Consider the following 71,684-nt stretch of genomic DNA (forward strand, 5'->3'; position numbering starts at 1 on the left):
CAATGAGAGGAAATTATTTTCTCTCAAGAAATAAATAGAAACTCTAATTAATATTTATAATGAGAGGAAATTATTTTTCTTAAGAATAGAATTAAATCAACTCACCTAATAAGCATGTTGAGTGATAGCTTAGTAGGAGTAATTTATGTGTGTGCTTAGTCTAATACTTAGGCTTGTGTGGTAATTATGTGTATTGTACTCGTATTTAGACGCTAGTACCGAGGAGTACACCGAGGAGGAGGAGGACTACTTTGAAGAAGAAGAGAACTTTGATCACTACTCCCACCAAGGCAAGCTATTATCAATGCAAGCTAACTCCAATGCAAGCTATACTCTTGCAAGCTAATATTCTTGCAAAGTGCAAAGCTCTACTAGAGCAAGGCACACTCACCAATTTACTTTATGCTTCATGATCCCATCCCAAGTTTTATTCTTACAAGCTTTTACTTTGATTTTTATAACTTGCTTTTATAGTTAACTTTGGTCTAGAGATAGAATACTACAAGAGTATCAAAGTTAGCCTAGAACAATCAAAGCTAGTTAGCACCCCTCATGATTAGTTGCTAGTGCTAACAAATAAAATTGACTACTCTAGATGGGAACTTGTGAAATGAAATGACTTTGAAAACCTTGGAATGATGAGTCATTCTATTGAAAGATTTTGAAGGTGAATGTGACTTGTGAATGACATGGTGAATTTTACAAAAACTGATGGTTGGGTTCGGATGCGATACCATTCCAATTTTACAAGTACCCCCACAATACCTGATATGGGTAGGGCTTAACTAGAAGTTTATGTATCTTAGTATGGGTTCCCTCTAAACAAGCGTCATCGGGGTTATGCCAAGGGCTGCCTCCACAAAAAAAATATGAGATGATGTGAAATGACGTGAAAGGAGGTGAATGTCCGGCCCAAGCCCTGTGCAGTTCCCAGGCTGACTGTCTGTCTTCACTGGGAGGCCAAGCTCATGGGGAGAGGTGCCTATACTAGGATATGTAAGTGAAAGGTTATGGTTGGTAGTCCGCACACGGAGTGTGATAAATCAGGGCCGATTAACCACGACGGATTATTGCAAATGTTGTGGCACAAGTGTACGACCTCTGCAGAGTGTAGAACTATTCGAATAGCCGTGTCCACGGTTACGGACGATTGGAAAGGCCATAATGTTCCGTCATCAGACCATTTTCAAAAATGTGACATGTGAAGGTTGACTTGCGATTTGAACTTGAAATGGTGACTTTGACTTGAATCACAACAGAGTTGTGGGAATGACACTAATGTTCCCTCCGGAGTTAGTCTAGCGACTCAAGCATCTTTACTAAATGTTTATGAAATAAACTTGGCTTTATGCAAATAAACCTAGAGCTTAGCATCCCCCTTACTATAGTTGATAGTGCTTACATCAGTATTAGTTTGCGAGTACTTTAAAGTACTCATGGCTTTGTCCCTGGCTATTCAAATGGCCAGACTATGAAGGAGAACAGCAGTACGAGGAAGATGGACAGCGGGACGTCTACGACAACTAGGATCACTCCTGACGTTAACAGTTGCCTATGGAATAGATGGACCGCAACCGTTACTTCGCTTCCGCTATGTGTTTTGTAATAGGATCTCTAGATCCACTATGATGTATTAAGACTGGATCATGTGATCCCTCTATGTAAGACAATTATATGATGTAATGAATGATGTGTTGTGATATCAATCTATTATGTCTCGCAGAACAATATTCCTGGGATTGCGATGAATGGCATAATAGGCATCTGGACTTAAAAATCCGGGTGTTGACAGACCAAGAACAACATTAGTAAATGGTTTTTTTTTTAGATAGAAGGCACTAATAAGTGCCCGACTTTAAATTAATAAAGCCCTCAGGTTCGGTAGCAACAGGGTATTACATGCTGCGGCATACAGCTTCACCAAGGAAAACAGGCTGCGGCATACAGCTTAGCCAACATGGAAATAAAACAACCTAACGCGGCGACCTTCCCCCTGGAGGTGATGCTGATGATGCCGCGTCAGTCCTTCTTGACGGCACACTTGGTGCGTGGGCGGCGTGTAGGAGCCTGAGCTTGGTGGCCACCGTCCTGAGCCCCGGTCTGTCCAGAGGTTTTGCGAGCGGCGTCCAGAGCTGCAAGAATATCAAAGATTTGAAAATAATGTTAGCTGGATGTTTCATCAGCTTGGATTCAATGGTTAGCTTATTTCTGAAGTGCCATAAGGCCCAAGATTGGGCCAAAAACAACAGCCAGACCATGCGTCTAAAGCTACCCGATAGACTAGACACAATGGCATAGAGCTGTTGAAAGTTTGCCGGACACCAACTACACCCGAGTAGTTGGCGAAAGGCACTCCAGGCAAACTTGGCAGGAGAGCAGGCAAAGAAGATGTGATTGGCATCCTCCTCCACGCCGCACAGAGAGCACCGGCCATTCCCTAGCCCATGCCTCGCCGCTATATTTAGGCTAGAGGGTAGTCTGTCCAGGATAAGCTGCCAGGAGAAGATCCTAACTTTGAGGGGGATTTTGGCCGCCCAAACATCCTTGAAGTGAGCAATGGAGGCCCCGTCCGAGAGCTTCCTGTACATCGAGTTAACCGAAAACTTTCCAGATTGTTCCAGCTTCCAACTGATCCTATCCTGCCCCTCGGATAGAACATCATTCTCAATAATCTCACGGAGACTGTGCCATTCCTGCAGGGCTTCCACATCCAAGGCCCTGCGGAACCCCATTTGGGTAGAACCACCGCAAACCTGAAACATCGAGCAGCCTGATTCAAAGCGATGCTGAACAGCCTAGGGAAACGGTCTTTGAGGGCTCTGTCGCTGTGCCACACATCCAGCCAGAAAAGTGTTCTCTGACCATCGTTGACGTGGTAGGTCGCTCCCAGCTTAAAGAAGTGTTTGATCTTATGAAGGTTACGCCAGAACTGCGAGCCACCCTGGCCCGAGCCCGCAAAAATGTTATCAGCAGAGTTATATTTTGCTCGCAAAATCTGGGCCCGGATGGGATTGTCCTCTTGAAACAGCTTCCACACCCACTTGAGCAAAAGGGCGATGTTCATCTTCTTGGAGTTAATAAACCCTAGGCCTCCGCAGGCTTTTGGACGACACAGAGCCGGCCAGTTGACCAGGTGATATTTTCTTTTAGGCCCCGCGCCCTCCCAGTAGAATTTGGCTCTGTGGGTATCAAATTTGGCGTGTACCCCATCCTGTAGCAGGAACATGCCCATAGCATACAAGGGAAGGCTACCCAGGCAGGAGTTAGAGAGGATAAGTCGTCCCCCTGACGACATGAACTTTCCCCACCAAGGTTCCACCCTACGAGCGAGCTTTTGCACCAAAAACATCCATTGCTCACTGGTGAGTTTACGATCAGAAATAGGGAGCCCAAGGTATGTGAAAGGAAACGCGCCTAGCTTGCAATTCAAAGCATCGGCCACCCTCTGCTTTCTCTCGTTGCTTGCCCCCAGCATAATAACTTCCGACTTGTGGTAATTGATTTTCAGCCCAGACATGTCTTCGAAGCACATGAGGAGGAACTTGAGATTTGCGATATGCTCATCATTGTCTTGGATCATAATCAAAGTGTCATCGGCGTACTGGAGGTGGGAAATCCCCCCCGGGATAAGATGCGGGATGACTCCAGACAGGTGACCCGCTGCACAAGCTCTGGTGAGGATTAAAGAAAGAGCTTCAGCCATGAATTTGAACAGCAGCGGCGAGAGAGGGTCCCCTTGATGCACTCCCCGCTTGTTTCTGAAGAAGGGACCGATCTCCCCATTGATTGATATCGCTGTTTGGCCACCAGTGACCAGTTGACTAAGGCGGTGGACCACCCCTGAGTCGAAACCTTTACCCCTGAGGACCTCAAAGAGGAAATCCCAGTTGACCCTGTCATAGGCTTTCTCGAAGTCGAGTTTGAGCAGGATGCCACCAAGCTTCTTGGATTTTAACTCATGGACAATCTCGTGGAGGGCCAGAATGCCATCAAGAATGAATCTGCCCTTGATGAACGTGGTCTGGTTTGGACTGATGATCCTATTGGCGATGGGGTCTAGCTTGGAGGCAAAGGCTTTGGAAATGATCTTAAAGATCACATTGATAAGCGCAATGGGCCTGAACTGGGAGATCATGTCCGCACCAGGGATTTTTGGGATGAGCGAGAGAACCCCAAAGTTGAGTCTCGCAACATCAATCCTCCCAAGGATGAAGTCGTTTAGAATGTGGAGCACCCCGTGCTTTACCAAGTGCCAAAATTTCTTGAAGAAATGAACCGGGAACCCATCTGGCCCCGGGGCTGTATCCGATTTCATTTCCATCACAATCTCCTCCAACTCTTTCTCAGAGAAGGTGCGCATCAGCAAGCTGTTTTCTTCAGCGGAGACCCTCTGCTGGTCGCTCCAAGAGTTGGGGTGCAGCCCACACACCCTCTGTGCTTCCGAGCCGAGGAGTTCTCGGTAGAAGTCGTAAATGTGCTCTTGGATGAGGTGCTTGTCTGAGATTTGCCCTTGAGGCGTGATCAGGGAATGGATGTAGCATTTCCGACGGTGCACATTCGCCACTGCGTGAAAGTAAGCCGTATTGGCATCCCCTTGAAGGGACCATCTGACCCTGCCTCTTTTCCGCCAATATTCTTCCTCCGAACGAAAAACGGCTAACAACTGCTCTTCCAAGTGGTAGCGGAAGGCCCATTCCTCTTCCGAGATGCCCACCGCATCTGCTTTTTGATCCAGGGTCTTGATCCTATCGACAAGCCGCTGTTTGTGTTCTCTGTTCTCCCTCCCTTTGTTGGCGTTCCACCCCTTGAGTTTTTGTCTGAGCCCCGTGCTCATAAATTTCCACCAATCGACAATGTCTCTCCCTTGCACCCTAGACAAGAGGTGATCCCAGCGATTTTGTAGCAGCTCTTGGAAGCCCTCAACTTCCAGCCAGCCAGATTCGAAGAAAAATCTGTTGCTCTTTGGCGGCACCCCGTCGCCTGAGTCAAAGATGAGAGGAGTATGATCAGAACCCAGACTCGTTTCTGCACTCAGCGTGCAGAGGGGAAAAAAGGTTCCAGCATCGGCGAGAGGAACACCCTGTCCAAGACACATCTAACCGGATTCAGTTGCTTATTCGTCCAGGTATACCGCGCCCCTGTGCGGGGAATCTCTCGCAGACCCCAGTCCGCGATATGATTGTTGAAAAGTTCAAGTCTTGGCCAGTTGATCCTGTCATTGTTCTTGTCCTGCTCCGTTCTGAGGAGATTGAAGTCCCCGCCCATGATAATGGGAAAAGGGGTGTTCAGCACTTTGATCGAAAGCTCCTGGAGGAAAGTAGCCGAAAGCGCATGGTCAGCCGGGCCATAAACTCCAAAAACCCTAAGCGAGAGCCTAGCAGGTCTGAGGATGACGTCGACTGAAACGAAGTGACGACCAGTGTCAATCGCTCCGATCTCAAACAGGCTTTCCCTAAAGCCCATAAGCATACCGCGTGAGCGCCCAGAGGCAGGCAACCAGCACCATACAAAAGTCTCCCCCACTTCGAGGCTTCTGAGTTCCTGATCCGTAAAGTCCTGTTTAATAGTTTCTTGAAGACAAACGATGTCGATCCTGTGTTTGCGGAGGTAGTCTTTGAGCATGGTCCGGCGCCCCCTAACGCCGAAGCCACGGATGTTCCAGAACATGGCTCTCATTGTATAACCACCTTGCGACCCCGTGCTTGGCGGGTTAGGACACGCTTCCCCAATGAAGGTTGCTTCTTCTGGATCTTCCTTAACTTGACTTGTCGCATCGACTTCACTGGTGAGCTTTCTCCAACAGGCCCCCCTGTTGGAGAGGAAGATGATGGTTGACTCTCCTTCCGTTCTTGGGACAGCTTGAGCGCTTTTGCTACGCGCTGCTCTTCTTCAATTCTATCTCTAGCCAAAGCCAAGTCTGCCTGGACGAGTTCCTTCGCACGGATCACAGAGAGAAGGGGTGCGGGATTGCCAGCCGCAGAAGGAAACAACACACAACTATCTCGCGCCACCGCCAGCAGCTTATCATCGGGAACTGATTGTAAAATGGCAAAGTCAGAGATAGACTTGGAGGACATACCTGGCACTTTGTCTTTCGCTCGCTGCATGGCCTTCTCCAGGATCGGGATGGACGAGGACCCTGCGCCCCTCGCGCTGGTTCTGGCCGACACCGGTGGGTTGGATTTGCTTCGGGGTGCTCTAGTGACTGAGGCCGCCAGCTCCGCGATCACCGCGCCTTCACGAAGAGGCTCCTCCTCCGCCCTCTCCTTGTCTTCTGGCCGCTCCTCCGAGAAATGAAGATGGACTGCGATTTCTTTGCGCGCCGGGCTCAGCCTGAGAGAGGGACGATCGGCGTTGGACTTGCTGCGGCGTTCCCTAGCACGCATCGCCTCCGGGTCCGTCTCCCAGGAAACAGGACTCTCCAAACCGGCTTCTATGCGATCCTCAGCAGACAGGGTTTGAGCTTTCCAGAGGGACGGACGGCTGCGGATAGGTGAAGCCTCCTCATTCTGGAGAGAGGGAGAGTCCATCAGGATCGACGGGGAGGGCGGGCTCTGTGTACCCCCAGAACCGGCCGATTCCACAGCTAGTTTATCCGAAGACTGCACGATCTTAGCCAAAGACGGGAAGATGTCTCCTTTGCCTGCCAAGTTGGAGCCGTACTGACTGAACGCTAAGGCAGGAAGCAAGGGAAGGGAGCTCCCGTCAGCCGCCTTGCGGGTGGGAGGGGCAGACGCGCTGGCGCCACACACTCCCGCCTCCTTATTCTTTTGGATGTGCTTCCCTCTGCGCCCATCCCAACCATCTCCCTCAGATTCCTCTGGTTCGTCCTCCTTGTCGTCCGCGCGATGCGGCGGTGGTGGAGGTAGGCCGGCTCCCCCCGAACTGGTAGGCGCCTCCTCGGGCACCACGCGGACCTTGAAACCTTGCGAGTTGACAAACAGAGTGATGGAAGGAGGGATCCTCGCAGACAGTTTGAAGCCTAGCAGCAGGCGAAATGGCTCCGAAGGAGCGCTCAGCGAGCTCTCGTCCACCGCGATAGGTCTGCCTAGCTCACGGGTGGCAAGGAGGATGCGGACAGCCTGACGGTAAGAGGGCGGGACGTCGAAGAGCTTGACCCAGACCTCGCGAAGCTGCTCCGCCGCCGCAGGATCCCCGGTGTTGTTAGTCACGATGATATGCAGCTTGCTGGAGGGGAGGGTGAGCCCGCCACCCCTGATGGCCATGCGCAGACTATCCTTGGAGGGGAAAAACATCGCAAAGTCAGTATCGTTGATCTTCTGGACATGCCACTCCCATTCATCATCGACCAAGTCTTTGAGCTCTGCCTCCATCTGCTCCGCCGAAAGAGATCCCTTCTCCAGTATCACGAGGGCAGCGTTGGGAGGTGGCGGAAGCAGCTCCTCTTCAGGCACATCACAGCAGGTGAAGCCCACCCCATTACAGTCGTAGCCCGCCCAGAACGGCTCAGAAGCCTTCGCGAGCGAGGCACACATGGCCGACATGGCCCACCGTCTTGCACTTGATGCAGAAGGGCTCGTCCTTGCAGTCCACTTGGAAGTGCCCTGGTTGGCCGCAGTTGAAGCAAATGATGGCCGCGTTGGTTCCTCCCTCAGAGGAAGACCGTGCCTGGGAGGACCGCTCCCCTTGAGCGGAGCTCTGACCCCTGGATGCGCCCCGACCCGAATCGCGCCCCCGCAGATTCTGAGGTGGGGGAGGAGGCCGCCGCTGCTCCTGGGTCCTGCGGTCCCGCGGCCGAGCGTCAACCTCGCGATGGCGATGCAGCTCCGCGTCCCTCGCGCGCTGCTGACGCCTCTGTTCCTCTTGCTCCCTGTCTAGCCGCTGTCGCAGCTCCTGCTAACGCCGCCAGCCAGCGTCGCCGCCCATCTCTTCAAAGGAGCGCTTTCCCCGTCGGTCACGATCCATGGCCACCAGCTGGAGGGAGGGGGGCCGTTGGGGTTGGTGGAGAGGACGAGAGATCTGGCTCTGGCACGGTGACGGCGGATGTCTCGAGGGGCTGCTGGAAACCCTAGTTCCCGATCTAGGGTTCCAAGCGGTAGCCAGAGCCACTTAAGTAGTGGGGCGCCCGAAGAGGAGTGGGGGCTCGGGTCGATCTGAGGCGTTGTTTAATGAAATGTTTCCACGTGGCCAGCATACGACGGTTCCACCGCTTGCCCTCCCAGGCCGCCAGAGACGCCCACCTGGGCCGGCCCACCAAGACCGGCCCACTCCAGCGAAAACGAACAGGCCGGCCCGGCCCCAGACTCCGGGCCCGACGTGCCCACATGCGCAAACCCTAGCAGCTCTCCCTGGTGGGCAGCCTCCTGCGCCGCCGGCGACGAACCACCCAGCGGCACCGCCACCTTGCCCACTAGGATGGAGGCGGCCGACATCCACGACGGCAGCCCCGCCGGCGGCCGAGAACCCTAGACAGCGCGCTCCCCGTGGGTCGAGGGGAGAAAGGGGAACTCCACCCTGGATCCCAGATCCGGCAACGCCGGAGAGGAGGAAGGCGCGGGCCTCGCCGCGCCACGGAGTCACTCCGTCGTCAGTGAAGGATCCCCGTCCCCGGCGGAGGGAAGTGCCGTGAGCGGCCCCCGCCGGAATCCGATGTTCGCCTGGAGGAGCGACCCAGGCTCCCCCATCTGCGGCAGCTCTGCCCCCATGGCAGACTCCGATTCCGACTCCGACCATCCCAAGGCCGCGAAACTGTTGGCTACCACCAGCTCCGTCGCCGAGCGAGCGGCAGGTTGCGCCCCTTGGCGCCGGCGAGCACGGCGGCAACAGGGAGAGGGAACCCTATCCCTGCCCCGGCTCCGGTCGCCTTCCGCGTCGCCCAGCCTGACCCTCACGCGCGGCGTGAGACACATCTCCTTCACATTAGTAAATGGTACATTTCAATAAAAATAAATGTATGTCCCTTCAACAAAAATGAACAACTGTCCCTTCGATCACAGATTAGTAAGATTTTTTAAATATTATTTGTGTTACTAATGTCTCATGAAACATTTTTGAATAACCACGAAACATATCTTTCCTAAACCAAGGAATCCAAAAACACACATATGCCAGAGAATTGTGCCACATAACTATAACTGTAACATACATAACTGTAACACATAACTATAACATATATACTTATATACATGTTCAATATCATTTGAATTGTGCCACACCCATGCGGTGAAGCTGTGCCACACTATGCTCCCGAGCGTTAGTCTCTCCCGAATTGTCCAGAAATAGAAGCAAACATTTCCACCCCATTCAATGCAAACACAAGCATCCGATGTTAGTTCCAGTACATGCAACTCCAAGTGAGGACAAGGACAAAACAAAGCGGAACATACAAGCCTATTTTAGGGCCTAAACTCCAAGCTAGTCATGTGGTGACATTCGATCGGTTTCAGTGTTAAAGTCGATCAGTGCGCCATCATTGGTTAACGAAAGTAACATTACCAAAATAGCAGCCAAAACATATATTGCCTAGACTCTAGTGCCAGTGAACCTAATATCAGATCGTGCAAGTGTAACTTTTTTTTTTTTTGAGATAACAACTGATGGAATTCAATCAATGGCGAAACCGATTACAAACGACTCCACAAAAAAGGAAAATACAATATGGACCCAGAAGACCACACACCGTACTCCCAAATCGAAATCAAGCCCATCGTCCTCATCGTCACCACCCAAGTACAGAGACCGAATCCGGAAGCCGCCCGTCTTCAAACACCGTCGAGTCACCGCCGCCACCTTCGCCACATTGGGCTTTGAACACCGCAGGAGTGCCCACCCCGAGGGGTGAGACTAACTGACCATGATGCGTGCGAGAAAACAGGGTCACGCCAGATAATTCGTTCGCTACGATACAACAAGACATGATTACACACGAGTACGTTCGCTACGATATCTCCCGCAAACTGACTGTAGGGCTCCTGCATCCTGCAAGCTTTATGTCACTTATGGATCTCTACCTATAATTACGTTTTATCTCTAGAGAGCCTAACTATATGTATGGCGAATCGGTGTATTCGGACCGCAGCGTACGTACTAACGTACAATGCCTAAATCTCGATCTGAAATAGACGAGACAGAGTAGCAGAAACCAATCCAGGAAACCAATGGCTCAAGAAGGAAGCGTCCCTAGCTAGCTGCGCTCGTCTCTGAGCATTTCCTCCGTCTCTCTGTTCGATGCGTCCTTCTCCGGCGGCAGGAAGGAGATACGCGCACGCCGGAGCAGCGTGAGGGGACACTCGGATTTGCGTGATGGGAACCTGAGACCGGTTCATCTGAAAACAATGGCTCACTTGCAGAGACGGCGACGCTGGCTGGCTAAGATAGTGTGGTAGGCTGGAATCGTCCGCCGGCGAAAGGCGCTTTATCAGACAGGGACTAGATCAGTGAAATGTAGGGCAGGCACTGAAAGATCGAGCTATGATGAAATGTAGGGCAGGCATTGAAAGATCGATCTATAATTAAGTACATGTACTAGCAAAGATCGGCGCGGCGGCACGCCACGCTAGTAAAGTCGTTGACAGATGCAAATTTTGGTAGAAAACATGGATACGTTACATAAACTATAATACATGTTTAGACTAATCTTAAACTAAAAATGGGATAATTTTTTGTTGTTTTTACCTTAGTGTTTTGAACTGGCAATAGAGAAAAACAGTCGATCATGAAAGCTGAACAGATAATATAGGGAGCTGAAAACATAAACAATGTGCATAGGTAGAGGCATTACCTTCTTTACTTTCAAAAGATTGCGAGCACAAAAATAATAATATGTGATATCAATGAAAAGATTGTAAAGTAAAACAGGGGAATCACCTGAAAAAATCGTATTTAGAAATCATTGAACTTTGATTTGTATGTCAGTTTCTGAACCTGATACATGTGACGTTGTAACCATCTAAATCTAAAAGCAAAAAAAAATCGCTAACTTAGATATACACACAATTTAGCTTTTTTTTCTTTTCGAAATGACAATCTTAGATAGACATACGGAGGACCATAATATGCTTGAATCCAAAATGCATGTACATCATTGGAACACACAATGTATTATGAAGTACTCCTTTCTTAGAGATCGCACCTTTTGAGTAGCTTGTGCTTATATCCCGTAATTGTGCTACCACGTCGGCTACAGATCATTGCACAGAGAGAAGTGCATGGGAGCAACGGCTTCCAGTGAGCGAAAACCATTGTAGCCGACACGGTCATGGGAAAAGTCACTGGGTGAATTTTGAGTTGAAGCATCTTCTCTGAAGCTGTCAACACACTATAAATTTGGTGAAACAATAACCACTAATTTCAGAGGACAAATGATGGTAGAAAGAGGGATGGATAGTAGCTTAAATAGGGTCGCTAGACTCTCAAAAAAAAAGGTTTGTCTCGGTTCCTGAGGTCAAATTCATCTTTTTCTGTTTTTTTTTATATTTTTTCCCACTTTCATAGTACTCTTTACCGGTCTCGTTTACTCTCGAAAATGTCCACGGCATGAGGGGCCGACGGGGAGAACACGGTGGAGGCGCGAATCAGCCATTGGGTAGCGGTAGAAGAGATAATGAGAATGGATAGCGCGAGTGTTAAAAGGAAACCGAGGGGATTGCAAGCCAGTAGAAAGGCACTAAAGCAAAGCAGCAGCAAGACAATTCCGGACTTCCGGAGTAGCCGATGCTGATCTAGGCAACCACAATCGTGAATGGAAGGGTGCCCTGTAGGTGGTCAACTGGTGCTTCTTCGCCAATAATTTCCATCGTTATGTATAGAAGGTAAACTTACCTTGCAATGACAGGTAGTACACACCATAACATTTATGCACACAAAATACAAAGTTACACATATCTGCAATACAGACTACCAATTACACATATTTTTTTCCGATAAAGGGACGTTTCATATTTAACTACCAAGATGAATCATAGGTCGGCTAGCACCATAGTCTTGGTATCACAAGATAAAACTTCAGTATGACATACCGGTGGAGACCGTGTAAGGATGAGTTGGGCCCATATGATCCTGACTGGATAAGATCCCTGAAAATGGAAGAAGGGCAAACATCACTTAACAACTGGGTGCGCAGTTTACACATAGTGAAAATCCAGAGGATATGAATAATCACAGTACATAGAATCGTAGGTTGCAGCCATCATAATTTTTAAGCAGTGAATGACCAAACACGACTGATTACACAGCACATCATTTATACAGACAAAATGTATACATTTCAGAGCTAGCTATCAAGATGAAGGACTGATCATCCTAGAAAAAACTTCAGAGACGCTGGTACTTGGGAAACTATGTTGCGTTACATACTCTCGAAACATACTAAATGGAAACTATGTTGCATGTACTAACTTATTTTGTGCATCAAACTGAAACTACAATACATAATTTATACATCACCAGCGTCTATTACTGAGAAATCTTCTTTGATTTTACTCTTTTCGTGCCTTTTGGCTGAACAACAGTGTCAATAATGTTGCTTAATGCAAAAGGTAGTATTTCAGCACTGATTGTCGGTCCTATGTAGGCAGCATATTGCTTGTAATATACAAAGTAGTATGCTTCTGCTCTCAGTATGTCTCTGGAGACAAAGAATTATGTTCATGTACATCCTCTTGGATCATCAGTTGAACCCCAAAATATCCGCCTAAGACCTTGATATGTGAAATGATGAAAATCAGTCAAGAAGGTAAATCTACTATATTCTGACAAAACGTAGGCACTCTAATAATCTAGAAACAATGTGAAACCCCTTTCATGGTATACCTTCTCATGCCTGCATCAACTGAAGAGACAACAACCTCTTGACAAAACTCAATTCATGCCCGTAAAAGCGGAAGTTAATCACGATACCAATAAAAAGGAAACCTCACATTCTTAATAAATTATATTTTGCCCCAATCCCCTCTGATCAGCAACTATCTCTTCAGAACTAAAAGGGATGATTGAATCAGCATAAGCTTGATTAGCCCTAAACCACCACTATTAATTGTTTTCAAATGCTAGGTATTAACCTTGAGATAGAAAGTTTACACATAATATCGCTTATTTCTTGCGAGCAAGAAAACTGAATTATAATATGTAGACCTGAACAGAAATCTGAAGCATGAAGTTGCTTGCAACATTTAAACAATCTCTAAATAACAGTAAGAGCTTGTAAATTCATCCAGGTCCAGGTATAATACCGAAACTTTCCCCTTTCATCTGTAACTTCAATAATACATCTGATTTCCTCAGGAGTAACACTGGTAATCCTCTTGGTACCCCTAGAATGGAGTACGTATGGAAATGTTCAGAATCAATAAAACCCGTTTCACCTATAACTTCAATAATGCCTCTCATTTCCTCAGGAGTAACATTGGTAATCCCGTTCGTACCCTTATAATGGAGTACATATGCAAATTTTCAGAATCAATAAAACAGAGCCTGGAGTTAACCAACTATCTTACAAATAAAAGACTTCATATATTTTGCAAGTCTAAGATATGTTGCAACTCTATTTCATTGGAAATTTTAAGTTAAAGTGTTCATAAGAGTATGCAAGGGTCGCATGAAATTATTTCCATATTACAGCATAGCCAGAATGTTAAAGGCCAAATATAAAAGAGTAAAAGTACAAATCTCTGGATAACCATAGACAACTGGATAGAGCAAAGGAAAAGAAAATAGTGGAGTCCACATATAAAGATTGTGTGCATCGCTCCCCTCTTCGGAAAAAAAAAACAACAACCGATGAAAAATCATGTGGAACACACAAGCCAGTTGTATTGTACTAAGACTTAAATTTTCATTGGGGAGCGCATGTGCTAGTATGGAAACTTCAAGCAGTGGGTATCCTTCACCAAAGTAACATGACTCGATTTATATTGAATCACTGGCACTGAATTTAGATTGCACATACTATGCTTTTCCAATTTGCTTGCAGCTATAACTAACTAACCAAGTACCAATGAAGACAAAGAACAATCAGTCATCAGGCAGATGCAAGCATGAAAGATCAGTGAAATCAATTAAAAGAAGGAGCACACATCAATTAATTACTTTTCGATACTACAAATATGTAGATATGTTGGTTATAACTCAAAAGCATGAATTGGTAGGACTTCCAAAATTACAAACTGAATCCGACATCAAGCGGAATATTGAGTAGCAGATTCTAGTTTCTTCCCTACTTGATTACATCGTGCTTCTCTCATGTTGTTAATATTTAGTTTAAAAGGGGTGTGGTATTTAATTAATGCACCAGTAGCTAGGAAAACAGAAGTTATAAAATATTTACACCTCTCCTCGGCTTTTTAACGACCGAATTGCATCCTAGATACATATCATTTAGTCATAAGACATGCAGTGTTACTTTTATGCCCCATGTATGAATCAAAAAATAACCAGTAGAAACTTCCTAAACCCTTACCAAAGCACCATACTCTAGATGGACATGATAATACAATTTCTCTATGAACATGAATGTACAGAATGTAGGGACAACTCAAAACTTAACTGAAGCTACAAAATAGTTCAGTTGAGGAAAAATAACACCTAGGCATTCCTTGAAAACGAATGTCATGCATAAAAACAATACTCCACCCACAGGAAAGAGAACCAATGTAGTCCTCAATTCACATATTTTTACTGAATGAAATAAGTTCAGTAAAGGTCGAATGTTTTCATTATCCAAGCTCATCGAACCATGCAGGAGGGCCCCTGTTCTTATTTACTTCGGCAGTGCTAGTGCCACCCTGCAATAGAGTGAAACGATCAGTTAGCCATAAAAAGAGGGTTGCTTCTTTATTTGTTATTAAATGAACTATGCATTTGTACTGACCTTGTTGCATCCTAAACTTTACATTGCATCAGCTTCATGTCATCTCAATTGGCACTGCTAATCTGATTTGAAAACCGGCTAACCGTCAGGCCAACAAACTGGAAGCTGCCTACAGTAACGATGGCCGTTTCTGAAATGTTGTTTTAAGCACAATACCTCAGCAGTTGACTATGAACAAATTTAATTCATACCAGATAAGGCGACGTAGAAGGCAGCTGGACTCGCCGCTGGCCGGAAACACCACCTGCACTTACTAAGACCTGCACAAAACACATTGCACACAACTGTAAAAATGAAGAGAATAACAGAATCAAAAGTTCAAGATGAATTCAGATTGGCCATGGACCTATAAAATTTTCCAAACATGTCTTTTTATGCAACTCATATCAGGATCAAAAGTTATATATTATGTTTTTGGATCTGTTCTCGTAATTATCGTTGGATCTGGAAGCAAATCACCATACAAATTTAACGTGCGGTGAACAAATTAGGAAAAAGCAAGAATGAAATGGAGAACGCAGTGAAAAACTGAACCACACAAATTCACCAGGAAAGCTTCGTCGTCAGAGAGATATAAAGTTCAAGCTTCAGATTAGTCATGCAACGCCTGAGAGCAAGAAGCTATTTTATTTTTCTTTTGTGCTTCAATGAGATGGTGAAAAGGCAAAGGCACAAGGCACAAGGAAAGAGTCGTCCGTGGATTTCAGTTAGGCTGGACAATGTACGAAAGAGAGTATTGCTAATGCTTTGACCATTCACGTCTAATCTACTAATTCTTAGCATTACTACTCCATGTATGCTGCTTAAGAAAATCGTTCGGTTCAGAATCTGTACACGCTATTGCCTGTATGACTGAACTGAAAAGATCAAATAAAAGACAGAAGATATGAGCAGATCAAGGGAGGGAAGGAAGGAAGGCGGGGAAAGGATGGTTCACCTGCACGCCGGAGTTCCCGCGCCTGTAGTCGCCAGAATAATCGTTGCGCTCGCGCACACCGTGCTCGTCGTCATGGAGTCACCAGGAAGATCTTGTGCCTGGCGTCGACCGTGTTAGAGCACAACAACTTGGCTCCTCCAGGTGCGACTTTGTGACGCATCGACAGTACACCCGACCCAGGCGACGATGATTGCGGTTCACGGAGGAGCAACCGCGGTGCTGCTACATGCGGCACACCCACCGGAGGACGGCCGGCGTGGCTCCTCACGCCCCATGGCTACCAGCTCCGCGTCGCGCCCGCCCCTCCTCCATGGCGGCGGCCGCGTCTTCCAGCGACCACGACCCTACCGAGGCGTCGCGCCTGAGGTCGGCCCGGCCCCTCCTCCACGGCGGCGGCACCGTCTTCCAGCAGCCACGACCCCAGCGCGGCGTGGCGTTCGTGGACGACGGGAAATCTTTTCGCCCTGGACTGGAGGTCGCCCAAGGCACAGAGGCGAGGCGACGTCCGGCGACGCGCGCTTGAGGTTTCCCCGCGGACGCTGCTCCACCCCGCCGGCGGGCGGAGACCAGCGTGTCCAAGGAGAGCCGGAGCGCGAGCGCAGGCGGTGCGGGCGGCGCAGTGGCCGGTAAGGAGTCCTCTGACGCTGGGAAGCTCCGCTTGGCAATATCAGCGATGTGCCACCGTCGAGGCCCACCTGCCGGCGGCGGCACTGCTGGTTTCGGCAGCGCGGAGGGACGGAGGAACCCTGCCGTCGCGGCGGAGATGTAGGAGGAGGAGCGGACCCGGGCCGCGACCGCCGGCTCCTCGGACAGTCAGCCGCCGCTGAGTGAGAGGCGGCCACATCGGAGCTTGACGGGGGAGATCAGGGCCGTGAATAGGCCAAGGCAGGGGGCTAGAGCAGGGAGAGCGGTGGAGGTGGAGATCGGCCAGGGTTAAAGGTAAGGAAGAAAGTTCCATGGAGGGCTGAGAAAGGCCCTCGCGGCGTGGCACACAAACGCCGGCACTGGACTCAGGCTGGTGCCAAGGCGGGCGTTAGGCCGGACGATACCGCCCGCGACGGGGCGAGAGGGAGGCGACAGGCGAGCGAGACGACAGCGCGGGGCGGTGGATCTACCGCCTGCCGCCCGCGCTGGGGGGAGAGGGGGGCGAGAGGGGGGCGAGAGGCGGGCGAGAGGGGGGGCGGCAGCGTTGGCAGGATGGGGCGAGAGTGCGGGCGAGAGCGAGCGTCGGGGCGAGAGGGATGCGAGAGGCGGGCGAGAGCGCGTTGGCAGGATGGGGTGAGAGCGCGGGCGAGAGAGAGAGAAGTGAGAGCTGACACTATAGCCCGTGCACTGGCACCGTGGGGTGAGAGTGGGGTGAGAGTGAAGGAAAAAAGCTGACGTGGCGGGTGAGAGTGGGGTGGTGCATTGGCACCAGCCTCAGCGGCATCCGCAAATGTTGAATGAGGACGGCCCATGTCGTCCCAGGCGGGGCCCACCGGAGTCAGCAGCACAGTAACGGAGAAACACTACACCCACACGAGAACACACACGGAAGGAAGAACTGAGAGGACAGAAAATATTGACAAATAGTAACGTGTCCCCCAAAATACACACGGAGGCTGAATATAGCAGTGAATAACACGTGGCAGCACGCGAAATAGGGTTAAAAATTCCCAAAAACTGTGAAAAAACATTAATGTTCAGTTTTAATATAGTACTTATTATTATTTGGAAAAAGAGAATGCTAAAACGATGTCCCATGACCCACATTTTTATTTGGTGCCGGTTGCAATCTTCGATCACCAAAAATTTGCCTTTTGTCAATGCCCAGAAAAGTTTGCTCAATACGGAGTATATATGTGTGTTATTTCGAAATGTAGAAAATTCACAAATATGTTTTTCATTAGATTTAGAACTAATAAGTGGATGTTTTTACAGATTTTAAGTCCAGGCATCCCTGGAACTATATTATGATTTTTCACCTTTTTTTGAGCAAATGATTTTTCACCTTTCCAAGCATGTTTATCCCTGATTAAAATAGAGTACAAGTCATCATTGCTTAGCATGTCTTGGAGATTATATCGGAGGAGCAGTCTGCTTTTGTGCCTGGTAGATTGATCACTGATAATATTATCACTGCCTATGAATGTCTCCTTTTATGAAGCGCTCGAGAGCAAAGAAGCATCATTTCTGTGCGCTGAAACTGGATATGAGGAAGGCATATGACAGGGTGGAGTGGCCGTATTTGGAGGCGATTATGCTCCGGCTGGGCTTCAGCTCGACATGGGTCTCTGTTATTATGCGGCTCGTGACGACGGTATCGTTCTCGGTTCTCTTTAACGGGGTACCGCATGAGGAGTTCAGACCTTCTAGGGGGATCCGGCAGGGAGACCCCATTTCCCCTTATGTTGGCAGCAAAGAGCCTTTCGTGCCTCTTAAAATCACAAGATCAATCATCAGCACTCAATGGTATTCACGTGGCCACAACAACCCCGATTGTAAACCACCTCTTTTTTGCAGATGATAGCCTATTGTTCTTCAGGGCATGTCATCAAGGAGCTGTGGAAGTGAAAGAGGTTCTGACAAAGTACTGCGATGCATCAGGTTAGCGAATTAATATGGATAAATCTTCTATTTTCTTTAGCAAGAGATGTCCAACAGCTATCAAAGAGAGTGTCAAGAATGAGCTCGATATTCATAGGGAAACTCTGAGCGAGAAATATCTTGGTATGCCATCAGGAGTGGGCAGATCCAAGAATGGGGCTTTCAAATATCTGAAAGATAAGGTGTGAAAGAAGGTTTTGGGATGATTGGAGCAACTATTGTCTGTGGGCGGGAAGGAGATCCTTATTAAGTCTATCGCGCAGGCAGTGCCAACCTTTTCAATGTCATGTTTCAAACTACCTCACGGACTGTGTGATCATATCAACGCCATGCTGCGTAAATTTTGGTGGGGCAGCAAAGAGGGAAAACGGAGAACGAGTTGGGTGTCATGGGAGAAGATGACCCAACCGAAGCATATGGGAGGGATGGAGTTCCGCGACATCGAACTCTCCAACCTCTCACTTCTTGCACGCCAGGCTTGGCGTCTTCTTCAGGAACCATCCTCGCTGAGCGCAAGAGTGCTAAAGGCAGTGTATTTCCCTGGTACGGATCTCCTGTCAGCTTTGTTGGGGTCACATCCGTCCCAGATATGGAGGGCGATCCTTGAAGGGCGTGATACTCTGAAGCTGGGGTTGATTCGCAGGATTGGTGACGGTTCCACCACTGATGCCTGGCGTGACAACTGGTTGCCGAGGGATGTGCGTCTCACTCCGGTTGCACCAATCAAGGCAGATGCTCTAGGTCGAGTAAGCGACTACATAGACCGCAATACTGCTGCGTGGAACGTGGAGAAGCTACATGAATTCTTTCTCCCTATGGACGTGGAAGTGATCAGAGGAATTCCGTTATGTATGCGTGTGCAGGAGGACTTTTGGGCCTGGCACTTAGAAAAGTCCGGGGTGTTCTCAGTAAGATCAGCATACAGAGCCTTGGTTTCAGTTAAAAAGGCGCGGGAGGATTATGTTGAGCGGCGACCGACGGCGTCGTCGGCCCGGACGGAGGGAAAGGAGTGGACTGATCTTTGGAAGTGCAAAGTGCCATCTAAGGTGCGCATATTCTTGTGGAGGCTGGCTCATTGCTCCGTACCCACCGGTGATGTTCATCACAGAAGGAATATGGCTCCATCTCCATGCTACCCGATCTGTGGGCTGGAGGACTCATGGCGCCATTCACTCATTGAGTGTAATATGTCGCGCTGTGTTTGGGCCTTGACAGAGTTATGCATTGTGGAGCATATCGGTCTCATGGCTGAACCCTCCGCTAGACAGTGGCTGTTTGTGATGATGAAGACTCTCGGCCAGGCAGAGTTTGTGTGTCTGGCGATCACTCTTTGGGCGCTATCGCATGCGCAGCGGATGGGGATCCATGAGGAGATATACCAGAGTCCTCTTTCGGCACATTCTTTCATCGAGTCGTTTATAAAGGATCTGGGAGAGTGCGAGAATAAGAAGGAGAAGGTCTCGGATGGAGCACAGGTGGTGGTGCCGCGTTGGCTGCCTCCTCCGCTGGGAGAGTGCAAGATCAATACTGACGGAGTTGTCGCCAAGACGAGGTGCAGGGGCTCGGTCTAAGCTGTTTGTTGGTCGCTAGAGGGTGTCTTCCCAGGGGCATCAGCCGTGATGTACGATGGTGTCACGGACCCAGGATGTTTGGAGGCGATGGCCTGCCAGGAGTGCCTGGCGCTAGCGGCGGACGTGAGCATTGACAACGTGATGGTTGCTTCAGACTGCATGGAGGGGGTGCAGGGACTAACAGGCTCTTCACTTGGGCGGTTCAGTCACATTATCAAGGAGTTCAGAAGATGGCGAGGCAGAGAGGGGGTGTCTCTTTCCGCCATGAAGGCCGGAGATCAAATAACGACGCACACAACCTTGCTCGAATGGCGACGACGCTCATTGCTGGACGCCATGTGTGGTTGGGGTTACCCCTGTGGGTTTTACTTTTCATGTAATGAGAGAGGTCCATGCATCTTAGTGGACTGTAGTTTTCCTATAAAAAAACTTAACTTCCGTAATTCGTGTTTGGGTAGATCTTGGTACACTACGAATGCGTAATGGGCTGCCAAAAGGTTACCTTTGGGATGATTTTATTGTCGATAGAGTTATAACAGTTGGACAAGCCAGTGGCAGCCTATTGGGCTGTAGCCACGCAAAAATAAACAGTTCAAGCAGGACACGGCCTTATCTTTTTTTTTCTAGATAATAACGACGTTTCCATCATTTGGCAGAGTGCATATCTAGAATATAGGTACTCGTAAGGGAAAAAATTAGAATATTGGACGAGATTCTCAAACAAATTTTGAATTTGAAACTTCAAAATGTCTAAACATTTTAAAAATAATGTCTGGAGAAAGACAAAGCTAAAGTTTTGGCCAAACAAGCCTCAGGCAGGTCTTTGTTCCCAATCTTTCTGTCCGAGCTTTTTTCACTCGCAAATATTCTAGACAGTAAACATTCTCTTTATCTAAAAAGGTAAATAGTTAAGCAAAGATACTATGAACCAAGCAACAAAGTGACTAACATGCAGGCATGCCACAAGTATCACATATATGAACTAGAATTGGACGATGAAGATTTCGGCACCGAAGAGGCGAATGCGACGGATCACTGGTGGCTTGAGATGATCATTCATGTAGTGTCTGCAAAGCATGTTCCTGCTCTCGTACATGTTGTTGCACATCTCACACATGTGCCACCTTAAGTGTTCGGTTTCTGCCATAGCGATGCAGCCATCCACTGCCAGTGTTCGCTCCTCGTTGTCCCTGTTCTGGTGGAAGCTCATTTGAACCCCGCCATCAGCTCCATCCTCATGGTCATAAGCAGCAGCTGGTGCCAAGTTCGCCCAAAAGGCCATAGCCCCTACCCCAGTCGTCGGGACAAAGGGGGGTGATGTATCTTGAACAATCGACACAGCTCCAGGAGTATGAGGATCTGACATGGCGATGTGGCCAGCCTCATCCTCCTTCTCCTCATCATCATTTATGACAATCGCTGTGGGGACTACTGGAGTGATGGATGAATTGGGTACAAGATTCGAATGCACGAACCTCGGCACGCGCGCACTCCGTGGCTTCGTCCCGGCCCAGTGGGTCTCGATGGCCACCCTTGGTCTTTTCTCCCCCTCCTGCTGCTGCAAAACTAGTTCTTGTGGGTTGGTGGAGGTGGCACGAGAACGTGGGTTGCATCTCCTCTTGTGCCCGATTAGCGTCTGGGCCTGATCAAAACTCTTGAAGCACACACGGCACACATGCCGTGCCGCCGGTAGAGCCAAGACGATGTCACCTTGGCCGCCGCGCTCACCATTCGTACCCGGTGAAACGACACATCCCCTAGCACCCTGACCATCGCAAGGATGCGGGGAAGAGCAGCGGCGCCCCATGGGAGGAGCAAAAGCTTCCATACAGGGCTTCTCCTCGATCGGTATGATTGTGCGGCGCCGATGGGGGTCCTTGGCTAAAGGCGGCGCGAGAGCGGATTGGGTGGGGGAACTTTCTGGTGGACACGAACGCTATATATATATAGGGTTTTGCAGTGGTAGAGGTCTGAAATTGGAAAGAAAGATATGGCATGAGCTGTACCAATAACATCATTAATTACCAAAATATTTGTGTGGTGGCATTACTTGCAATGGAAATCGTATATTATTTCCTACGGCTGATATTGGCTGGCATTAAATTGCGACAGGCAGGCATTAAAACATATCTAGTCATCCATATATCTAGGGGTGGGCATAAAAAACCGAAACCGAACACCGAAACCAAATTAACCGGAACCGAAACCGAATGAACCGAGATTAATTTCGGTGCATAAATGTGATAAACCGAATTTATCAGTTAAAATTCGGTTTTGACACCTAATTGACCGAATTAACCGAAAAACCGAGATACCAGCGACACAGATAAAACGAGAGGTCCAGCAGCAAGTCAGATCATGCAGCAATGTATTGCTATCAGATCTCTTTATCTCTCTCAAGACTCTAGCAGCCCCATGCACGTTGCGATGGGTACACACCGCTTTGCATTCCGTTTCTTTGATATACATGCATTCATCTTGATTTTTGCTTAGCGGCTATGTAATTTTTTTTTACTAAGGGCTATGTATTTGACTATGGTTACTTCTACAAGCAGTGGCCTGTGCGTGCTCTGCACTACTGGCCACAACAACACGCACGAGTGGCTAGCTGCATGCATTGTAGGTGCCCGCATTTTATTTTCTGTCAGACTATGTCATATCGGTTAAAAACCGAGCACCGAACCGAATTATTGGTTAACCGAAATGCCAGTCAACAAGAAAACCGATATAATTTCGGTTATCATTTCTTGTTACCCGAATTTTACAAAAAAAGAAAAACCGAACCAAAATTTCGGTTAAAACCGAATGCCCAGGCCTACATATATCCAAACCGGGTTTCGTATGGCTTAATAATTTGTTATTCACCACCATGCCCTTAGTTTTGAAGGGGTACAGAGCGATCTCGTATTTTAGTTTGTGGGAGGGGACACTCAAGTAGAAGTGTTTCTGCCAAAAAGCCTACATGTCCCACTAATGACAGGTGGGTACTTACGAATTTCGTACAAATAATACGGATGTGTATATATTCAAATAGGGTTTCAATATGGCTTTATGATTTTTTATTGATCATCATGCCCATAGTTATGGATGGGTACGGAGCGATCTCAACCATTATTTGTATTTGAGTTTTGAGGGGAGGGGGTGCACTGAACGAGAAGTGTTTTTCTCCAAATTATGTAGTTTCTAAGAGCATGTCTAACAGACTCCTTAAAAGGGGCAAACCCGTATAATAACCGCCGTTATACGGGTTTCGGCTCTACCCGGCCGTCTAGCACACCCCGTAAAACCGGTCCCCGCATCGTTTTTTGTTGTTTTCGATTACGGGGCGGGCTTCCGCCCCCTACTTGTGCGGGGTGGGAGCGGGGATAGAGGGCGAAACCAGTATCCCTCCTCCCACTGCGCGCGAACGGTTTCAGCGAAACCCAACCGCCGCCGCTCGATCTCGTCCGCCCCGCCCTTCCCGGCCACGTCGCGGCCGGATCCCGCTCCCATGGATCCTCCGCAAGGTCCGCCATCCGCCGGCAGTCCATCTCCGACGGCCGCGGTGGTTGATGTCCCCGTCGTGGGCCCGCCCAACGCCGGCGATGTGTCGGCCATGATCTCCGCCACCATCCCGTCGAAGAGGAAGAGGTTTTCGAAGCAATTCTTCGAAGGCCCCGCAGCTCCGCCGGCCGCGGATGCGCCGGCCGCTGCTCCCTCGGCCGTAGCCCAGCCGGCGGCCAAGAAAGTGAGGATGAAGACGAAGGCGGCCGGGCCGAGGGCTGCTCTGCAGCCCAAGTTGAAGACCAAGCAGGTCAGCCGCATCGGCCTCGCGCCTCCACCGTCGTCCAAGGCCACGGCCCCTCCTCCGTCCGATGCGATGCCCGCGCCGCCGCCACCCGCCATGGACGTAGACAAGGTGTTCGACGTTGAGTCCACAACATCGTACATGGACATGCTCAACAACTCGGCGGTGGATTTGGACGCCGGCATCGATGGGTTCGATGGAGAGTGCAACGTCGAAGATATTGATGACGGGGAAGAGGATGAGGGTGACGAGGAGGAGGTGGTTGAGGTTGATCCGGCTACCGCCGGTTCATCATCGACGCCAAAGCCACGCACCGCCAACTACACTGAGATCGAAGACGCTACTTTGGTCCGTGCTTGGAGCAAGGTGGGGATGGATGCGTGCACCGGAGTGGACCAAGGCGGCAAGCGCTATTGGCAGCGCATTGAGGATCTCTACCACCAGCTCAAGCCTCGCACCAAGAGCATGGCCAACAGATCCTACTGCTCCCTTGAAGGCCGATGGAACATCATCAAGCCAGCTTTTTCTCGTTGGAGTGCTGCCATGGATCAAGTGTCCGACAACCCCCCTAGTGGAATCGTGCCGGAGGACTATGTAAGTTTTCCTTGTTTGTGGCTATCCATATGTGTTGATCATGTGCAAACATCACATAATATTGTTGTGCAGCCCAAGTATGCTCAAGCCCGGTACAAGGACATGGCCGGCTCCAAGAACAAGGAGTTTCAATTTCATCATTGCTTTTCCATCCTTCAACATCTTGCTAAGTGGAAGTTGAGGGACAACGAACCAAAGTGCAAGAAGGAGGCACTGCTCACCATGGATGATGAAGCGGAGGACATGAGTGCGAGAAACGCCGGCAAGCCCGAGGGCAACAAGAAAGCCAAGGAGAGGGTGAAGGTGGAAGCCGAAGCAGCTTAGCTTCCGGGAGAAGTTGGATCAACTCATGAAGTCCAAGGAGACATTGACGATGAAGACATTGGAGACCAAGCTCCTCATCACCGAGAAGAAGAAGGAGGTGAAGCTTGCCAAGGTGGAAGCAAGGAGGGAAGATGCCAAGCGGAAGGCCGAGCTCGACTTGAGGATGCTCGACCTCAAACAAGCCAAGGCCATGAAGGAGCTCTTGGCCGAGGAGAGGGATATCATGATGATGCGCACCGACGGCATGGACGAGGATCAGCTGGCTTGGTGGAAGGAGACCAAGGCGGACATCATGGCGAGGAAGAATGCTGCGCATGAAGCTCGTGATGCAAGTGCTCAAGGTGAGTCTCCGGCGAGTGGTGGCGCCGGTGTCGATGGTTGATCATATTTGGGAACTTCCGTGGCTTGAACATTGCCTATGATCGCGTTGTGATATTAAAAACTATGAATTATGCATCACATATTTTGAATGTGCTATGTTTGATCTAAATTTGTTGTGCAAATTATTGTCTAAAACCCTGTTTTGAGGGGTTGAAAACTCGGGCGAGCTAGCAGAACCCGTATCCCCACCCCCTAAAACAGAATATTCTGTTTTACGGGGTGGGGATACGGGTTCTGCTAGCTCGCCCGAGTTTTCGGCTGGCGAAAAGTGGATACAGGGCGCTCTAGTCGCGTTTTAAGGGGCGAAAAAATACGGGGCCTGTTACACATGCTCTAATACGATCTGTGTTTTATATACAACCAAATAGATGTGCTCTTAAGACGTAGGCTGAAGTAGGACCCTTGCCCCTCTGATTTGGAAATCAAAACAGTTGGATCAACAAGGTTGGGCCTATACACTGGGAAAACCTATACACCGACCAGGTCGGTGGCTACGGGCCACCGCACATCCCCTGGTCGGGTTTGGGCCAGGCCCAGTTCGCTGTCTTTTCCGGTTTTCTGTTTCTTTTTTCGTTTTTTATTTTTTTCCTTTTTCTTTTCTGTTTTCTTTCTTATTTTGTTTTTCTTTCTTGTTTTTGTTCAAATCTGAAAAAATTCAAATTCGAAAATTGTTCAGTTTTGAAATTTGTTCAAATTCGAAAATCGTTCAGTTTCGAAATTTGTTCAAATTCGAAAATCGTTCAGTTTCGAAATTTGTTCAAATTCAAAAATCGTTCAGTTTCGAAATTTGTGCAAATTCGAAAATCGTTCACTTTCGAAATTTGTTCAAATTCGAAAATCGTTCAATTCGAAATTTGTTCAAATTTGAAACTGTTCAGATTTAAAACAGAGAAAAAATGAGAAAGGAAAAAAGAAAAACAAACTTGTGCCGGCCCAACATACCTGGGGGTGGGGGGTGGTCGGTGGCTGTTACACACCGACCAGGTCGGTGTAAAGCAGCTCCCCGCCGCGTCGCCGCGTTATCTTTTGGAAATATTTCTAGGGAAGGACGTTTCCATCATTTGACAGCAGCTGTGGCCTCCTTCGATCTTGGTAGTTGGTAGAATCAGAGTGAGACACGAAGGCATGCAGAAACATCATTGGGAGTTCCGAGTTCCAACTCACCTCGACTCCACTCCACTCCTTTGCACCGACCACCACTAGCCCACTGCTCTTGTTCCCAATCTTGCTCTCTCAGCTTTTTTCACTCGCAAATTGTCAGGCAGGCAGAACACCATGCATGCTTCATCGACTCCCTGTTCTTAAGTCAAAAGGGAGGCTCACAAAAGAAGCATACACTCGAATGAAGCAGCCATGGATGTTCTCGATATCGATCTCCCTCTTCTTTTACTCGCTAAAAGAAGTTTTCTGTTACACCTGCTGTCTGGCCTGCCGTCTCTCATGTGAGTAGATCAACTCATCATGCCCGAGTGGAACCCATCGATACTTAATCAACACTAACCACATGCTTTGCGTTCGTTTAATCTACACTGTATTAGATTGCAGGAGTAGTGCGATGCCAAAGTTTGGTAACCTCCGTCTTGTTGAACACAGGAGAGACGCCAGTTCGAATGTGACAGGAAACAAACAAACAAACAAACTGGCGTACGTCCCGTGTTCCAGCACAGTGTTTCTTCCAAGGCATCTCACCTTAGTTTGAGGCAGCAATAGGACCTCTGATCCAGAAATCAGATCGGTTACGCCCATCCAAATCTCCCGTCGCTTCGTCTCGACACCTTCCGCTGGCGTTTCCCTTGTCTGTTGTTCCGTTCGGTAGGGTGCAAGTAGCGCGGAACGCGAGCACGCCATTGCTGGCTTTGCAGTTTTCTCGCCCGTAGCTTACGTCCGCTTTGGGGTTTCGCTTGCGTCGACCGGGCAAACATACGGCACCTCGTGAGTCGTGACGATGGACATCGCTGCAAGAAAACGCAAGTGCAGAACTCGCCGAAAATTAGCAGGGTTGTTGATCCCATCCGGAACGCGGAACAGATAGGTAATGCATGTCCTCTCAGCAACCGGTCACACTGTCCTGATTGAAACACTAATTTTTGTCGTCTCGGTTTGTGCTACAAAGGTGATCTCGGTTAGTGATAATTAATCGATTTACTGACACTGACCACCTAACAGACGATGGCGTGATACTAACTTTTGGTCCATCGAATCCAGTTACTTGGATTTATGTGTGTGTCTCTCTCTGAACAGCCCACTGAACCGAAAGAAGTAACACTACTGCTGCTCTATACTGCCGCTCAGTTTCACTTGGCTTAATTAGAACAAGATACATGTTTAACTGCATACTCCTCGTGGGGATGGACGTCACTGCAAGGAAACGCAAGTGCAGTACTCGGCAGAAATTCAGCAGGTCGATCCCATCCGGAACTGATACGGCAATTCCCGTCAGTTCACAAACCCTGCCGCCAGCACTCGGCTCAAGGGCGGGCCCACATTAATTCAAAGGTGTTCAGTTGAATACATAATATCCATGTTTGTTTCTTGGGAGATTTAGAAGGAACGAAACGCGCGAGTGTTTTGCTTTCCTCCATACCGATCATTGTTGTAACTAATATTAAGGGAGAGTCAAGTCTCTGAAGCGCGGCAGGTGCCAAGCACTTGGGTTCTATCATGCCCTGAGAGTGATCGTTTTGTCAATTTGTCTGTCCGAGTTTGGCTCGGGTTTGTAATCAACTTTAAACTTCTTGTTAATGAATAAATGGGGCAAAGCTTTTACTCTCTCAAAAAAAAACTTAAAAAAATACTACTGTGTTAATGTTCTGTGAGATGTATAGTAAAACATACTAGCATATTATGACCGAAATATAAAGTAGCTCACCACGTAGTAGTTTGTAAGACATGGTCTTATCAGTTGGTTGAGTGTTCAAACCCTCAAATTGTTGCTTTTCGTTACTTTTTCTAACATAATCTTTTGCACGCTTTTTTCTTTATAGATAGCTCATATAGTGTTTCTTCTATTCTTATGTTTGCCCGCTGACTCTATTAGTTAGAATAGTTAGAAATTTGTACAAAGTTACATATTTAATACTTGTATTTTAGTAAATTCATATGTTTCACGTAAGTATGTTTTCACTGTGAGGGTTTCTCAAGCACAGATGAGGTGATCATTAGTTCACACTCTACTTCTTTATTAACTTTAGTCCATACAATAAATATTATCACTATTTTTATATCCGTACACAAAATTCTGAGGCCGCCCCTGACTCGGCTGATGCACGGTTTCATCCATTCCACTTCGTTCATTATTATTGCTACTCCTGGTGGCAATCGATTTACCACACGACTGACATAGACCACCTACCAGTCACTGGCCTGATACCACTAATTTCTGTTCCATCAAATCTAGTTGCTTGGAATTATGCTACGTGTGAGAGACTTGAGTGTGAGTGTGTCGGTCTGCAGTTCTGCACACGCCACTAAACTGGGCGCAAAAGAAGAAACACTAGTGCTGCCGCTAACCTGCAGTTTCACCCGGCTCTTCTTAAGCCCTGGCTCTAGTTTGTCCCTCCAAGTTAGCTATAGCTAGCCAGACACACACATTGTGCGCTGAACCCAAGTATGAAAGCGACGACACGTCGAGGCGCCGGCGCGGCGGTGGGTCTACCACTACCGGCCGTGAAGACGAAGAAGAAGAGGAAGGACGGTGGTGGGTTCATGTGGGGCTGCGGCGACTCCAAGTCGCTGTGCGTCGCCGCCGGCAATCTCTCCTCGGCTGCCATGAAGCCGCTGACGAAGTCGTCGAAGCCAGCGTCCGAAGCAAAGACGACGACGGCCGTGGCGCCGGTCTCCCGAGACGCCGAGGGCGCGCCGAGCGTGGACGCGCTTCTGCGGCAGCTCCGCGAGCTGGAGCGTGGCGTGCGAGCGCTGGGCATCCGCGACCGGGAGGACAGCGCCTACCGCAGCTCGCAGGCGTGCCGGTGCAGCGGGAGGCTTCCGCCACCGCCGCGGCGGCACCGGACGGGCACGAGCGAGGTGTTCGGAGGATCGGCATATGCAGCAGCTGGACCTGGACGCGGTCGGCTGGAGGAGGAGAGCGTGGCGGTGGTGACTGAGACGGAGGATCCGCTGGGCGAGTTCCGGCGGTCGATGGCGGAGATGGTGGCGGAGAACGGGATCACGGGCGGCGCGGAGCTGCGGGAGCTGCTGCAGCGGTTCCTGTCGCTCAACTCGCCGCGCCACCACCACCTCATCCTCCTCGCCTTCGCCGACGTCTGGGAGGAGCTCTTCGCCGGGTCCGGGTCCGGGTCCGGCGACGGCCGCCCGCACGCTTCGTCGAAGCAGAAGCATCTACCTTCCAGCAGTCGATCGGGCGAGCTGCTAGCCAGATGACGTCCACGTAGCTGCGCACTGCGCCGAGCATGTACTTACTGACACGTTAACTACAGTTCGTAAACTCCCACCACTGGACCTCGGGAATTGTTGCCGTCCGATGCGATGGAAACATACGCCCGCGTCGCGGGGCATGGCATGGCGTGGTTTCCGGTGCCGTGACCAGACGAAACCTGTGGCTCCTGAACCTGACTAAAATCTCTGTAATGCATCGTCAATTCGTCATACGTTTCCTGTGAATGTTGCGTGGCATACAAGTAGCATTTCTCATGCGTTGTGCGCAATGTTGCTTCCGGCGATCGACACGCCGGAGCAGCGAGAGATGGGAGCTTGATTCACGATCACGGCATGACGCCGTGATCCGCGCAGGGCTGCTCGTGGGTAGCCGGTAGGCAGCAAAGCACACGAGCCTACCAAACTTTCTGGTTTGGTCGCGTCCGGGATGGATGGTGATTTGTTAAGATCAAAGACTAAACAGGAACGAATGGATGGTGATTGACTGACTGATTGATGTGAACTACGTCGGTGCGAGATCGATCTTGCCGATTCATGCGAGCGTGCAGGTGAAGCCTGAATCCTGCAAAAGGCTATGTTGCTTGGTGAGGCGTCGGATCGAGGCATATCGATCTGCCGGCGATCGCAAGGAACATCGATCCCGTGCGGTTGCTGTCGGGGCTCGTACCCATGCCTCCGTGTCTGCAGGGCCTCCGTGTCTGCAGGCGCTGGGCACACAATACTTTTCTCCGGGCGGCGCCATGTCAATGCCGCGACGTGCACCGGAGTAGTGTCACTTGCATGACACCTGTACGCATTGCGGTCTAGATTAGCCTGTGTAAACTAGTTGGAGCGATAAGGGCATGTGCAATGGTTGATAAGGTTGTTTTATCTTAACGCTGCCACGTAATCTAGATATAACAATAAAACATGATGTACAATGGGTTGTTTTTTAGTCTTATCTTTGGTAACGAGACATGCTAAATTTGTGGTGAAAGAGAGATTATGCTAAGAGATGATCTCTTAAGAGATGATCTCTTAGCTAAGAGAAGGCAAAGTCTTTTTTCATCTTTCTCTTTCTTCCACATCAGCGTTTATCCTACGTGGCACTGCTAAAATATCACCATTGTACATGCCCTAATACAAGTCCGTGGAGCTGGGTCAATTATCATGTGATGCATGCGTCCAAGGATTGCTCCGGCCGGATGATCACATGATTGGAAGCTGGTAATGCTGGTTGCTGCAGATTCATGTTTCCGGTAGGTGAATACATCCATGCTTCCTGCCTATGAAAAGGGAGCACGGGAGAATATACAAAACCATGAACAATTGACACAAGATTGCCAACTTATGGAACGGTTGTTGGAAAACCACCCAGCACAAGGGTCATTTTGTCTTCTTGGAAGGATTTTCACATGCTCAAATTTAAGACTTAAGTGCTAGGTTTGGAATTAAGTAGATTCTTCACAAAAAAAAAACTTATGCAACCAAGCTGCAAATAAGTTGTACTCCCCCGTTCCTAAAAAAACTTCTCAACTTTATCTAAATACGGAGGTACATAGACATGTTTTAGCTATAGATTCAGCCGTATCTAGAAAAAGTTGCGACCCTTTTTTAAAAAATAGAGGGAGTAGGTCTTTCTGTTTGCTCAATTGTTTAGCAAACCTAATTCTTCTTTTTTGCTCTACATATGTATAGATCAATAATCCTAGACCTACGCAAATTTTCTACGGGAATACTTCTACGGGATGACGTGGTGAATTCGTGGGTGCGTCACGATCCTGAAAACACGGAAGGAAAAAAACTGCACCAAATCACCTGCCTCCATCTCATCCCGTAAGTGCTAGCCCGTAAAATTCCTCCTGTAGATGTAGCATTGCTCTGTATAGATTGGGCCAGATGATTTTTTTTTTGCGTTCCTATGCCCGGTTCTTTTGCCAGCTTAGAAATAAGAACGCCCTCTTCCTAGCTTCTCTCATAAGCCTCATGGCTTATTACTTGGTAAGTAACAAACCGGGTGGCTTATGGGAGAAGCTAGGGAGGGGACAACTTATCTTTTAAGTTGAAAAAAAGGAACTAAGCCCTAGTCTTCCAAATGAACCATCGAGAGAGAACAATTAGTTCCATGAATGAAGTTTTGTTCAACTGAGTCTTGATCCGGTTTAAGTCGTCCAAGTAAGAATTGTTGGCTCGAAACTGAATCTCTGGACAAAAGTACTACCAGCAAGACTTGGATAATGGGCACCATCGAGCTTTCCCTTACATGAAGATGAGATGTGCTTGCAACAGCCGAAAAGAGAGGCATTTGTCTTTGAAATAGCTTGAGAAGTAAAAAAAGGGAACAAACCCAAGCACTAGCATCCGTTGGCCCGAACCACTCCGTAAAAAAGGATGTCATGTTTTTTCTCACTAATCCATTACTGTAGAGTTCAAGTTGGTGGATCTCCCTCTATAGCCCCAACCTTGTGTGAAGGTTTGGTTGCCACCTCGACCAACAACGTTTAGTGGAGAAGAGGATTCACCTTTTTGTTAGGTTCACCGGAGAGGACCTTGTATTTCTTGAAGTTTTGGAATGGGCTCAAGATTTTGATGCATGCTAAGATTATGCAGGAAATGCACATCAGCTGGAACCTCATGCAAAGGAAGTCGGTAAAGTTAAAGGATGGGTTCATCTTGCTATTGATGTTCTTCCTGCTGAACTGACATATCCATACCTACATCTAACTAATTATGTTGCTTTGCATTTAAGAACGCATCTTTTGCATTTGTTATAAAACATTCAACTACGGATTTGCGTTTATATCTCGTTCTAATTCTTCGTCCAATGGAACAATATGTCGAACCACTATGTGAACCAGTTAAGGTGCCACGCCGTCGACACAATATGGTCTCGGCACAGGTCCATTTGCCGTCAGCATAGGTCGGCTGTCCGCAAAGCATCATGTGCCGACGGTGAAGCCGTCATAACGGTCGTTTGTCAATTCTGGCTCGAGTTTTTTCAAAAACAAAAATCAATTTTTTTCAATTTTTTTACTCTCACATGGATCATTTTAACTCTAACTTTCCGGTTAGTCACCCATCCTCACAATATTTCAGCCCTAGCACGTTTAACTTCTCTGTTCCTTCCGGACGAGCTTCCATGAAATAAATGACATATTGTTGATAATACTACCATATCAATCCTATTAACCCCTATTCATTGATGAACACCTCTTTATTTTTTTGAATTCCAAACAATTACTTATGTAAAATGAATAAGTAATATTTATCTTGAATTCAAATGAAAATAAAATGATTTTTTCTCCTTTTCTATTTAATATGGAATAATTAATATCTTTAAAAATGTAAATTGGAATCTGACAAATAATATGTCCAAATAGATCAGAAAAATGAGAGGAATCCAAATATAACATACATATAACATATTTTGAGCCTAAATTTGATTTTTCCAAAAAAATCATGGAGCATTATATTATGTACATGTAGTTCAAATATGACCAACTTCCTTCTGACTTGGCTGGAATTTGTCTTTTTTCACAAAGGGTGGACGAAAAGGTTTTAGATACCTCAGGTGGGAAATTGTGTATGTAAGGTGTTCTAATATTTTTGAAAAATAGGGTGGTATCATTGTGAAACTGTTATTTGGTGGTTACTTCACAGAACACCCCATTTTTTATACTCAGAAAATGGAAAATAGCTTTTTGGTGCGACGAAAATGAAAGCTTCCTCTAGCAATATTGTTCCCCATCGCAAGATGCACATGTGTGCACAATATGGGCACATTATCACAAATTATGCCATGAATCAAGCTATATCACTGGTCGTTCAGCTTGAAAGACATGAAACATCGAACATGAAAGTTTTTTGAGATATTTGCAATATTTCAAGTTTGATATTTTTTCCTTTCAACTACATCACATAATATGACACCACACAAAGATTTTTTCATTGTTTTGATTGTTTTTGAATTTTTATGCCCATCTCAAACTATGGTCAAAACAGCGGGCATGAAGATTCTTAGCTCGGGAATTAGCCTCGCTAAACTTGCAGTGGATCTCTGATAAAATAGCATATTTTGAACCAGAAATTGATTTTTAGAAAAAATCATGTGCATTAGATCATGTACCTGTAGTTCAAATCCGACTGACTTTCAATTGATTTGGCAGGAAATTGTTTTTTTCACGAGGGGTGGACGGAACTGTTTCAGATACCATGGTTAGGAATTATGTATTTAAGGTGATCTAGTATTTTGAAAAATAGGGTGTTACCATTGTGAAACTTTCATTTGGTGGTTGCTTCACAAAACACCACGTTTTTGGGACTCGGAAAATGGAAAATATCTTTTTGGTGAGAAGAAAATAAAAGACTCATCTAGCAACATTGTTCGCCATCCCAAGATGCACATGTGTGCACAATATGGTCACATTATCACAAACTATTGAAGGAGATATGCCCTAGAGGCAATAATAAAAGTAGTTATTATTTATATCTCTATGTTTATGATAAATGTTTATATGTCATGCTATAATTGTATTAACCGAAACATTAGTACATGTGTGATATGTAGACAACAAGAAGTCCCTAGTATGCCTCTTAAACTAGCTTGTTGATTAATGGATGATTAGTTTCATAATCATGAACATTGGATGTTATTAATAACAAGGTTATATCATTATATGAATGATGTAATGGACACACCCAATTAAGCGTAGCATAAGATCTCGTCATTAAGTTATTTGCTATAAGCTTTCAATACATAGTTACCTAGTCCTTATGACCATGAGATCATGTAAATCACTTATACCGGAAAGGTACTTTGATTACACCAAACACCACTGCGTAAATGGGTGGTTATAAAGGTGGGATTAAGTATCTGGAAAGTATGAGTTGAGGCATATGGATCAACGAGTGGGATTTGTCCATCCCGATGACGGATAGATATACTCTGGGCCCTCTCGGTGGAATGTCGTCTAATGTCTTGCAAGCATATGAATGAGTTCATAAGAGACCACATACCACGGTACGAGTAAAGAGTACTTGTCGGGAGACGAGGTTGAACAAGGTATAGAGTGATACCGAAGATCAAACCTCGGACAAGTAAAATATCGCGAGACAAAGGGAATTGGTAATGTTTGTGAATGGTTCATTCGATCACTAAAGTCATCGTTGAATATGTGGGAGCCATTATGGATCTCCGGATCCCGCTATTGGTTATTGGTCGGAGTGAGTACTCAACCATGTCCGCATAGTTCTCGAACCGTAGGGTGACACACTTAAAGTTGGATGTTGAAATGGTAGTTCTTGAATATGGAATGAAGTTGGAATATTTGTTCGGAGTCCCGGATGTGATCCCGGACATCACGAGGAGTTCCGGAATGGTCCGGAGAATAAGATTCATATATAGGATGTCATTTTATGTGAATAAAATGTCGCGGAAGGTTCTATGGAAGGTTCTAGAAGGTTCTAGAAAAGTCCGGAAGAAACCACCAAGGAAGGTGGAGTCCACAAGGGACTCCACCTCCATGGCCGGCCAGCCCTAGTGGGGGTGGAGTCCCAAGTGGACTCCACCATAGGGGGCCGGCCACCCCCACATGGGAGGTGGGAATCCCACCTTTGGGTGGGAGTCCTAGTTGGGCTAGGTTTGCCCCTCCTATGGAAGGTTTTGGTTTCGGGTCTTATTCGAAGACTTGGACACCAACACTTGGGATCCACCTATATAATGAGGGGCCAAGGGAGGGGCCGGCCACCCCTAAGACCATAGCTTGGCCGCCCCCTTGAGTGGCCGGCCACCCCTCCCAAACCCTAGCTTTGCTCCTCCACTTCATATTGCCCGGTTTGCTTAGCGAAGCTCCGCCGAACTTCTACACCGCCACCGACACCACGCCGTCGTGCTGTCGGATTCAAGAGGAGCTACTACTTCCGCTGCCCGCTGGAACGGGGAGGTGGACGTCGTCTTCATCAACAACCGAACGTGTGACCGAGTACGGAGGTGCCGCCCGCTCGTGGCGCCGGAACCGATCGTGATCAAGATCTTCTACGCGCTTTTGCAAGCGGCAAGTGAACGTCTACCGCAGCAACAAGAGCCTCATCTTGTAGGCTTTGGAATCTCTTCAAGGGTGAGACTCGATACCCCTCGTTGCTACCGTCTTCTAGATTGCATCTTGGCTTGGATTGCGTGTTCGCGGTAGGAAAATTTTTGTTTTCTATGCAACGTTATCCTACAGGTGGTATCGAGCCGTGTCTATGCATAGATGGTTGCACGAGTAGAACACAATGGTTTGTGGGCGTTGATGCTCTTGTTATCTTTAGTTGAGTACTTTGCATCTTTATGGCATAGTGGGATGAAGCGGCTCGGACTAACTTTACATGACCGCGTTCATGAGACTTGTTCCTCGTTCGACATGCAACTTGTATTGCATAAGAGGCTTTGCGGGTGTCCTGTCTCTCCTACTATAGTAAAGATTCAATTTACTCTTCTATTGACAACATTAGTATCAACGTTGTGGTTCATGTTCGTAGGTAGATTAGATCTATATCGAAAACCCTAAACCACGTAAAATATGCAAACCAAATTAGAGAGCGTCTAACTTGTTTTTGCAGGGTTTGGTGATGTGATATGGCCATAATGTGATGATGAATATGTATGAGATGATCATTATTGTATTGTGGCAACCGGCAGGAGCCTTATGGTTGTCTTTAAATTTCATGTTGAGTAGTATTTCAAAGTAGTTGTAATAGTTGCTACATGGAGGACAATCATGAAGACGGCGCCATTGACCTTGGTGCTTCGCCGACGATGATGGAGATCATGCCCGAAGATGATGGAGATCATATCCGTGCTTTGGAGATGAAGATCAAAGGCGCAAAGACAAAAGGGCCATATCATATCACATATGAACCGCATGTGATGTTAATCCTTTTATGCATCTTATTTTGCTTAGATCGCGACGGTAGCATTATAAGATGATCCCTCACTAAAATCTCAAGATAATAAAGTGTTCATCCTTAGTAGCACCGTTGCCAAGACTTGTCGTTTCGAAGCATCTCGTGATGATCGGGTGTGATAGAATCAACAAGTGCATACAACGGGTGCAAGCCGATTTGCACATGCGGGTACTAAGGTGGCCTTGACGAGCCTAGCATGTACAGACATGGTCTCGGAACACGTGATACCGAAAGGTAGAGCATGAATCATATGATTGATATGATGAACACTTTGAGTGTTCGCCATTGAAATTACACCTTGTCTCGTGATGATCGGACTATGGTGTGGTGGATTTGGTTCATGTGATCACTAAGACAATGCGAGGGATATTGTTTTGAGTGGGAGTTCACCTAGATTTTTAATTATATTGAATTAAAATTTGAACTCAATTTGTCATAAACTTAGTCTAAACTATTGCAAATATATGTTGTAGAGATGGCGTCCCCAATCAATTTTAACCAGTTCCTAGAGAAAGAAAAGCTTAAGAGCAACGGTAGCAACTTCACCGACCGGTTCCGTCATGTGAGGATCTTCCTCTCCGGCGGAAATCTGCAATATGTGCTTGATGCACCGCTAGGTGACCCTCTCGCAGAACTGAAACCGATGAAGTAAAAGCTGTTTACGAGACTCGGAAAACTCGGTACTCTCAAGTTCGGTGTGCCATCCTGTGCGATCCGGAATCCGATCTTCAAAAACGTTTTGAGCACCACGATCCTCATGAGTTGATGAAAGAGTTAAAGACTATTTTCGAGACTCATGCGGCCGTGGAATGCTATGAAGCATCGAAACATTTCTTCGAGCTGTATGATGGAAGAAGGCAGCTCCATTAGTGAGCACATGCTCGCCATGACCGGGCATGCGAAGAAACTCGGTGACTTGGGAATAGTGATTCCTAACGGATCGGGGATTAATCGTGTCCTTCAATCAACGCCACCAAGTTACAAGAACTTTGTGATGAACTACAATATGCAGAACATGAACAAGGAGTTACCCGAACTCTTTGGCATGCTAAAAGTCGCTGAGATTGAGATCAAGAAAGAGCACCAAGTGTTGATGGTCAACAAGACCACTAGTTTCAAGAAACAGGGCAAGTCTAAGGGAAAATTCAAGAAGGGTGGCAAGAAAGCTGCCACGCCTACTATGAAACCTAAGAACGGCCCTAAGCCTGATGCTCGAGTGCTATTATCGCAAGGAGAAGGGACACCTGGAAGCGTAATTGCTCCAAGTATCCGGCTGATCCGAAGAGCGGCCTTGTCAAGAAGAAGAAAGAAGGTATATCCGATATACATGTTATAGATGTTTATCTCACTCGGTTCTCGTTCTAGTACCGGGTATTTGATACTTGGTTCGGTTGCTCATATTTGTAACTCGAAACAGGAACTAAAGAATAAACGAAGACTACCGAAAGATGAAGTGACAATGCGCGTTGGAAATGGATCCAAAGTCGATGTGATCGCTGTCGGCACACTTCCTCTACATCTACCTTCGGGATTAGTTTTAAGCCTAAATAATTGTTATTTTGTACCCGCGTTGAGCATGAACATTATATCAGGATCTTGTTTAATGCAAGACGGTTATTCATTCAAGTCTGAGAATAATGGTTGTTCTATTTTTATGAATAATATCTTTTATGGTCAAGCACCACAAAAGAATGGCTTATTTCTCGTTAGATCTCGATAGTAGTGATACGCATATACATAACATTGATGCTAAGCGAATTAAATTGAATGATAATTCTACTTATATGTGGCACTGTCGTCTTGGTCATATTGGAGTGAAGCGCATGAAGAAACTCCATACTGATGGATTACTTGAATCACTTGACTTTGAGTCACTTGATAGATGCGAAGCATGTCTAATGGGAAAAATGACTAAGACTCCATTTTCTCGGTATGATGGAGCGAGCTACGACTTATTGGAAATCATACATACCGATGTGTGCGGACCAATGAGTGTAGCATCGCGCGGTGGTTATCGTTATGTTCTAACCTTCACGGATGATCCGAGTAGATATGGGTATATCTATTTCATGAAACATAAATCCGAAACTTTCGAGAAGTTTAAGGAATTTCAAAGTGAAGTAGAAAATCAACGTAACAAGAAGATAAAATTTCTACGATCTGATCGTGGAGGTGAATATCTGAGTTATGAGTTTGGCATGCATTTAAAGAAATGCGGAATACTTTCACAATTGACACCGCCGGGAACACCACAACGAAACGGTGTATCCGAACGTCGTAATCGAACTCTCTTAGATATGGTTCGTTCTATGATGTCTCTTACTGATTTGCCATTATCATTTTGGAGTTATGCATTAGAGACAGCCGCATTCACTTTAAATAGAGCACCATCAAAATCCGTAGAAACGACACCGTATGAATTATGGTTTAATAAGAAACCTAAGTCATCGTTCTCGAAAGTTTGGGGTTGCGAAGCCTATGTAAAGAAGTTACAACCGGACAAGCTAGAACCCAAAGCGGAGAAATGCGTCTTCATAGGATACCCTAAGGAAACTATAGGGTATACTTTCTATCACAAATCCGAAGGCAAAATATTTGTTGCAAAGAACGGAACCTTTCTTGAGAAAGAATTTCTCACTAAAGAAGTGACTCGGAAGAAAAGTAGAACTCGATGAGATTAATGAATCTATACTCGTTGATCGAGTAGCGCAAGTATCGGAAGTTGTACCTGTACCGCCTACACCGGCAACGAGAGGAAGCTAATGATAATGATCATGAAACTTCGAACGAGGAAACTACCGAACCTCGCAGATCGACAAGGGAACGTGCCACTCTCGATTGGTATGATCCTTGTCTAAATGTCATGATTGTGGATAACAATGATGAGGACCCTGCGACGTATGAAGAAGCAATGATGAGCCCGAGATTCCAACAAATGGCAAGAAGCCATGAAATCCGAAATGGGATCCATGTATGATAACAAAGTATGGACTTTGGTAGACTTACCCGATAGCCGAAAGGCTGTCGAGAATAAATGGATCTTCAAGAGAAAAACAGATGTCGATGGTAATATTATCGTCTATAAAGCTCGACTTGTCGCAAAGGGTTTCCGACAAATTCAAGGAGTTGACTACGATGAGACTTTCTCACACTGTAGCGAAGCTAAAATCTGTGAGGATTTTGTTAGCAATAGCTGCATTTTTCGATTATGAGATTTGGCGGATGGATGTCAAAACGGCGTTCCTTAATGGAGACATTGAGGAAGAGTTGTATATGGTACAACCCAAAGGTTTTGTCGATCCTAAAAATGTCGACAAAGTATGCAAACTTCAGCGTTCAATCTATGGACTGAAGCAAGCATCAAGAAGTTGGAACCGACGCTTTGATAAGGTGATCAAAGACTTTGGGTTTATACGAGTGTCATGGAGAGGCTCGTATTTACAAGAAAGTGAGTGGGAGCTCTGTAGCATTCCCGATATTATATGTAGATGACATATTATTAATTGGGAATGATATAGAACTATTAAGCAAGTGTAAAAGGTTATTTGAATAATAGTTTTTCAATGAAAGACCTTGGTGAAGCATCGTATATATTAGGCATCAAGATTTATAGAGATAGATCAAGACGCCTAATAGGGCTATCGCGAGTACATATCCGGACAAGATTCTAAAGAAATTTAGAATGGACGAAAGTAAGAAAGGATTCTTACCTATGTTACCGAGCAAGGTCTTGAGTAAGACTCAAGGACCGGCTACGGCAGATGAAAGAGAAAGGATGAGTAATATCCCCTATGCCTCGGCGATGAGGATCTATCATGTATGCCATGCTATGTACTAGACCGGATATAGCACATGCCGTTAGTTTGACTAGCAGATATCAAAGTGATCCAGGAATGGAACACTCGGACAGCGGTCAAGAATATCCTGAAGTACTTGAAAAGAACTAAGGATATGTTTCTTTGTTATGGAGGTGACCAAGAGCTCGTTGTAAATGGTTACACCGATGCAAGTTGGAACACCGATCCCGATGACTCTAAGTCACAATGCGGGTACGTGTTTATATTGAATGGTGCTTGCAGATAGGCTGGGCAAGCTCGAAGCGGTGCACGGTGGCGAAGTCTTCAACGGAATCGGAGTACATAGCGGCTTCGGAGGCTTCATCGAAGCGGTATGGATGAAGAGGTTCATTGTAGAGCTCGGTGTGGTTCCTAGTGCATTGGACCCATTAATCATTTACTTGTGATAACATGGGTGCCATCGCCAATGCACAAGAGCCAAGGTCACACAAGAGGCTGAAGCATATCAAGCTGCGTTACCACTCGATTCGCGAGTACATCGAAGATGGAGAAGTAAAGATTTGCATAGTACACACTGATCTGAATGTAGCAGATCCGTTGACTAAAGCTCTCCCTAGGGCAAAGCATAACCAACACCAGAATGCCATGGGTGTTAGGTATATTACAATGTAATCTAGATTATTGACTCTAGTGCAAGTGGGAGACTGAAGGAGATATGCCCTAGAGGCAATAATAAAAGTAGTTATTATTTATATCTCTATGTTTATGATAAATGTTTATATGTCATGCTATAATTGTATTAACCGAAACATTAGTACATGTGTGATATGTAGACAACAAGAAGTCCCTAGTATGCCTCTTAAACTAGCTTGTTGATTAATGGATGATTAGTTTCATAATCATGAACATTGGATGTTATTAATAACAAGGTTATATCATTATATGAATGATGTAATGGACACACCCAATTAAGCGTAGCATAAGATCTCGTCATTAAGTTATTTGCTATAAGCTTTCAATACATAGTTACCTAGTCCTTATGACCATGAGATCATGTAAATCACTTATACCGGAAAGGTACTTTGATTACACCAAACACCACTTTGCGTAAATGGGTGGTTATAAAGGTGGGATTAAGTATCCGGAAAGTATGAGTTGAGGCATATGGATCAACGAGTGGGATTTGTCCATCCCGATGACGGATAGATATACTCGGGCCCTCTCGGTGGAATGTCGTCTAATGTCTTGCAAGCATATGAATGAGTTCATAAGAGACCACATACCACGGTACGAGTAAAGAGTACTTGTCGGAGACGAGGTTGAACAAGGTATAGAGTGATACCGAAGATCAAACCTCGGACAAGTAAAATATCGCGAGACAAAGGGAATTGGTAATGTTTGTGAATGGTTCATTCGATCACTAAAGTCATCGTTGAATATGTGGGAGCCATTATGGATCTCCGGATCCCGCTATTGGTTATTGGTCGGAGTGAGTACTCAACCATGTCCGCATAGTTCTCGAGCCGTAGGGTGACACACTTAAAGTTGGATGTTGAAATGGTAGTTCTTGAATATGGAATGAAGTTGGAATATTTGTTCGGAGTCCCGGATGTGATCCCGGACATCACGAGGAGTTCCGGAATGGTCCGGAGAATAAGATTCATATATAGGATGTCATTTTATGTGAATAAAATGTCGCGGAAGGTTCTATGGAAGGTTCTAGAAGGTTCTAGAAAAGTCCGGAAGAAACCACCAAGGAAGGTGGAGTCCACAAGGGACTCCACCTCCATGGCCGGCCAGCCCTAGTGGGGGTGGAGTCCCAAGTGGACTCCACCATAGGGGGCCGGCCACCCCCACATGGGAGGTGGGAATCCCACCTTTGGGTGGGAGTCCTAGTTGGGCTAGGTTTGCCCCTCCTATGGAAGGTTTTGGTTTCGGGTCTTATTCGAAGACTTGGACACCAACACTTGGGATCCACCTATATAATGAGGGGCCAAGGGAGGGGCCGGCCACCCCTAAGACCATAGCTTGGCCGCCCCTTGAGTGGCCGGCCACCCCCTCCCAAACCCTAGCTTTGCTCCTCCACTTCATATTGCCCGGTTTGCTTAGCGAAGCTCCGCCGAACTTCTACACCGCCACCGACACCACGCCGTCGTGCCGTCGGATTCAAGAGGAGCTACTACTTCCGCTGCCCGCCGGAACGGGGAGGTGGACGTCGTCTTCATCAACAACCGAACGTGTGACCGAGTACGGAGGTGCTCGCCCGTTCGTGGCGCCGGAACCGATCGTGATCAAGATCTTCTACGCGCTTTTGCAAGCGGCAAGTGAACGTCTACCGCAGCAACAAGAGCCTCATCTTGTAGGCTTTGGAATCTCTTCAAGGGTGAGACTCGATACCCCCTCGTTGCTACCGTCTTCTAGATTGCATCTTGGCTTGGATTGCGTGTTCGCGGTAGGAAAATTTTTGTTTTCTATGCAACGTTATCCTACAACTATGCCACGAATCTAGCTATATCACTGGTCGTTCGGCCTAAAAGCCATGAAACATCGAACATGGTAGCTCATTTCTGAGAAGGTTTTTTGAGATATTTGCAATATTCCAAGTTTGATATTTTCGTTTGAGCTATGTCACACGCGAAGTTTTTTCATTGTTTTGATCGTTCTTCAATTTCTTATTCCCGTTTCACACTTTGGTCAAAACGGTGGGCATGAAGATTCTTAGCTCGGGATGAGCCTCGCTAAACTTGCAGTAGATCTCTGAGAAAATAGCATATTAGATCATGTACCCGTAGTCCAAATCTGACCGACTTCATGCTGACTTGGCATGATTTTGTTGTTTTCACGAGGGGTAGACGGAAATGTTTCAGATACCCCGGTTGGGAAATTATGTATATATGGTGATCTAGTATTTTTGAAAAATAGGGTGGTACCATTGTGAAATTTTATTTGGTGGTTGCTTCACAGAACTTCCCCTTTTTTGGGATTCGGAAAATGGAAAATAGCGTTTTGGTGCGACGAAAATGAAAGCGTTCTCTAGCAACATTGTTCGCCATCTCAAGATGCACATGTGTGCACAATATGAACACATTGTCATAAACTATGCGACGATTCTAGCCATAACATTGGTCATTCGGCGTGAAAGCCATGAAACATCCCACATGATAGCTCATTTTTCGGAAGGTTTTTTGAGATATTTGCAATATTCCAAGTTTCATATTTTTCCAAGATAGATCTCCTTTTTTGAAAATTTTGATATAATATTTGTATTTTTCTGAATTATAATGATTTAGTTATGATTTTTCTAAGATTAATGTGGTAAACTGGAAAATAGCTATGACGACGGCTACAGTCGGCAGGCCTGACGCTGTTACCTCGCCGTCATGGCGGAGGCATTGTGTGCCAACCGCTTGCCTACTGCCCTGGCCGGAACGGGCTCTGTGCCGACGGCCCCGATATTTAGCCGTCGGCATAGAGAATAGCCGTCGACACTTTGTGCATTTCTTCTAGTGAACGTCTTGATCTGCACCTTAACCATGCAAAATTAATTGAATCATCTGAAGGAGGACCACTACGAAGTGTGATGGAAATGGAGCTGTTGTGGCCATCAGAAGGTAGTGGGTCTTGATTTACAGCACTACCATTAATATCCGCATGCTCGTATATATAGAGGGTTGATTAAGTCATTAAGATTCAAAAGGTCCTCCTCCCGAAGTTTATCTATCTGGTTTGGAGCATCTTGTTGTTGTGGCCAAATTAATCACATTCATGTTTTGGCAAAATTGGTTGTAGTTTTGGCCAGAAACAGTTGCAATCTAAGGAGAGAGAAATGCATGTCTTAATTTCCAACTCCCATAAGAATGTTACGCTGATTGTTTTTTTATCCAGGGATACCATACCTTCGAAGGATGTTCAGGTAAGTTAGGCTACAAATTCAAATTAGGGGGTGTAGGCTGGCCAAGGAAAAAATGGCGCGAAGCTGCAAGGCAATGCTTCGGGCAACGAAAGCAGGGTAGGTCGGCTGCGTCTGACGCACAAAACCAATCTGATAAATGGATCGGTCTGGTTCTCTTGTCATGGTAATCCAGTTTCTCTGTCTGAGACGATGTAGCCCTATTTCACTTCAGTTATTACTTCCTCTAGTCCATAGTGAACCAAGGTATAGCCAGGTAGCAGTGAGCTGCTGATAGCTCTCAGCCTGCCTGAGTTCGAGTGTCCGTACTCGTATTCTCGTTGGTGTGCACACAATTACCGCTATTAATAACACAACGCTGCTGGGTTTCTTCCCCAATACGGCAAATCATTTATTTTTTACTTCCTCTAGTCCATAATAAGTATTTTTTTACTAAATCAGCGACACTTAATTACTATGGTTCAGAGGGAGTATGCATATATTTGGCTCCTTGTTATCAAAAATATTTCACTCCTGGTTATAGACCCCCTGCCGAACCAAAATACCGACGTAAGTATGTAGGGAGTAAAATAAGATGGACATAGTTGCTTTCATATATATACATATATACATATATATGAAGGATGAATAAAGAAGTTACTCGAGTGTGATCAATAAAATGTATTCAGGTTTGGCGATGTGTGGTGATGAATAAAGAAGTTACTCGAGAGTGCGGTAACTCTAAAACAACAAGCATTTGAAGATTTTGCTAAATATATTCAGGTTCTCAACTCAACCATATGCCGGGACGAACAAAGGAGCGACGTCTGAATCCGATGACTTGTTGTTGTTGGGCGACCCAGCGCAAGACCATCTCATCCATCGTTGTAGCTAGAACCTCGTCAGGCTTGGTCTGTAACCTCTTTGCCAACTTCTGCAACTGGCAGATGGGGCAGCATCTTCTTTCTAAACCGTTTCCACCAATTGACCGCAGCTGCTGCGGGCGGCAGCTTCTTCTTCTGTTCGACGACGAAGCTGAGAGTACACCTCACTGGGATGTTATCGTTGTGGACACAGGACGCCGCCTCCAGCTCGCTCCTCTTCACTATCAGGTACTTGAAGCAGGTGTCGTTGCCGAGTATCTCCTTCTCGTGGAACACGGTGTGCTCCCAGGTGTCGTCTAGGATTTCTATGTCGATAATGGTGCCAGACGCGGAGTGTCTGAAGGGCGTGGCGCTGACTAATACAGCGACCGAGTCGGGTACGCCCTTGTTGAAACCACACACATTCACCTTGACGTCCCAAACGTGGCCGCGGAAGTACAGTTTCTCAATCAGAATCGATGGGGATGCAGGGTTCATCAGCCACAACTTGGAGTAGCCGGGGATCGCCAAGAGGCGCGTCATGGACTCTGTCCGGGAGCAGCGGCTGGCCATCGTTGTTTCGTATGCTGCAAACGGTGTAGACTTAGGTAGGTAGGTGAGAACGTATCCTGTGTAACGCCATAACTCATGCACCATCTGCACCGGGGGAATATGGGTCTTTGGATGAATAATGAAGGGCCACGAGCCAGCGCTAGAAGATGGGCTGCTGGCTCTTTTGCACAATGGACCTGGTAGCCTTGCCGAATCCGCACAAACCACTCGTTTCTCTCCCCTGTCCTCTCTTCCTGTAGGTCTGATCCAGTACGACACATCCAAGAGAAAAAGTCCACGCAGAACTCACAATACAAGGTCAAATGAGCATCTGAAAAGGGCAAAGAAAGTGTGCCGATAACACTTTGCCTTCTAGTAAATGCAGACATAATCGAAGCCTATGATTTTGGGCCAAACCAACATCGTGATTCATCAGCTGATGGTGGTGGTGGTGCAAGTGTTAGCTAACACTATCATCCGCCCCAAATCAGTTAGAGGAAGAAGGACCGTGCCAAATCCGCATAGTATTTTCGTCTGATGGAAGAACATAAGGATGGGAGATGTGAGGAAATGAGATGGCTCAACAATGGATCTAGTCCTACAGTACACGGTTTAGAAGAGGGCAATGGAAAGGGGAGACTATGCGTCTGGAAAGGACAGTCAGTGCAATTTGACGATGCTACATGGTTCAGTTTGCAAAATGTACCAGCAGTCCCACTCCTGGGTTGATCTGACCACTTCTTTTCTATCCAAAGGCCCAAAATATATGGGTACAGCCGTTTCACAGATTCCCTTGTTTCACAGGATACGTTCTCGTAGGTAGGTACGTAGGCCTAGAGCTGCTGCTTATATATTGCTAGGCATATACGGAGACGGAGTAATGGAGTATGTATTAGAGTCGGCCTGGAGATGGAAAACCAAAACGGGATCAAATTCGCCCCGATCGATCGTTCGAGAAACTGAATTGGTCTGTGTCTCTGTCTCGCCTCGCGCCTCCGCTACCGACTCGCACCGCCCGCGACGGGCACCATGTTTAACGCCCGCCGCTTCCTGAACACTCGCCGCGAAAATGGCCTTCCCAGAACGAGCCGGTTGCCGCGGGTTCGTTGTAGCGCACTGTTGCGTGCGGCCATAGCCGGGATGTTGTCCAGACGCGGAGCTACCTCTCTGCGATGGGAGGTTTCACTTTCAGCGGCGAGCTAGCGCGGCGTAATCCACGAAGATGCGACCACGGAAAAGAGCGCGGTCGTCATCGATGATTTGCCTTGTGTCGAAGTCAATGTGAATCTGTAGTTCTCTTCTGTGCTTTCTACCTGTTCGTGCAAGATTTGGGTAGCAGCAGCGCTGTGGGTGATGACGCAAAGAGCATGATGGCTCGTTGGGTTCTCGTGTCTTTCTTGGTCACTGAGATCTGAGGATCAGTTGGGTTGCTCACAGGCGTTGGATCTCGTTTGGTGTTTCACGGCCATTCACGTACGTGCATAGCACGATTTTTAAAGCATCCCAAGATTTAGCATGCGAGGCACGCTCTATTCAAGCGTTTTCAGGTAGCCAAGCTTTGGCTAACCAAGGAGTGGACCCTTCATGCTCTATGCATGCACACTTTGTAAGATCTTAAGCCCCCTTCGATTTAGGTAACGGTTGTTTGATTCGAGATAAGCTCTATATGAAAAAATTGTGTCTCGATGTTGCGGATCCATTTCCACAATCAGTTCGGAGTTTCTTCGAGTTTTTGAATGGCAATTTTGTGTTCCATTTGAAGCTTTTTTGGTTGAATTTTATCAAATTTGTGGGACTCGGCTGACCGTTTGAAATTTTCTTGCAGAAGTAAGTTCATCTCACTGTGTTTGGCCAAGTTCAAAATCATGTTTAGCACCTAGTTTGGATGCTAAAAAAGCTCATTTGTGAATTGTGGCAGAAAAACATGCACGGTTTGGTTGCCAGTACATAGCATGAGTTTTTTAGTTTTTCGTTTTGACATTGGAAGATGAGTGATTTTGATCTCCCTAATACATTGTACAGAATTGCAGATCTACTCGTATATGAATGGTAAAACCGAAAACATTGAACACAAAAGTTGTGTGAAACGGTGTGGTGAAACCACTTCTAGAAGGAAATTTCAAATGGTTGACCGTGTCCCATGAATTGGACAAAATTCGTCCAAATAAGCTTCAAAGGGAACACGAAACCGTGCTTTAAAGACTCAATGAAATTATTAACCGATCACGGGATTGGAATCACAACTTCGAGGCACATCTTTTTCATGTACAATTTATCTCGAATATAACCATGCTTGTGTAGATTAGACTGGATTAAGATGAACTAGTTTGCTAAAACAAAATGTACTAAAAAACTCATGCTATGTACTGGCAACCAAACCGTGCGTGTTTTTCTGCCACAATGCACAAATGAGATTTTTTAGCATTCAAACTAGGTGATGAACATGATTTTGAACTTGGCCAAGTCCACCATGACTCTAGGGAGAAGATATCCGCAGATGCTAAAAAGAACATCCGAGGAACTAAAGTAACCCTAATTTCAACCACTTTACAACTACTCATCGCATACAGAGTAGTAAGAGGTACCGTAAAACTGACAATTTTTAAGGTGGAAGTTACTTTTTAAAACGTGGTAAAAAAATTCTTTATTCCACTAGTTAAGAAGAGTTATTCGGTTAAATAAGGTAAAACTAGATGAGATCCCACACACCACCAACAGGATTAAGCCTGAACACAACTCCACGCCCCACCAAAGCTAAACAGAAAACGTCATGAATGCTATGGCACGCAACAGTTCTTTCTCCAATGTCCAAAACCATTACCTCTGGGTGAGTGATCCACGAAGATCACCGACGAAAGACACTAATATCACCCTTAGGAAGACCGTCCGATATTCTCCTCGCTGATGCACACTAGCAGCCAGGAGCGACACCGCGTCAGGGCACCACCATCACCCGCACCGTAATGATGCAACACCATCTTGCCCAAGCCTCCACTCCATATGCTCTACAACTCCAAGAATCACGTAGTTGCAGCTCTCCTGGGACCAGATCCACGCTCACTGGCATCAGAACCACACTACAGTCACCGATCAATCTGTGGCCACATCACGCCAACGACTCCCTAGGCCTCTATCCCAACAACCTTGTTCTTGCACAACAACGCCACTCATGCCTTGAAGCGACACACAACACACACCACCACTCAACTATGCTACATCGAAGACTCTCGCTACATCAAAAGATCCACTCTGCCCGCGCGTCCACCGCGCGCTCTCCCATACAACCATCGAAGGTAGGGTCCGTTGACACCGCCACGAGGAGGGCGCTAGGAGGGGACATGTGGCGGCACATTAGGATTTCCCTCGAGTCTTTGAACCACATGTATGGTGGAGATCTTAATTTCATATTAAAGAGGCTGAAAATTTCTTACATGCTAGTATATTGTTTACAACAAAATTGATGGGAACATGCATTTACAGTTTTTCACAATAATTATAAAGAACCTACTACATAAAGATTGTTGAGATATCCAACAAGGTCAATTCCCAGCTGCTAAGAATTGTTGAACAAGACCAAATCTCCAAAATATCAGAAATTTAACCCTGGTGCATGCAAGATTACTCCTATAGTCCATGTTAATCCCCATATTAGATTTAGTCAAAGTCAAACATTATAAAGTTCAACCAACTACATACGAACACGTGTAACTGTGTAAGTGTCTACAATGGAAAATCAACATTATAACAATCATAGTTAAATATACTTTCAATTCTCTAAATTGTAGATATTAATATTTATCAGTTATACTTGATAAAAGATATAAAGATTGATTTTGACCAAACATACTACGCGGAATAATATGAAAAATCGTGAGTAATTTGTTTTAACTATGAGTCATCTTTTGGAACACATAAAACCATTGTTCAAGAAAATCTCCTGATCCAGTGATTAATCGGCTGATTAATCGCTACTCGATGGATCGCTAATTGACCGATTAACTCATTTATCAGCCTATTAACTAATTTAAATCCATTAATTAATCAATTTATCCATTAATCGTTAATCTCCAACCGACCAAATTAACATTCCTCACCACCGCATAAAAGAGATAACACGAGAAAAACACCGTTCGTTTCCAACCGCACAGAGGAGCGGTTCCAGGTTCTTCTTCGCTCCTTCTCTCGCCGGCGAGTCTACCGCTCCCCTTCCCCTCCACTTGCCGTTCTGGCATCGCGAGGGGGAGGGGAGGCTTGGTTCTCGTTTGTGTGTGTTGTAGTTTTTGGTTTTCTTGTTTTCAAGGTTCCTCTATCAACGTCTTGGTGGGGCAGATGTTGATGGTGGTCTTAGGAATAATGGTCTCCCAGTCCATGTCCCTGCTCGTCGGATGTGTTGCTAACGCCAGCGAGAGGCTTGTGGAGTCCAAGCCATTGGAGGGGCTTCGTTTTGGCGCTGCGTCATGGCGCGGCGGCAAGGATGGGCTGCTCTTGGAGTGTGACGGTCTTGACTACGGCATGTTTGTGGAAGATGGTGGGGGATTCGGCCGCTTTAAGGGCGGGGTGGCGCTGGCCCCGGATCTGGCGTTGAAGAGGCTCAGAGGGCTCCTCCGGCTGATTTTCCTTATCGGGTTAAATTCAGTCTTATGAGACCGGTGGCTACTACGTACGGCTCGTTAACGCCTCATGGCAAGGGGTTTCTTTAACGCTAAAGTGTGGACCAACTACTGATGCTCTTCTTCTCCGGCGATGGTGTAGGACATGTGTTCTTGGTAGTTGCGGCGACGATAGTTTGCAGCAGTACAACCGTTTATATCCTCCTCGTGTTATGTTGCGTGTATACGTACCAACTATGTATTATGCCTACGGGTGGTACATCATCCAAAAAACAAAACAAAAAACATATAACCCGCTCCATTTGCAAAGAAAATATAAACAGAAATATCGGGTGTGAGGAACCATCGGGCTGGCGTTTCTCTGAACCCGTAGTGCGTAAGAGCATCTCCACTCGTCCCCCCGACGAGGCCCCCGGCGAGCGTTTTTTCCATCCGGACGGCGTAATTCGGCCCAGTCGCGCCCCGGCTCCTCGTTCGTCCGGATTTGGGCCTAAATCCATCCGGCGATCCCACGCCATCCCCGGCCCCCCGGGAGCGCTCGGGGACTCCGGACGAGTGAAAAGCGGGGAAGGGCCCGATCCGTCGGTGACTCGACGCACGAACCCCACCGCCACGTCGCTCAAAATCTCCCCCACCCCTCGTATCTCTCTCGCCGCCGCACCACCCCGCCGGCTTGTTGCCCGCATTGCGCCGCCACTCCTTCCCCACCTGCCTATATTCCGCCGTGTTTGGACGACGGTCTATCCGGCTGCTCTTCCGCCGGCCTGTTTTCCGGCCTGCTTGCTCGTCGCCGCTCGCGGCTCGGGTTGCCTCGACCACGCCCGTCGGTGTTCGTCCATTTGCCTCGCCGGCCATGGACTCGGACGAAGAGGAGGAGCGAGATGTTCGTCGAGCTTATGCAAGAAGAGATGGCAGCAGCCGCCCAAGACGAGGAGCACATGATGATCCTTGGTTGCTTGGCAAGCATGTACGGCGGACTGGCAACTCGTCGGCGTGGTGGGTCGGCACGAGGTCGCCGGAAGTGCAAGCCGAGACAGCGAATGGAGGGCTACTGCATGTTAAATTTTATGTTGAATTTGTTTGAAATATGTCAAATGGTCGAGGTTGGGGGTTTCCTGCCGGGGGGACGGCTGGAACTTCGGCGCTCCCCACGCCAAATCTTCATCCAATCCGGACGAAAATTTCGCCGGATTTGGGCGTGGGAAGCGCCAACTAGTGGGGATGCTCTAACCACCCGTCATCTCCACTAACGGCTATCACTGCATCGACTCGCAAAACTCTATCCCGCAGCAATGGCAACCACCATGCCGCTAACCTTCTCCCCGCCACGCCTCCTCCACCACCGCCAAGCAAACCTCCAGCAACCCCGCCCCGCCGCCCGCCTCGCGCTCCACCCACGCCGGGGAGCGGCCGCCGCGCGGCTCCGCTGCGCCCCCGACGGCGAGGTCGCGACCCCAACCGCCGAGCAGCAGGCGGAGGAGGAGGAGTTCGTGCTCCTCGCGTCCAACCGCAGCGACTTCAACGAGGTCATCATGGTCATCGACTCCCCCTCCAACCGCTACCTCGTCCTCGACGCCAGCCGTACGTACTCCATTCATCCGATTGTGTTGGTTTCTGAATTGCGTCCCATCTCCGTGTTTGGTTGTCTCGTGCAGGGAATGTCCACAGCATTCTGCCCAAGAAGAGCCCCTGGACCAATTCGTACTGGGTATGTATACATGTGGTTCCGATTGCTACTCTACCATAGTACCAGCCGTGGCGTGAATATGTGGGCTGGTACAAGCATATTGTCAAGCACCTAGTAGGCATTAGGACTCGTATTCTTTGGTGCTGAGAATAGTTGTCTTCAAATTTTTGTCATGTAACTTCTGAAATAAACTGTACCACGGTGACTCTGCTCTTTGTTGGTACGATAATTCGTCAGAAATTCACCTTATAAACACTTAATTTTTTACACGAAGGGCTATTGAATGTTGATTCTCATAATTTCTTTTTCTTTTGCTATCATGCAGGATGAGTTCGTGAGCCTACCTCCTGTTGTTCCACGGGGTCCTGTTGCACTTCTAGGTTTGGTAAATCATTTCACTGACATTTGTTATCTATTCTGTTCTTTATACTTCCTCTGTCCATAAATAGATGTCTTAGATTTGTCATAATCTGGACATCCTAGTATGCTTTGGGGGTCTGGGGAGGAAATGCTTTATGGATTTGCTATGTCTCAGTCTTTTCTTAAGTTTCAGTCACCTACAAAAAAGTGGTTTAGTTGCACTTTTCTGTTAAAAAAGTGTAATTGCACTTTTCTACCAGAAAAGTGCAAATGAACTGAGTTGCACTTTTCTTTGAAATACAGTTGCACTTTTCTAAAGTGACTGCAACTTAAAAAAATCACTGAGTCTTTATAGACTACAAGAACAGTTCAGCAGTTTCAACGAGTCTTATAGACTACATCACAATTCCCTGTATGCACATCAAGTGATCTTGTTAGACAAGCAACACACAGCATGTGCTTCTTAATTGGATAATCTGAAATTCACACTCTTGCAGAAATGATTCATTTCTTTTTGCATGCTTCTTTCAGGGTGCTGGGACAGCAGCACATCTGATGCTAGAAGTTTGGCCTTGGATACAACTTGTCGGATGGGAGATTGACCCGATGGTCAAAACTGTTCTTATGTCCTTTTACTTTGTATTGTCACATTACTTAAAAGTCTGGATAATCTTACCAATTTCACTCATACAATACTCTTGGAAACTAGTCAGCAGAATATTAATTTTGTGTAATGTTGGTTATGCTACCTCAAGCACACATTCATTACCATTGGTCTATGATTGGTTATGCAACTTCACTCATATTTTCAGCCTTCTTTTTTGTGCTTTAATCTTTCGTCAATCATATAGCCATCGTTATTTTTCCATTACTGAAAACTGTATCATTTCGTGACAGATAATTGAATTGTCAAGGGATTATTTTGGGATGTCCAATTTAGAGAAAACCACAGAATTAGGTGGTTCGCTTTCAGTGCGTATTGGCGATGCACTTTCTCCATCAGTTGCAGTCGAAGGAGGTTTTGCTGGTGAACATTTTTCTGATACAAACTGACTGCATGTTTTACTGTCTTATAGGAATTGAACTACGGCATGTTTTACTTATAAATGATTATCTGTGATAAATTGCAAACTGTCTGTTATTAGAGTGGTGTTAGAACACCAGTAGTTGCCTTTTCAAAGTCTGTACAGTTTTTAGTTCTGGGAACTGTCTTGTAAGGGTTTTAGTCTGACGACCTAGCTCATGTTTGCAGGCATTGTTGTAGATTTGTTTGCTGATGGAAAAGTATTACCTCAGCTACAAGAAGTAAATATTCTTTGCCATGCCTTTTAGTTGTTATTCTGTATTTCTACTATGGCTAGCCTTTCAACTCTACTTTTCTCAGTTATCTCTGTCTCTTGCTCCTTGCACAACACATCAGAGTCCCATGGTGGTTTGGTATTATGGTCTAGCATGTATAAATCACCACATCACCCCCAAAAAATCCTCATGTTGGTTAGAAATCTGAACTGTTAGCCTGCTGTATTGAATAGTGCACATACTCAGTTCGGTCTGGTATGTAAACTTACCGTCATACAAAAACATAGACAACCAAATGTATAGAGTCAATGCCAATGCATAAATATGATCTAGGACCTAGAGGGTACTCAGCTCTAGGAGGTTCGTAAGTAAAAATTAGCCACTTTGTGTAACGTAGTAAATGTCTTCGGTACAGAATGGTTATTTTGTCCTTCACCCCTTTATTTCAGGTCTAAATGGTGAAAACTGATGGTATGGTGCACAGGCCGAAACTAAAATTATAGAAAGGATTTTGCGTTTTTCTTACAAAACGTGCACCTGAGATTTATAAATTCATTAATACAAATTTATGTAGTACTCACTTCATTTTGAACAAACTTCAGACACTCTATTTGGTGCTGGCTTTAATTTCAACATTGTTACAGGCTGAAACTTGGTTAAAAATTGCGAAAAAGCTAATGCCAGATGGTCGAATCATGGTCAATTGTGGTGGAGCGGATACTGCTGTGTCTCTTGCTGCTGATACGGGTGTTTCTTCCTGGGTTCAGAATCCTACAATCAAGGCCCTATGCTCTGCATTTCCTGGGCAAGTAAGACAACAGTTACCAGCCTACTGAAACTGTAAATTTTCGACCATAACAATGTCCTGCTGATATGACCGTATATATTACAGCTAAACTGGAAGAGACTTTCAGAGAAAGAGAGTGTGAATTATGTCGCACTGACGGGTCCCCTTCCAGACTTGGAGGAGTGGTCAACATCAGTTCCTAGCGAGTTAAGCCCAAGAGTGAAACAGTGGGTGCCTTGCGAGCTTGCGTGAGGATGGAAATTTTGTTCTTGTTGTGTACTTGCTTGAACAACTTTGTCCATCTCCTTCCTACATGGTCCTTTTCAGTTGAGCGGTGGCTTCAGCCAGTAGGTACCTTATCATTGACCACACTTAATGATTCTATGTGGAGTACTAGTGCATTTTGATCAGCTCATCTGACTAACGAAATTATGTTTCTTTGTTTTTGTGTTAATGAAAAGCCATCTGCGTAGGTATCATATCAGCGCTCGCATGTTCATGGAAAAGCAGAAGGGTGACCTGTCTGGCCCCAATTTTTGCTCTTGAAGTCTGAAAAACAGAAGAAAGAAGTCGTCTCACTAAACGGAGCTGATGCGTCCTATCCTGAAATCATGTCAAGATAACCGTGCCGGGTGTGACCTCTGAAAGCCCGGCGCTGCACTTTTGTCATGTCCTGCTTTTAGTTTGCAATTTAGCATTCATCATTCCATGTCTTGGCAGTGTCATGAAGTGACAACTTCGTTTGTCTGTCTAGACCGTTGACTGGCAATCACTGTTCGTTGGTATCATTCGCTGATGGCTAGACGTTACTTCCCTTCGTCTTTTTTTTTGCAGATAACTACATCTTGTTACTTCCCTGCTATTTTGCGTGCTTGATCATGCTGCGGTTTAGCTTAACCAATGCGTCTTCACGAGCGAAATGTTCTAGTTGTAGCTTCACTGAAGATCAAGAACGGGCACTGGGTCGATCGAGCAGAGTGTGTTTCAGTTCGCAGTATGGGCCAAACTACGCATGTCTGAACATTGAAACTTTATCAGACGCATTCTATAAATTGGCCACCCTGGAAAGTGGAGATCTTGGCCGTCATGGCCTTGAAGCGTCAATGAGGCCATGTCAGCTTGAATCTGTTGTTTGAGGCCGGAAATGAGTTGTTTGCAAACCCCACAGGTAAACTGTGGGCATTGATGTACGGCACGTGTTTTTTCGACAGAATGTGCGACATATATAGCTTTACATTCATGAGCAAACGCAACGATCGAAAACGTAGATGGTTTCTTACATATATCAACACAGTGACACTATATAGCCTGATATAGATGCATCTAGTAGCCATCCTTGGAAGAGAAGAAGCGGTGCAGCTTGGCCGACATCTCCGGGAAGACGCGAGTTGGGCGGTAGTTCATATTGAGGCAGACGATGGTAGCGGTCGCGTCCAGAACGAGCTGCATGACATGACATGAATCGTGAGATTAAAAATAAATCTGAAGACATGAATCGTTGATATCCCATCCTTCATCATCAGCACGTACGCACTTACTTCCTCCATTCTAAAATAAGACTTTTTTCTACGGATGTAACTATAACAAAATAATATCTAGATATAAAACTGAGACACTTATTTTAGGGTGGAGGTAGTACGTACCTTCCGGTCCGGCAGAGTCTCGATCAGGTGCTCGGCGAATATCCTCACACCCTTGATCCGCGCGAGCCTCACCTTGACGACGAACTTCTGGCCGCGCTGAAATTAAACTCATAGGTAAGTCTATCTGCGATCGATTCTCAGTACAGTACTCCATCCAGGATGCCTTCGTCAATAACGCTAGCTGGGAGGCGTCCATACCCTTAGGGGCGTGAAGTACTTGAGGTTCTGCTCCGAGAGCGCCATGGCGTTGCCGGTGCTTATGACCCAGCCCGTGCTGATGCCAAGCCGCACAAGCAGCTCCTCTCGAGCTGCATACAGATACGGTTTAAATCGGGTCTGTTCGATTTGCACGGAGTACTGAATACTGATGACATGTGTAGAGAGTTAACCTTTCTCGATGTAACTCGCGTAGATGGCATTGTTGACAACTCCATAGTTGTCGAGCTCGCAGTCTTGGACGGTCATCTCCGCTTCGTAGTATTTGTCCGCCCTATTCAGTATTGAACACCGTTAGAGTTACACTGTGTCATCATATTTGTGCAGCTGCTGATCTGCTATCGACTAGGCAAATGTTTAGGGGCTGGCACGGCCTGAACCTCAGTTTGGCTTCCAGCTGCTGGTTCTTGATACAGGTGAAAACACCAACAGCGCCATTGGTGTTCGAGGCAGCGAGCAGAGGCCAGCTGAGATGGCGCCCTCCAGAGTGTGAGAGCCGCCGATGGAGAAGCACGCCGGAGAGAGGCTGAGCTAATCTAGCCCCAACAGTTGCTGCCAGGGGAAGTTTGGTGTGTGAAGAGGGAACAATCCCAGCTGTTGGGAATGGGTGCGACATGGCGAAAAGATGCGTGCTGGCTAGCTAGTCGATGCTACCCGTAGATCCTTTTATAGGGCGCTTCCTGTTGGCCGGCTGCCCACATTCCTGTCCACGTCGAAATAATACGTACCATCTGACGAAAATTAATCGCGCCAAGTGCCAGCCACAACTGACTAATGTCCACCGGACGCCCCAACTAACTGGTGTTCATGGGAACTGCCAACCACATTTATGTTCATGTCATTCTCGATTGTTTTGGCTATTACCATTTCCTTTTCCTTTGCGACTTCAGTTCAAATGTACATGAATAACCCACTACTACATTGAATAACCCACTATAGTTCAAATGCGACTTCAGTACTGATTTGTTTTGTGAATGATATATGACTCAGGCTGGTTATAGTGGGAGGTAACTTAGACTAGTAACATATGTTAGTCTAAGTTACTATCTCGATAGTGGTTACTAACTTATATGTGATTTCATACATTGTGTTATTTATTATATTGTAGACTTTTCTTATTTTGAGGTATGGAATGTTATGGTAACATAACAAGTTACCATCTCACTCTCTTTCTTTATTTATTGTGATGCCATGTCACCAAAACATGTTGAGGTGTCTCAAGTGTGGTGCAGTTCCCAAAGATATATCCTTAATTAATAGATTGGGGCAAAGATTTTGCCCCTGTTTAAAAAAGAAATAGTGGAGCACCTTTTAAATGGGCCCATGCTGGTATCCCGGGAAGTTTGTGGCGGTAATCCTTGTGAGTACGGATGGTACTGGCGAAGAGAGTTTCGGATGTTTCCACAAAAAAATGGAAATGGAGAAGAAATGTGGTAACAATAATGGATTTTCGTGGAGTGCGAAAACAAAAAAATTTAAGCAAAAACCAACAACGATTTCTACAAAATATACATGAAGATGGGGGTTCCTTGACATAATTTGTGGTAAAGGGTACCAAAGATCCAAGACTCGGCTCTTGATGGAAGGAAATTCGAATACGAGATGTTTTCATATTGTTACCAATGGTAGACAAAGAAAGAAAATTATTCAATCTCTTGTTCAGGACGAGGGCAGGATTGAAGGAGATGAGCACTTGAAGTCGTACATCACTTCTTATTAATTTTTTTTTGGTGCACTAGAGGAATCAGATGTATCCTTGGATGAATTCAGGATTCACGATATTCCCCAGGTATCTCCAGAAGAAAACACTATTCTTACCGCCTCTTCTTCTGAAGAGGAAGTAAGGAAGGTCGTTTTCAAATGGAACACAATAAGACGCTAGGTCCAAATGGTTTCCTGAAAGAGTTCTATCAAACCTTCTAGGACATAATTAAATTTTATTTTTTGGAGTTGTTTGCCGAACTTCATGCTGGGCAACTTGAACTATTCCGTATCAACTTTGGATAGGTATCTTTGTAGGGTTCGTAGCATAGAAAACAAAAAAAATTCTACCGCAAGAACGAATAAAACCAAGATCCAATCTATGGAAAAGCTAAGATCTAATCTATGAGATCGAAGCAACGAGATAGATGAGAAACTAACCCTCAAAGATCCAAATAAGCGTTAACGAGATATCATCTCGTGGTTGATGAAGAAGTTCCTTCCGGTGTTGTGATCAGGCAGCACTTCCGTACTCGGTCACACGTACGTAGTCGATGTAGATGATCCTCTCCCCGTTCTACCGGGTAGCGGACATACTATATCCCGTCGGAATCCTAGCAGCACGACGACATGGTGGTGGTGGTGGAGGAGAATTCCTACAGGGCTTCGCCAAGCCGGCGCATGAAGAACGAGGAGGGAGAGAGGTAGCGGCTAGGGTTGGGAGGAGAGGGCAAGGTAGTTGGCCACCCTTGACCTCTATATATAGAGGGGGTGCGGCTAGGGTTGCCCCCTCGGCCCACCTCCTCCTAGGGCCGGCGCATGGGTTTACTCCCCCCCCCCCACCCCAAGTCTCCCCCTAGAAATTAGGGATTCTCCCTTATCCCTTGGGGGTGGCCGGCTAGGCCTTGAGGCTTGATGTGTCTAGCACATTAGGGTTGTGCCGTACCCCCTCGGATCATGTTGCCCCTCCCGGGTTCATGGGCCCACTACTGGCCCCTTTGGAACCTTCTAGAATCACTCAGGTCATCCATCGAAATAACCCCGAACTTTTCCGAACCCCGAAAAATAAATTCCTTGTATGAATATTTTTCTCCGGGCCATTCCGGACCTCCTCGTGATGTCATGGATCCCATCCGAGACTCTGAACAACATTCGGTCTCCATCTCATATTCCATATCTACTTAAACCACATCGAACCTTAAGTGTGTCACCCTACGGTTCGCGAACTATGCAGACATGATCGGGACACCTCTCCGACCAATAACCAATAGCGCGACCTGGAGATCCATAATGGCTCCTACATATTCAATGATGACTTTTTGATCGAAAGAACCATAAACATACAATACATATTCTCTTTGTCGTGCGATATTTTACTTATCCGAGATTCGACATCATTATCTCTATACCTAGTTCAATCTTGTTATTGGTAAGTACTCTTTACTCATACCGTGATATGACATCCCTTGTGACCTAGTCACATGCTTGCAAACCAATTGGATGCCATTCCACCGAGAGGGCCCAGAGTATATCTCTCCGTCACTTGGATGGACAAATCCCACTCTTGCTGCATGCGCTTCAACTCATACTTTCAGAGTACCTAATGCCACCTTTATAACCACCCAATTACAAAGTGATGTTTGATGTCATCAAAGTATTCCTCGGGTGTTGGTGATTAACATGACCTCATGGTCGAAGGATTAGGTTACTATGTAATTGAGAGCTTATAGCAAAACGAACTTAACGACTTGATCTTATTTCTATGCTTACTATGATGTGATCCTGTTACTAACAATATCCAATGTTCATGATCAGGAAACCATGATCATCAATTAATCAACAATCTAGTTTAAACAAGAGGCTTACTAGGGACTCCGGTTGTTTATAAAACACACATGCATTCATGTTTCCCGTTAACACAATTATAGCATGGGATATAAACATTTATCATAAACACAAAGATACAATAATAACCATTTTATTATTGCCTCTTGGGCATATCTCCAACAATCTTACTACCAAAAGTTAATGATGCATAACAGATTCAACAATATGGACCAATATCCTAGATGCAGTTGTGACTTTGCATGAAACAATCCACGAGATGCACCACAAAAAGTTGAATGGAGTAATCCTTAAAATTGAATTTGAAAAAACCTACGATAAAGGCAAGTGGTCTTTTCTTCAACAAACTCTTAGAATGAATATTTTTTTGATGAGTGGAGCGCTTTAATCAATAATTTTGTTTTTGGAGAAAGTGTTGTCATTAAGGTCAATGATGATGTTGGTACATACTTTCAGACAAAAAAGGGTTGAGGCAAGGCGATCACCTATCTCAAATGTTATTTAATATTATGGCGGATATGCTGGCTATTCTAATTGAGCGTGCTAAAGTTGATGGTTAGATTCGAGGAGTGGCCCCTCATTTGGTTGATGGGGATATTGTCTATTCTTCAGTATGCCAATAACACAATTATTTTTATGGATCATGATCTGGAAAAAGCGAGAAACCTAAAATTAATACTATCATCATTCGAGAATTTGTTAGGTCTCAAGATTAATTTCGATAAGAGCGAATTCTTCTATATTGGTGAGGCCCAAGAAGAGGCCAACCTATACGCCGAACTTTTCGGATGTGGGTTGAGAAGTTTTCCAATCATCTATCTAGGTATTGCAATTCATCATTGGAGGCTCATGCTTGCTGAATGGAAACTATTCAATGAAATATTGTGAAGCTCCTTAGTAGTTGGAAAAGGAAAGTTGCTATCTCTAGGTGGAAGATTATTTCTCTAAAATTTAGTACTTACAAACATGGTACTGTATATGATTTCCTTTTTCTAGTTGCCTAAAGGGTCTTGTATAGATGGATTATTTCCGTTCCAGATTCTTTTGGCAAAGAGATAGTGAGAAGAAGAAATAGTGGTTTACTAAATGGAGTGTCATCTGTCGTCTAAAAGATCAAGGTGTACTTGGTGATCTGGAGGTTAAAAACAAGGCCTTGCTAGGAAAATGGTTGACCAAGTTGTTAACTAAGGATGACATATGGCGAAAAAGTATGTCGGCTCAAAAGCAATTTCTCAGGTTATTTGGAAACCTGGAGATTCATATTTTTGGGCTAGTATTATGGCAACTAAGAAGCACTTTTTCCCATACAGTTCTTTCTCCATCAGGGATCGGTCGAAAATAAGGTCTTGGGTTGATAAATGGTTGGGAACAATCACTCTTCGAGAACAATATCCAACCTTGTACAATATTGTACATCATAAAGGTGATACCTTGCAGAAGGTGATGGAAACATCTCCACCATCTAGGGCGTTCAGGCGTGATCTTTTTGGACCCCAGTTGGATTCTTGGAATGAACTTCTACAAATATTAGCTTTAGTCCAGTTGCTACAGGGGTCTGATGAACTCCGATGGGGACTTACCAAGAATGCTTTTTTTTGGTAGGGCCCATGTTTAAAGTTTTAATCGAACCCATTCAGCCGGTTTCAATAATAAATCCTTTTGGAAGATGAAGATACCATTGAAAACTAATGTTTTTGCATGGTACCTTCATCGTGGTGCTATTTTTTTACTAAAGATAACCTTGCAAAACCCAACTGAGATGGTTGTACGAAATGTGTTTTCTATCACGAAGAGAAAACAAAAAAACACCTTTCGTCGAGTGTCGGTTCGCTATCTCTATGCGGTCAATCATTCAGATATGTTCTACTTTATACCCTCCACGAAGAATAGCAAACATTTTCGGCAATTGGCTAAATGGGGTGGATTCTAGGTTTCAGATTCTTATCATAGTGGGAGCGATTGCCGTTATATAGTTGCTTTGGATATGGAGGAATGACAAGGTTTTTAATGATAAAAATTCTTCTCTTATATAGGTCATCTACCGATGTACACCTTTACTCCATTTATGGTCGTCGCTTCAGCGCCCGGAGGACCGGGACTTCTTTAAGGAGGTGCCTACAAGGTTGGAGGATACGACCAAGGAGTTTATTACCCAACATGGGTGGCTGCATAATAGGAGGATTGCGGATCATATGGCATAGTTGGCCGCCTATACTTTTACTAGCATTCTTTTGTAAACGATTTGTGTGGTTGAACTGTTCTTGGACGGTTGTGTGTATCTTAGCTATGCAGAGGGAAGGTGTAATGCTTAAAGGGATCTAAATGAGAACCTACTTGAGGTTTCTAGCTAGAGCTAGCCCAAGAAAATAAGTCCCCAGGGGCGATCCCGCTGGCCTCGATCTTCCGATGCAAATTGTACGGCTCAAGCATGTCTTTTACCCACAACCCTTGTTGAAGGGGATCTGCGAAGTGCCATTGTATATGGCATGGGCAACCAACTCCTATAGCTCAGTGATGAATGAAAAGAGCGAAGGGTACCTATCCCTTAAAGGCCCCGACCCTTGCCACCAGCGAGTCCACATAAGCATGGACGAGCCACTTGATACGTCTCCAACGTATCTATAATTTCTGATGTTCCATGCTAGTTTTATGACAATACCTACATGTATTGCTCACACTTTATAATGTTTTTATGCATTTTCCGGAACTAACCTATTAACAAGATGCCGAAGTGCCAGTTCCGGTTTTCGCTGTTTTTGGTTCCGGAAAAGTCTGTTCGGGCAATATTCTCGAATTCGACGAAACAAAAGCCCAAGGCCTTATTTTCCCCGGAATGTTCCAGAACACCGAAGGAGAGCCGGAGGGGGCCAAGGGGGACCCACACCATAGGGGGCGCGGGTCCCACCCCGGCCGCGCCGCCATGTGGTCGGGGAGCCCCGTTGCCCCTCCGACTCCGCCTCTTCGCCTATAAAACCCCTCGTGACCTAAAAACCCGACACCAATTGACGAAACTCCAGAAAGACTCCAGGGACGCCGCCGCCATCGCGAAACTCCGTTTCGGGGACAGAAGTCTCTGTTCCGGCACGCCGCCGGGACGGGGAATTGCCCCCGGAGTCATCTCCATCGACACCACCGCCATCTTCATCGCCATCGCTGTCTCCCATGATGAGGAGGGATTAGTTCTCCCCCGAGGCCGAGGGCTCTACCGGTAGCTATGTGGTTCATCTCTCTCTCCCATGTGATCTTTATGTGATCATGAGCTTTGTATCACTATTAATCTATGTGCTGCTCTAGTGATGTTATTAAAGTAGTCTATTCCTCCTTCATGATGTAAAGTTGATAGTGTGTGCATCATGTAGTACTTGGCGTAGGTTATGACTGTAATCTCTTGTAGATTATGAAGTTAACTATTACTATGCACTCTAGAGGTTACTTTAATATGAACTCCGGAATTACTCTCCACGGTGTGACGGTGACAGTGTGCGCGTCGTGTGTGATTCTTTTATGAAGTTGTGGAGCTTGTTTACTCCGGCTTGAGGGTGCTCTTGTAGCCCTACACAATGAATGGTGTTTGTTATCCAACAAGAGAGTGTGAGAAAGTAGCACAAGTGAAGAGAAGTTATTTATTTATGTGATCATTGTTGAGAGTGTCCACTAGTGAAAGTATGATCCCTAGGCCTTGTTTCCAAATATCGAATCACCGTTTATTTACTGTTCTACTGCATGTTTACTTGCTGCCATATTTATTTCAGATTGTTATTACCACTCATATTCATCCATATCACTTGTATCTTAATATCTCTTCGCCGAACTAGTGCACCTATACATTTGACAAGTGTATTAGGTGTGTTGGGGACACAAGAGACTTCTTGTATCGTAATTGCAGGGTTGCTTGAGTGGGATATCTTTGACCTCTACCTCCCTGAGTTCGATAAACCTTGGGTGATTCACTTAAGGGAAACTTGCTGCTGTTCTACAAACCTCTCGCTCTTGGAGGCTCAACACTGTCTACAGGAATAGAAGCGTGCGTAGACATCAAGCTATTTTCTGGCGCCGTTTCCGGGGAGGTAAGGTAAAAGATATTCACATCCTCCGACTACTAAGCTATTTCCTAGCACTGTTGCCGGTGTGTGAGTGCTCGAAGTTATTTCCTTTAGATCCTGCAATTGCATCTTTTGTTTCTTGTTTTCACTAGTTAGGCTTAATGGAAAACAACAAAAATATTAGAGATCTTTATAGTATTTATCTTGAGTTAGGACATGAGGTGTTTGAAGAGAAAAATTAAAAAACCAATGGAACTTTATATGCATGCTAATGGCAATGTTATTAGTATGAATGCTTTGAAAACAATTGTTGCTAATGCTATGGAAAATTCTAAGCTTGGGGAAGCTGGTTTTGATGAGCATGATATTTTTAGTCCCCCAAGCATGGAGGAGAAAATTTACTTTGATGATACTTTGCCTCTCATTTATGATGATTATAATGATAGTGGTATTTTGGTGCCACCGACTATGGAGGATAAAGTTTATTATGATTATACTATGCCTCCTATATTTGATGATTATGGTGATGAGAATAATAATGATAGCTACTTTGTTGAATTTGCTCCCACTACAATTAATAAGAATGACTATGCTTATGTTGGGAGTAGTAATTATTTTATGCATGAGACTCATGATAAGAATGCTTTATGTGATAGTTATATTGTTGAGTTTGTTAATGATGCTACTGAAAGTTATTATGAGAGAGGGAAACATGGTTATATGCATCTTAATAATATTAAGTTTCCCCTCTTTATGTTGAGAATCTTGAAGTTACTCGAGTTTTATCTTCCTATGCTTGTTAGTTTGTTCTTCATGAATTTATTTATGAACAAGATTCCTTTTCATAGGAAGTGGGTTAGGCTTAAATTTGTTTCATACTTGCTTTTTGATGCCCTCTTTGCTCCAACTCTCATCCTTATGTGAGTATCATTAAAATTGCTGAGCCCATCTTAATGGCTATAAAGAAAGCACTTCTTGGGAGATAACCCATGTTTTTATTTTGATACTGCTTTGTTGTGTCTTGGAAGTTGTTACTACTGTAGCAACCTCTCCTTATCTTTATTTTATTGCTTTGTTGTGCCAAGTAAATTCTTTGATAGTAAGGATGATACTAGATTTGGATTACTGCGCAGAAACAGATTTCTTGCTGTCACGAATTTGAGTAGGCCTCTCTGTAGGTAACTCAGAAAAATCTGCCAATTTTCGTGTGTGATCCTCAGATATGTACGCAACTTTCATTCAATTTGAGCTTTTTCATCTGAGCAAGTTAATTGCCTCTAAACAATTCGTCTTTACGGACTGTTCTGTTTTGACAGATTCTGCCTTTTATTCGCATTGGCTCTTTTGCTATGTTGAATGGATTTCTTTGTTCCATTATCTTTCAGTAGCTTTGTGCAATGTCCAGAAATGTTAAGAATGATTATGTCACCTCTGAATATGTGAATTTTTGATTATGCACTAACCCTCTAATGAGTTTGTTTTGAGTTTGGTGTGGAGGAAGTTTTCAAGGATCAAGAGAGGAGGATGATATAATATGATCAAGAAGAGTGAAAAGTCTAAGCTTGGGGATGCCCCCGTGGTTCATCCCTGCATATTTCAAGAAGACTCAAGCATCTAAGCTTGGGGATGCCCAAGGCATCCCCTTCTTCATCAACAACTTATCGGGTCACCTCTAGTGAAACTATATTTTTATTCCGTCACATCTTATGTGCTTTACTTGGAGCGTCCGTGTGCTTTTATTTTCGTTTTGTTATTTTCATTCTCTGAATAAATTCATGCTTGTGTGGGAGAGAGACACGCTCCGCTCGTTCATATGAACACTGGTGTTCTTAGCTTTACTCTTAATGTTCATGGCGAAGGTTGAAAGCTGCTGCATTTATTGCTATTTGGTTGGAAACAGAAAATGCTTCATATTTGTCTTGAATAATTTGATACTTGGCAATTGTTTTGCTCAAATAGATCATGTTTAAGCTCTTGCATCATGTACTTTGCACCTATTAGTGGAGAATTACTGTAGAGGTTGTTGAAATTTGGTTTGCATGATTGGTCTCTCTAAAAGTCTAGATATTTTCTGGTGAAGTGTTTGAACAACAAGGAAGACAGTGTAGAGTCTTATAATGCTTGCAATATGTTCTTATGTAAGTTTTGCTGTACCGGTTCATACTTGTGTTTGCTTCAAACAACCTTGCTAGCCAAAGCCTTGTACTGAGAGGGAATGCTTGTCGTGCATCCAAAACCTTGAGCCAAAACCTATGCCATTTGTGTCCACCATAACTACCTACTATGTGGTATTTCTCTGCCATTCCAAAGTAAATTACTTGAGTGCTACCTTTAAAATTTCATTCCTTGTCTTTGCAATACATAGCTCATGGGAAAATAGCTTAAAAACTATTGTGGTATTGAATATGTTACTTATGTATCTTATTTCTTGTAAGTTGCTTGTTGAGCGGTAACCATTTTTCCGGGGACGCCATCAACTATTACACCTTTGTTGAATATCATGTGAGTTGCTATGCATGTTCGTCTTGTCTGAAGTAACGGTGATTTATCATGATCAAATGGTTTGAGCATGCATATTGTTAGAGAAGAACATTGGGCCGCTAACTAAAGCCATGAATCATGGTGGAAGTTTCAGTTTGGACATTAATCCTCAATCTCTTATGAGAATATTATCTGTTGTTGAATGCTTATGCATTAAAGAGGAGTCCATTATCTGTTTTCTATGTTGTCCCGGTATGGATGTCCTTAGTTGAGATCTATCAAAAACGAGAAATCAAATGCGATCTATCTCCTTGGACCTTTGTACAGGCGGCATAGAGGTACCCCTTTGTGACACTTGGTTGAAACATATGTTATGCAATGATAATCCATGGAAATCCAAGCTAATTAGGACAAGGTGCGAGCACTATTGGTATTCTATGCATGCGGCTTGCAACTTATAGGATGTCGTATGCATAACACATATATATGAATTATTACTACCGTTGACAAAATTGTTTCTATGTTTTCAAAATAAAAAGCTCTAGCACAAAAATAGTAATCCATGCTTCCCTCTGCGAAGGGCCTTTCTTTTACTTTATGTTGAGTCAGTCTACCTATTTCTTTCTATCTTAGAAGCAAACACTTGTGTCAACCGTGTGCATTGATTCCTACATACTTGCTTATTTGCATTCATCATATTACTTTGTGTTGACAATTATCCATGAGATATACATGTTGAAGTTGAAAGCAACTGCTGAAACTTATATCTTCCTTTGTGTTGCTTCAAAACCTTCTACTAAGAATTTATTGCTTTTATGAGTTAACTCCTATGCAAGTCTTATTGATGCTTGTCTTGAAAGTACTATTCATGAAAAGTCTTTGCTATATGATTCAGTTGTTTAGTCATTGTCTTTACCATTGCTTTGAATCACTTCATTCATCTCATATGCTTTACAATAGTATGATCAAGATTATGTTAGTAGCATGTCACTTCAGAAATTATTCTTTTTATCGTTTACCTACTCGAGGGCGAGTAGGAACTAAGCTTGGGGATGCTTGATACGTCTCCAACGTATCTATAATTTCTGATGTTCCATGCTAGTTTTATGACAATACCTACATGTTTTGCTCACACTTTATAATGTTTTTATGCATTTTCCGGAACTAACCTATTAACAAGATGCCGAAGTGCCAGTTCCTGTTTTCTGCTGTTTTTGGTTCCAGAAAGGCTGTTCGGGCAATATTCTCGGAATTCGACGAAATAAAAGCCCAAGGCCTTATTTTCCCCGGAATGTTCCAGAACACCGAAGGAGAGCCGAAGGGGGGCCAAGGGGGACCCACACCATAGGGGGGTGCGGGTCCCACCCTGGCCGCGCCGCCATGTGGTGAGGGAGCCCTGTTGCCCCTCCGACTCCGCCTCTTCGCCTATAAAACCCCTCGTGACCTAAAAACCCGACACCAATTGTCGAAACTCCAGAAAGACTCCAGGGAAGCCGCCGCCATCGCGAAACTCCGTTTCGGGGGACAGAAGTCTCTGTTCCGGCATGCCGCCGGGACGGGGAATTGCCCCCGGAGTCATCTTCATCGACACCACCGCCATCTTCATCGCCATCGCTGTCTCCCATGATGAGGAGGGAGTAGTTCTCCCCCGAGGCTGAGGGCTCTACCGGTAGCTATGTGGTTCATCTCTCTCTCCCATGTGATCTTTATGTGATCATGAGCTTTGTATCACTATTAATCTATGTGCTGCTCTAGTGATGTTATTAAAGTAGTCTATTCCTCCTTCATGATGTAAAGTTGACGAGTGTGTGCATCATGTAGTACTTGGCGTAGGTTATGATTGTAATCTCTTGTAGATTATGAAGTTAACTATTACTATGCACTCTAGAGGTTACTTTAATATGAACTCCGGAATTACTCTCCACGGTGTGACGGTGACAGTGTGCGCGTCGTGTGTGATTCCTTTATGAAGTTGTGGAGCTTGTTTACTCCGGCTTGAGGGTGCTCTTTTAGCCCTACACAATGAATGGTGTTTGTTATCCAACAAGAGAGTGCGAGAAAGTAGCACAAGTGAAGAGAAGTTATTTATTTATGTGATCATTGTTGAGAGTGTCCACTAGTGAAAGTATGATCCCTAGGCCTTGTTTCCAAATATCGAATCACCGTTTATTTACTGTTCTACTGCATGTTTACTTGCTGCCATATTTATTTCAGATTGTTATTACCACTCATATTCATCCATATCACTTGCATCTTACTATCTCTTCGCCGAACTAGTGCACATATACATCTGACAAGTGTATAGGTGTGTTGGGGACACAAGAGACTTCTTGTATCGTAATTGCAGGGTTGCTTGAGAGGGATATCTTTGACCTCTACCTCCCCGAGTTCGATAAACCTTGGGTGATTCACTTAAGGGAAACTTGCTGTTGTTCTACAAACCTCTGCTCTTGGAGACCCAACACTGTCTACAGGAATAGAAGCGTGCGTAGACATCACCACTGTTTACTAAACACATGCTTGCATATCTATTGGGAATTTGCGGTGACCCAGCACACCATAGCATGTTGCATTCGCAAGTTATTGGCATAAAACTCACGAAACCGCGTTTCGCAAATATTACATCCCTCAGAGTATTACATCAGAAATATTGATGATCCAACACTCTTTTATTTCTCATCACATTACAACGAGTACAAGAAGATCCAAGATTCCTTTTTGCTCTAAAAGTATTCGTAAATAAATACAAATTCAGATGGCCTATATCTCTAATAGTTATGGTACTTGGAGAAATGTAGTTCCATATAGGCTCAAGACTAGTCTTGCCTATCTAATATTTTCTTTATGACTACAGGTTTTCTGCTCATTTGTCCCGTACTAACATTATACATCTGTGCTATACACTCCTGCATCTACTAGTCCTCTTGAAGCCTCAAATTTGCCTTCTTACAATCTAGCAAGGGTTAAGACGTAATAGATTGAGTACCATAGTACTTAACAAGTTCTAGGGTCGATGTTTGATGATCCACCTGCGACCATGGATTAGAAATCCTGGGCTTTATGCATTTTTTTTTTTGAAAACAGATTTTTAGAAAAGGTAAGTTTTAGTTTTGAAAATCTATGTCAGTCAGCCTTTGCGGGTTGTGAGAACTTCATGGAGTTCCTTTCGCGTCGCGATCATCGTTCTTTCCTAGAACATTGAGTATCATGCATGTTTTCTACTCTATCGAGAGGTGTGATACTTATCCCACAAATATTCTTGTCCCTATTGCCTATTTCACACTTCAAACGTTATAAGGTCCGCACCAACTTTTTACCTACCGATTCCCTCTCCACGACCCCGCACTCCAACCTCTATAACGAGTTCCGGTCACGAGATCTACATTCAATTACCCTCCTTTCTAAGATACAGTTAATATATATGTCATTCCACAACATGGAATGGAGGCATTATGGGCTCCCACCCAGCTGAATTCCTCAACGGAACCAGCCCAACTAAGTATCTCAGGAGGTACGGAAGTTAGAAGGTACTTCTGACTCTCCCGTCCCACTCCGGGATCCGTGGTCAGCATAGTCTATACAACGCTAGAATGATTGAATACATTTTTTGTTTAACTCCTATGGTGTTGTCAGTGCAATGGAACCTCCACCTAGAGTTTTTCTCCGTATTCCATGGTACCATTGCCCGCCCAATAGATTGCAAGACCTTAGGGCTGGTAACTCTCAATTTATATTTTAGAAAATAGTTTTTATTTATTTTTAAATGCAAGTGATATTGTGCCTCCTTTTGAAAAGGATTTTCAAAAACAAAGTGAAAGCACAAGAGACATGCATGATTGAACTTTCCTGGTGATGGCTGTAAAATACGCCATTTTTCCTAACGTTTAAACCCTTTCCTATGTCAAGAAATTGACTAAACTTCTCTCTAAGTGTGCCAGTAATTACTAATTATTGCAAAGGTGTGAAATCCTTCCTTTCTTTGAATAGTTTGCAGGATATCAAGTTTTAATGGCAAATGGACCTACAATTACTGAAGAAAATCTCGTCACAAGTGCAGCAAAATCAACGAGAGGGTCAAAGTAGGTTCCAGAAGGTTTAGCGGACATCGGTACGGGCAAGGCCCGCCCGTACCATCCGCCCGTACTGTGTGCCGCATCATTTTTGAGGTCAAACCCTATATGTTTCATGAATGGAGCCAGATGAGAAGGAGAGCCATTTGTCGCCAAATAGAGCCGCCATCCATCTACACCACACCGAAGGGGATCCACCACCATTGTTCATCCATTACATATCCAATCTCCTCCATAGCCATAGCCATCACCATTGTAATAGAGATCTCCTTTCGAATTGGCGATCATTGTAAGAATATTGTGATTTCAATCCAAGTATTTGCAGCAATAATTTCTATCTTTGATCTTGATACCATGTGTGAGTATCCCTCATGGGCTGCGGGTTGGGGTCAATCCTCGCAGCCTTTATACAAGCATCTAATCTCATGATTTTGTGTAACAATTAAATAGGATCTTTGCAATATTGTATCCTTGTCTCTGTGCCTCAATTCGATGATTTACATGTACCCATGTCTATCGGATCGATCAGGGGAAGAGGTGGGATGAGGAGAGAACGACGTGCTATCACGAAAACTCAGTCACATGAAAGAAAATGTAACGGTACATTTTTAGTGATTCACTCAGGATCAATGACATAATCATCTAGCTTAATTCTTTGGCCTATATTCATTTACTTTAATTGTTGTTACTCGCGGTTGTATGGAAAATGGTTGGACCAGGAGACTCTTGTCACCTCAAGTTTTAGGGGCAATAGTATTTACAGATATGCTGCTCATAAATATGTTATCACTATTTTATTTACTACATATTTGCACTTCATTTCCATATATGTATGCATAGCTGCAGGAGAATCCTTGACCCTGACCTATTTTAATCCATTGAACACGACACCAAACAAAGTGAACTAGAAATGTCTAGTAAAAGTAAGATAAAATCAACTAGCAAGTAGACGTTTCCTTTACACCACTATACCAGTGCTTCCTAAGGTTCGATTAAACCTATGTCTTCTAGGAAAAAATCTTACAATACTATAATCCATAATTCGGATCGAAGGTATCACCTGAAAAATACAAGATAATGTAGTCGAAGATTCTAGCGGACATTTGATTCTGGGTCCTCAAGATAGCATCACTGTCTAAGGACAATGTTTGAAAAACCAAATGATGTAGTAATGAAACTACATGATTTATTGTTAGGTTATTATTAATTCCCTCCCCTTTTGTGTGGATTTTAGGTAAATTTACCAATTGCCCTTGTTAGGGTTTTGAGTGTATTTAATTGTTTAAATACTTTTTATAGATTTGTTGCACTTTTAATTGATTTGAAGTTAATTCTTATATTTTTGGGTTAGAAATATTTTATTCCTTTCTTTGGAGTTTTAGCAATTTATTATTTGCATAGCATTTTAATTATTTAAAATGCCTTTCTTTATTCATTAATTTAATTAGCATTTTAACTTCTTAATAGTAGATTTTTATAAATCTAACAAAAATGATATTTGAATTCCTTGAATTT

At 45.4% G+C, this 71,684-nt stretch overlaps 3 protein-coding genes and 1 long non-coding RNA gene across 7 annotated transcripts; 2 read left to right on the plus strand and 2 right to left on the minus strand.

Moving 5' to 3' along the window:
* Positions 1-14,302: 14,302 nt before the first annotated feature.
* On the minus strand, positions 14,303-15,974 carry LOC124695342. The gene is made up of 4 exons (XR_007000561.1): positions 15,765-15,974; positions 15,019-15,087; positions 14,828-14,936; positions 14,303-14,741 (listed from the first exon to the last, which is right to left on the minus strand). It is a non-coding gene; the product is annotated as an uncharacterized LOC124695342 (long non-coding RNA).
* A 12,642-nt stretch (positions 15,975-28,616) lies between these two features.
* Positions 28,617-29,387, plus strand: LOC124703549 (transcription repressor OFP8-like). Its single transcript, XM_047235764.1, has one exon. The coding sequence runs from the start codon at positions 28,617-28,619 to the stop codon at positions 29,385-29,387; it is 771 nt and encodes a 256-aa protein (XP_047091720.1).
* Positions 29,388-51,273: 21,886 nt separating this feature from the next.
* Positions 51,274-54,979, plus strand: LOC124701082. 4 transcript variants are annotated; one of them, XM_047233130.1, is made up of 9 exons: positions 51,274-51,618; positions 51,693-51,745; positions 52,050-52,109; positions 52,616-52,693; positions 52,982-53,111; positions 53,337-53,389; positions 54,028-54,192; positions 54,276-54,521; positions 54,632-54,979. In XM_047233130.1, exons 1-8 carry the CDS (start codon positions 51,330-51,332, stop codon positions 54,420-54,422), a joined length of 975 nt encoding a protein of 324 aa, XP_047089086.1. In that variant the 5' UTR covers positions 51,274-51,329; the 3' UTR covers positions 54,423-54,521; positions 54,632-54,979. The 4 variants fall into 4 exon arrangements, with proteins under 4 accessions (XP_047089086.1, XP_047089087.1, XP_047089088.1 ...); XM_047233131.1 differs by having other exon boundaries at positions 54,644-54,979; XM_047233132.1 differs by having other exon boundaries at positions 54,276-54,517.
* Positions 54,980-55,319: 340 nt separating this feature from the next.
* On the minus strand, positions 55,320-56,653 carry LOC124694156 (acyl-acyl carrier protein thioesterase TE3, chloroplastic-like). Its single transcript, XM_047227174.1, has 5 exons — positions 56,410-56,653; positions 56,203-56,303; positions 56,012-56,121; positions 55,814-55,909; positions 55,320-55,613 (listed from the first exon to the last, which is right to left on the minus strand). The coding sequence occupies exons 1-5, from the start codon at positions 56,643-56,645 to the stop codon at positions 55,494-55,496; spliced, it is 663 nt and encodes a 220-aa protein (XP_047083130.1). The 5' UTR covers positions 56,646-56,653; the 3' UTR covers positions 55,320-55,493.
* Positions 56,654-71,684: the final 15,031 nt, after the last annotated feature.

The sequence above is a fragment of the Lolium rigidum genome, chromosome 3, assembly GCF_022539505.1.
Source record: "Lolium rigidum isolate FL_2022 chromosome 3, APGP_CSIRO_Lrig_0.1, whole genome shotgun sequence".
Classification (NCBI taxonomy): Eukaryota; Viridiplantae; Streptophyta; class Magnoliopsida; order Poales; family Poaceae; genus Lolium; species Lolium rigidum.

What these genes read in the sequence shown, in the direction of transcription:
- LOC124703549 (XM_047235764.1), top strand. Translation starts at nt 28,617, where the DNA reads ATGAAAGCGACGACACGTCGAGGCGCCGGCGCGGCGGTGGGTCTACCA.
- LOC124694156 (XM_047227174.1), bottom strand. Translation starts at nt 56,645, where the DNA reads ATGTCGCACCCATTCCCAACAGCTGGGATTGTTCCCTCTTCACACACC. An exon ending in CGCGAGTTACATCGAGAAAG is followed by an intron (nt 56,122 to 56,202) that starts GTTAACTCTCTA and finishes ATCTGTATGCAG; the next exon opens with CTCGAGAGGAGCTGCTTGTG. An exon ending in AGTACTTCACGCCCCTAAGG is followed by an intron (nt 55,910 to 56,011) that starts GTATGGACGCCT and finishes GTTTAATTTCAG; the next exon opens with CGCGGCCAGAAGTTCGTCGT.
- LOC124701082 (XM_047233130.1), top strand. Translation starts at nt 51,330, where the DNA reads ATGGCAACCACCATGCCGCTAACCTTCTCCCCGCCACGCCTCCTCCAC. An exon ending in CCTGGACCAATTCGTACTGG is followed by an intron (nt 51,746 to 52,049) that starts GTATGTATACAT and finishes GCTATCATGCAG; the next exon opens with GATGAGTTCGTGAGCCTACC. An exon ending in CTGTTGCACTTCTAGGTTTG is followed by an intron (nt 52,110 to 52,615) that starts GTAAATCATTTC and finishes TGCTTCTTTCAG; the next exon opens with GGTGCTGGGACAGCAGCACA.